Source organism: Streptopelia decaocto (genome assembly GCF_964273445.1).
Source record: "Streptopelia decaocto genome assembly, chromosome: 6".
NCBI lineage: Eukaryota > Metazoa > Chordata > Aves > Columbiformes > Columbidae > Streptopelia > Streptopelia decaocto.
This window is the reverse complement of record NC_138660.1, coordinates 49,834,218-49,906,306: the sequence shown is the minus strand read 5'-3', so window position 1 is coordinate 49,906,306 and position 72,089 is coordinate 49,834,218. Positions and strand designations below refer to the sequence as shown.

The 72,089-nt window shown below is 38.0% G+C and overlaps 1 long non-coding RNA gene across 1 annotated transcript; it reads left to right on the top strand.

Annotated features, from left to right (window-relative positions):
• Positions 1–45,178: 45,178 nt before the first annotated feature.
• LOC309441269 lies at positions 45,179–61,943 on the top strand. Its single transcript, XR_014184353.1, has 3 exons — positions 45,179–45,273; positions 46,506–46,607; positions 61,829–61,943. It is a non-coding gene; the product is annotated as an uncharacterized lncRNA (long non-coding RNA).
• The last annotated feature ends 10,146 nt before the right edge of the window (positions 61,944–72,089 follow it).

Below are 72,089 nucleotides of genomic sequence, written 5' to 3'. Positions count from 1 at the left end.
TGAGGAAATACAAGTTTATATGTGGGATTTTTTATCATCTCTAATGGCAAAATTAAAATTAGTTCCCAATTAAAAGAGAAAAGCACAAGTACAATCTGAGAACAGCAGATAAAGGGTGGCATGAAGGGAAGATTATTAAGCAGCATAGTATAACAGGACCCCAGGTGCAGAAGGGCCTCATTATACTCACATTCTTGTGCTGCAACATACGGACGTACAGTAAACCAAAAAAAATATTCAAAAGAACAGTTTTACACAGTGGCTACACTTGAGATGAGTACATGTTTTTTGAAGACAGACCATAACAACTTGGTTTTTACTTCCAAAATACAGTGGCACATTAATTGCTTGATCAGCCAAATGAAACTAAATGTAATTAAGACTAGTGTGGGGTTAATTTGATCCATAATTATGTTATATAAAGTAAATGAAAATTGTTTCTTTCCTAAATTGCAATTCATTAAAATTACAGATATTAAAATAAGATACTATAAAATTACATGAAGCATGTACACATTAATAGCCATTAGTAATAGCTTGATATTTCTATCTAAGCAACAGTTTATTAGAATGCCAAAAGGTTATATTTGACAACTCACATGACTGATTTTTTTCCTCATCCTTTCTGCTCCTATAAGAAAATCAGTCTTACTACACACATAACATATGCCATGTCATATTTTAGCACGTTAGGCATATTAGTTTTAGTTTTAGATTTGTTTTAACAATAATATTTACTGTTCATTAAAATACTCAAGGTTGATGGCTTTATCTCTAGAATGAAGCACACCAATCCCAAAGCTTCCAGAGGAAGTCGATGCCACCTCTTCCAGCACAATACAGTGCTTAGTTTTAGGCACAAAAAGTTCTTGGTAGCAGGCAAATGCAGACTTAGGTCCTCTTGCCTTCAATTTAACTTAAGCATAAATTTAAAGCTAAGCTCATGCTTAATGGTTTCGCTATGGTTTAGTAGCTTTTTACAAGGACTTGAGTATTTTGTAGAGTTGGAGCCATTGGCTCTATATACTGAAATCAATGGGTATGATCGTGGTGTGCAGGGTCTGACCTGTACCTCTTATGAGACAAAATATCCCTAGGTATTTCTACAAAAACTTACAAACTTCAGGGTATCACATTTTGACCACTCTTCTGAATTGATTTCCCACTGTTTCTTTTTCTATTTTTTTTTTTTTTCTTTAGGGAACAGAAAATATCCAGTGACAACATCTTAATATCATACACAAAGAGTGACAAATCAACACTTTAGAAATCATAGCATCCATGTGATTTTTGACCTGGTGATGAATGATGGAGACTAGAAATACATATGGTATTTTCAGTTCTTAAATACATCAGGTATTTACAAGCACAATACTCATTTTCCATGCACCCAGGATTCTCACTAAAGTCAAGGGAGGAATAGAAAATGCAGGATGAGACTTGTTATTAGGGTCCTATTTCTTCAGCTCCAATATGACCCAATATAGTGTCAAAGATGTGGAAACTCTAGCTGCATTGCACAGCTGGATGTCATATTTAAACACAAAGATTAGGATGTAATCCTGTGATTTCTGAGCATCCTCTGTTTCTGAAGTACTCAGTACTTGTAGACTCAGGATCTTGTTATGTTCTTTGAAAAGCTGTGAGCAAGTAAGTTTTATTCAAATATTCTGCAATCATTTTCTTATTTACATGAAATAGTAAGACACCCTTTGTTAAAGGAAGAAACCACCGCTACTGTGATGTCTTGATATATGCCTTTTTAAAATTACTTTTGTATGTACTGCTCCTAGATTTGCAAACTTAAAATTTATTTTAAAAATAAGCTTAGTATCTCTCTGATGTTTGTAGTAACTCAGATTCAGGATGCTTAGCTGCTAGAATCATGTTCTTGCCAGCAACAGTAAATATATTTGTGTCTTAATCATTAATTGTGGTAATTGAGCATTTCATAAAAGTGGTTTATAAACTGATGATAAAAGATCGTCACCCTACAGTGTTGGTTATATTTGTACAAAACATTAAACATTTTTATTTAATAGGCTGACCAATAATAACATTAGGTAGAATATCTTAATGATGATATCTTATTTTCAACAAACTAAGAGATAAGTTTTGCAATATTTAAATGAGAAAATCTCCCAGTGGCTTCACTGAAAGTTGTGCTTGATTAAGGACTACAGAATTTTGACTTAATGATATTTTATCATTTATGCACAGAAATGTAGGGTGATAACAGTTATTAGCATTCCAGGTAAAGTAGCTCATGCAAATTATTCTGCTATTAAATAGTGAGTCACATTGTATTTAATACCCCCAAATAGTTATGTATATTTAACAGGGAAATGACAATAGAAAAAACTAGATTTAGTTCAGATGTTGAGCTGCTATGTAAACCAATTATCTATCCTGAGGGAAACAGCTCTGTCTACAACTACTTAGGCTCTAGGGCCTATTACATATCCTGGAGTGGGCTGTTGTTTCAGTTCTCAAGGGAATTTGCCACGTCACACTGGAAATAGTTGACAATAATTAGAAAGCCTGCTTCTGCCAGTACTGCACACATTTTTAATACCTTTCAAAATGTTATGGGAGATAATATATAAGGATTTTAGAATTCCAGTCAGGCTAAGGTGAACCATGGAAAGGACAACTACACAATAGCCCCAAACTGGACTGTGACAGGCTAATTATTGTGGCTTCATTATTAAACCTCTCTTTGCATAGGTCACCTGGGAAGTGTAATTAAAAATGCATTATTGGTGTCTATTTGTATTGAAGCAATTAAATTAAAAAGCAAAAAAAATAATTATTTGACGAGCAAATAATAATGTTGGTCAACAGCGTTTATCTAAGAAAGAGAGAACATGTTAGTGGTTCATTAGCAGTAAATGTGTTAACTGGAATGCTGTTTGAAAAATGAGCTATAGAACAGCTTTTAAATACTCGGATTAAAGGATTTATAATGTCAAGTTTAACACAGAAATTATAGATAGTATTACATTGCCATGAGTAATAGCACCTTTAATCTGACTTAGTAAAATGATTTACTATGCACAGTGTGCTTTTCACAATTAGGCGGTTATATATCTATCTAATATTGAACATCTATATCAGCCATATAGAGGGATATCAACACACACATATGCACATGTATGTGGACAAGCACACATACATGTAAGATTATGAGTATTCTGTAAAACTGTCCAACACTTGCTGCAGAAAAGCCTTTTAGCAATACTGACCTCAGCCTTGCAGATCCCAGGGAGTCCTCTTCAGCAGCTGTTTAGGTCTTCCTGCCATGGAGCCATAGGGGTGCCCTAGAAGCATGAGAAGATGCGAGGGTACACCTCTGGGAAGGTGTTAGGACCACCATGCTCACAGTGTAGGTTTCCTGGACAGCAGTGTGTAGATGTACACTGCCTGGCAAAGCGTTGCTGTGCTTATACAAACCACCTGTACAACACAGACATAGTAAAGCCAACTCTTTCCAGAAATGCTTGGTTGACAGAGCACAGAGCTGACAGTGATTTCTCATGCGATGAGGTAAGTCCTGTGCGGATTGTTTTGTCTGAGCTGCTCAGACTCTCTACAGAATGTATACAGTAGGATGGATAGATGCTTTTACACTAGACTTGGTTTGTGGGCTATGAGGTTATCAGCAGATGCACAAAGGACATATCTGGGTCTCTCAAAGGCATGTTCAGTCTTTCTCATACAGAAACAATTTGATATTCGTCAACATTGTTCACCACAGCTGCATACACTGCTCAAGGTATGGATGTACCAGGGACTTAGAAGCAGAATGACATGTTCTCTCTTCTATTCTGATAATTCTTATCTTTCCCTTTGCATCGTGGCTGTCAGTAATCTTGCACGGCATTTCCAAAGGACTCATAAACCTCTAAGATCTCTCCCCTGAGACAAGGACCTCTTCGAAAGGCTGTTTTCCTCCCAGTTTTTACCATTCATTTCATCTGTTAGTTTATTGTTGAGTTATCCATAAGACCTTTCCATAGCACTTTATAGATAGATTTAAGCCTGAATAATTCTCGTTACCTGTATACTTTGCTAACTCACTATTTAACATTTTCCAGCTGAGATCTCCAGAGGATTCTGCCAGTAATCATACTTCTCTGTGAAAATTGACCACTTACTGTTCCCCTTTGTTTCCCTTCTTTTCACAAGTTGCTAATCCTGAGGAATACCTTCCCTTTAGCCCATGACTAATCTTCAAGTTTTTGTTTTCTCTAAGAGTCTTTGGTGAGGGATTTTGTTGAAAGTCTGTTGAAAATCCAGTCACACTGGATCAACTGACTGTGTTATCCATACGCACATTGATGTGATCTAACGACTATAAAAGATTTTGGGGCATGACTGCTGTACAAAAGTTAATCTTGATTCTCTTCCCATACAACTACTGATGTTTTGTTATGGTCTCTACTTATTTACCTGATGCAGAAATAAACTTCTAAGACCACAGTTACTAGGATCATTTGCAAAGACTTTAGTGAAGGTCAATGTCACATTAGTCGCATTTTGTTTCTCTGCCCCCTTGGCTGCTTTAAACCAAAGCACCATTACTGTTTGATGTCGTATGAGTTCTTGGACAGCTTGGGTGAATACCATCTCACCTTGGCAATTACTTTTTGTCCCTGTCTTCTAAAATGTCCTAACATTTTGTCATATTTATTCCACAATTTGCCACGATTCTCCAGTTCCTTGCCTCTCCAGACTGGTATTGGTGTAAGAGCCTTCTGATGTGTTTTTAGAGAGTAAAAATCAAAAGAACATGAGGTTATGTTTTTTGTTTGTTTTGGGTTTTTTGTTTGTTTGTTTTCTTTGTTTTTTTTGTTGTTTTTGTTTGTTTGTTTGTTTTTTAATGGATTTGTCTTCGAGTTCTCTTTTTACATAATTTTTGCTTTTTTCTCCACCTCCCTCAATTAAACTTTCACATTTGGTACTGTAATATCTTTCCCTTGGCCTGGTAAAACGTTGAGAACTTAAGGGTTACTGTAGTTTTGGGAATGAATTCAGTGTTTTGTGAGAAGCTTGGTTACTACTAATCACAGGCACAGACTTAAGCAAGCCCCGTTTTTTACTGAAAATATTCTTCCTTATGACCATGTTGATCTTCAGGTAGATTTTATCCCACCCTAAATACTGTCACTTTTTTACAATAGAAAATTTACAGGCAGTAAACATCTACAAAAAAGGCCATTCTGTGCTCAGCACTGTAAATACGAATGTATTATGCAGTGACCTTCAAAACAGCAAGGCCTGATCCTCCCCTCCGCGAAGCCGAGGGGGTTTGCTGAGGGCTCTCCTCACAATAGGACCCTGTTACAGCCAAGCGCTGAAGCGTTCTCATCAATAAACAAGAAGTGACTCTTTTGTTACTGCATTTGATTTGAAGACTTTTTCAACAATAACAAAGTATGTCTAATGGTTATATCCTTTCTAAAAATAATCTCTTCCAGACATTTCTCTCCCTCTTTCTCACTCCATGTTATATATGTATATATGCAGGAATCTATGACTGTACTGAAACCAAAGATAAGTTTCTGCCCTTTTTTATAATTTTCATTCCTAACACGAGAGCAGAACTTATGCCCCAATTTGAAAAAATGCCTAAACCTAAAAATGAATTAAACACATATAAAGTTCTGTTACTGGTCAGACCAAAACCCTAAGGGTTGCATTCTGTATTCAATTACACAAGTGTTACTCCCATTGGAGTCAGGACTGGAGGGCAGAATTCAGCCTGAAACTGTAAACAAGAAAAATCTGAACTGAGCCTGTACTTTCCTTAATATGCACTAGTATGTATCAAGATATTGTTGAATATAAGGTCGCTTATTTGGCAAAAAGGGGCAAGAAGAAAAAGATTAGTGAGCAACAGGGGAAAGACTTCTCCAGGATAGAATTTGCTGTCTAGATGCTTTGGCACAAAAGGGTTTGTTGAAGTGAGGAAACCTGTGTTTTGAAACTCCCAAATTGAGGTTGTTTTGACTTATGCCTCTCCACTGTGCCTTTCTCAGCTGTGTGTCTCTGCAGCTGCACATCTTGTGCTGCTCTGCAGTTTCCTCACCCTTTTCTGACACCAAATCCAGACCCACTTCTTCCTTGACACCCACAAGAAGCAAGACAGCAAATAACAGTGATTCTCTTGCACTCGTTTCAAGGTTTGAAGGTTGCTTGTGCTTTCCTCATGGAATTTGTAGCTTTTTCTTTTGAAAGTGCTATTCTTTCCAAGATGTCACCTTCTGTGCGTCCTGACCCAAGCTCGCAGTCTGAGGGACTATTTATCTTTTTCATGACAGTCTTATCACATTTTTGAGTACTGCAGAAATTTGAGCAGAAGATGCACACAAAATACAGGTGTGGTGGGAAGAGTTGCATTTTCACAGTGGACCAAGATATCAGTCTGATCTCTGCATGTCTCCACCGCTTGGGAAGCTTCTATGCTTAAATAGACAAATGAGCCAGGCAAGTCTATATGAGGCATCAACTTCTCTTCCCTCTTGAACAGCTTGATGTGTAAGTCATCAAGTCAGTCAAGTGTTAGAAAGAGGGTACAAAACTGGAGGCAGAAGAATGTTACGTTTCAAACAGTTATATGTATAGCTAAGGTAAAATTTAAAATAAAGCAGAAATTATATGAAAAACAGAGCCTAAGACAAGGCTGACATTCATTTAGTTGCCACAGAGGATGCTGAACAGACAGTTGCCATTTTGGTGTATGAGTGGTCTTTCTGTCTCGTAGAATGGAGTCATTGTTGGCAGCGGCAGCCCCTTGCGGCTGGGCAAAGGGCAGCGTCGGGGTGCAAGCCACCAAAGACAGCGCTGTGCAGAACGGGCGCTTGCCGGGGAAGGCTGCGCAAACTATCTAATCCATGCTGCATGAAGAGTCAGTGCTGCAGAAGAAGTTCTTGTGAGTTGCAACATAATGTATTTTTCCATCTTTTGTCATCTCACATGTGAACAGACATAGCTGATATTGGTTTTCCAAAACAGAATTTTATCTGAAACTTCGTAGGGTTATTAACAATGTTCAAGTGTGGTAATGAAAATTACTTTGGTTTGTCTGCAAACACATTTGGAGCTGCAGTACAATTTAATATTGCTGATTTTAAAAGCCAGCTCTGGTAGAACTGATGTGTCTTGTGATCACTGCTGCCTCCCATGAGAGAAGCTTGAGAGACCTTGCAGCATGATATACTGCCTGGTTTTCTTGGGCTTAGGATTCCTCACAGAAAACACCATCCTCTCTCCCAGTGAAACTGTGACCTACTGGCCCAAATACCTCATCTGATCTCACTGCTATGATATCTTAGAAATAAATAGGACTTGTGCTAGCCATGCAGTGATCCTAATCTTTGAAATCTTTACACACCCAGCTTCATTCTGACATTAGAGAGGGTCTGGTAATCATGCAGAAAATGTTGGCTATCACTAATATGTGATAAAACTATAATAAATGTAGAAATTTATGAAATGAGGAGCAAATGATTATGGGCATTGTTAGGCGATGCAGAGGTTCAGGGAAGATGAACTTTACTTTTTCAAAAGTTCTAAAACTACTCCTAAAAGTTTATCTGGCAGCAAGTCTGAGCAGGCTCTGGTTCTGAGCTTTTCTTCCTGAACATAACTGGAAGAAAAAGTGCTTCAAATAAGAGGTAACTATTAAACTGCAAGTCAAGGGTTAATTTTTCTTTTCTTAAGGAAGCAGTAAGGCTGACTTTTTCCATTCTGCATTATATGTGGCATTATATGTGGCAGCTGCAACGTATTTCTAAACCTAAATTCTGATAGTTTATTGCCATTGTGGGAGATGAAGGATTTGGTCCCTGGTCTATAATTCCAGGTGTCTGAGAGATTTGCAAGAGCTGTGAAAAAGGGGAAAATGATGCAAAGAATACATTTCTGGAAATATCATTTAGATTTTGGTCATCAGGGAGGAGATATGGGTGATTTAGGTCATCTGCTGAACTGGCATTTCAGTGCTTGGGCAAGCAGAGAATGGAGCAGACAGACTTGCCAGAGCCACGGGTTAACTTATTGTTTTGAAGTCTGGCACTACCATATAACTTACAGGTCTAAGTAGGCACTTAGTTCTCTCCAGGCTACCTAAGCCTGCACTTTTCATTCTCGGTTATTTTGGGTCATATTGACAACCTTGGAGACAACAGACAAGTTTGTCTTGTTTTAGGCTTAAGGAAGTACAATGGATCACACAGAATCACACAGAATCACACAGAATCACAGAATGTTAGGGACTGGAAGGGAAGCTGAACTGGAGGTACCATCTTCCAGCTCCTGAACAAATCAGCTGGTCTGTACTGGTGCAAGTCTGCTCAAGAGTCTGAGCTGCACAAAAGAGAGAGAAGCACATACACACAATAGAATTTCTGTGTCTACTTAATTGAGCTATCATTTCCACAAATCTTCTGCATTTTCTCTTTTCAAATTCACAAGTATGCAGATTTTAAGGCAAAATGGAATACTATGATTATCTATTCTACTCTCCTCCTTTTCCACATAACATAAGCCAAAGAATTAATTTCTGCTTCTAGCCCTACAGCTATGGTTGAACTGAATATATCTTTTAGAGAAATACCCGATCTTAATATTTTCTGGTGATGAAAAGTCCATTGCAGTCCTGACTTACTAGTTCACAATGCCTAATTATCCACATTGTTAAAAATACAAGCCTTATGTCTAGTCTGAATTGTTCTCACTTCTGTGTTCACGTGTTGGATCTTATAATATCTTTCTGCTAGACTGAAGAACTGTGTGTTTTTCAGAGTACTATTCTCCATGTAGATAACTACGGAATTGAGAAAATCTGCTCTTTTGACCTCTCTGATAAGTTCAAAGTCTTACCTCTACTGCCTTGGTAGAAATGCCCAAATTCAGATTTGAGCAAGTAGCTCAGGCCAAGTTCGTATTTCGGTACTATGGGTCTTTCCTTGCCTCAGACCCTCATGAAATAACTCTGTACTTCATTGTGGCAGAGGCAAACACAAGCGTCTTGGATATTCAGCTGGCCTTTCTCACACCAAGGATGTTTGTACAGAGACAGACCTTAGGTATAAATGTGCTTCTGAGGTCAAGGGGGAAATTTCTCATGTTTTTCACTCTTTAACATGTGTATAAAACCCAGCAACTTCCAAGCTCTAATTACAGAGATTAATTTACTAGTCCAGGTGACATTTTGCAACTTTTATCTGCACCTATGTCTTGGGGTTACTCTTTTGGTAGTTTTGTCACAGGAATATTAAGAGGGGACAAATTACAATTATACAGTCATTAGCGGTGAAGCTCAAGAACATCAGATCTAAAACATCCTAAGAAGAAATTTTTGCATTAGAATGAGTAGCAGATTCATCCCAAGCTAGACACAGAGACTGAGTCAATAGAAATATGGCACGGATGATAAAGGTGTGAACTCATCAAATTAATAATGTAACTTTAGCACCAGCATTTCTAGCCTTTACATTCATGTTTTGCAGCCTTTCAGTCTTGCTCCTAGCTCTTTTTTAAACACTTCCTGATTTTTTTCAACAGCTTCCTTAAAGTGTGGACAGCAGCGTTGGATTCCAACAGCAGATGCTCCAATATCAGGGCAATAAAACCTTCAACTATTTTCCTTTTTGTTATTTCACTGACTCATATTCTTATACATAGCAGCCACAATGGCTACTCAAAACCAACATATATTCAGCTGACTGCCATTAACATTATTTCTTCTTTTTCTCTTGAAATACTGCCTTAAAATCTTGCAGTTCCAAATTCTCTTATTCTAAATATGGCATGTATTTTCTTCTAAACAAACAGCCTTTCCTTGTTGGGCATTGAAGCATATATTTGACTGTGCTAGCTCTCTATACAATGCAGATCCTTTTATATCAGTGATCTGCTTTTATCCTTATTTATCACTTCTCAGTCTTTCCTTTATAAGAAAATTTTATTAGAAATGATGTGACTAGGTGCTTTCTACAGATTATTAATAAAAATATGACAATATTGGAAAAAATTTCATTGAGAGCCTACTGGAAAGATACCTGGTCAATGATAATTTCCCACTTAGAAGTAGACTTCAAGAGCCATCAGCTGATGGTTAAATTACATAATATGTAAAACAGTTATTTTATATAGTTCTATACCCCCAATTAAAATCTTCAAAAAAGCACATCAAATGTTTCATAGATCTCGCTATATCAACAATGTTGTCTGTATCAAGAAAATTTCTGGTTTCATCAGATAGTCTGATAAGATCTTTCTGTCATTAACTGCAGTTGATCAACATTCATTAAATTATCTTGTTTAATTATTCAAAACAAGAGGAGTTTCACCCCACTACTGCTTGATATAAGCAAGACTGTAGCTTGTAGTATTTTTGTGTATGACTTTTCATTGTAGTATTGTCAAGTTTTATTAGCACTTACTGAAGTCTAAGCTAGGACTTATTGAGATCTTCTGCAATCAGGCTGAGAAGTTCCTATATGGTCTTATTTCTTGTTAAATACTTGTTAATAACCTGACACAGAGAGGACATTGAGGTTTGTATGGCTCCCTCCAATATAGCAAAAGTAGTGTATCTTTTAAATAAAATGGGTTCATTCCTTATCCTTTACTGAGATTTTCTTAGTGACTTGAAGGCTGAACTCTTAAGGTTGAAGTCCTGCAGTATCTGTTTAGAGACCATGGGTAATATTCACAGTTTCTATACATTTAATTGTGCATCTTTGTGCTAAGCAAATCAAACTATGGCCTTTGTTTCCTTTGAGTAACAGCATGATAATAAGATAATGAAAAGTAAGATGGAGAAGGATGTGAGGGAATATTAATGATAGGTACATATTTGCATGTACAGAATATTCATGTAGTGCAAAACCATATATACATATGGAGAGACTTTGTGCATATGTATGAGCAAGACCAAGCAGGAGAGCAGGGGGTGTAAGCCAACGTAGAAGGTAAAGCAAATTGAGGTGCCCAGCCACGATGGGGGAGCTGGGTCACTCTTTACCAGTAAGACCATGTCTCTGGGAAGTGCCAGTCTCTGGCACAGAGGAGTAGGGTATGTGGCATCCTGGATTCAAACAGCTGGAACTTAAATCTTTGTGGCCTTCCAGGAAAGAGGTACTACAAACAGCATGTGCACTGTGTCCATTTTGCTGGGGAGCAGGAAAGGTGGTAGCTCCCACATGAGGGTCTCAGGCCAGGCAGGGGAAAGGCAAGTGATGAGAAGGTACCTCTGACCATCCATCCTCATCTTCTGAATCCTTCATTGTCTGTGAATGCTTGTTCTCAGAAGTTGAGAAACATTGAGATAATGCCTCGGGGGTGCCAATGCTGGACTATTTCCTACTCCCATTGCTAGCTCTTGTGGTGAGTTTTTATTCTACTTTTTAGCAGTGACCTCAGTCTTCTGCTGACTGGTTTGCCCAGTCCTAGATTTCTCATCCACGTGTGGTGGTTTGCCCAGTGATGCTGTAGTACAGAAGTTGTACCACACTTGGCAAATCAAACTCCACCACCACAGTCTGGCCTAGTTGAACTACCAGATTTCAAGAAGGGGCAAATAATAGCTATTCTTGCTGTTACTTATTATTCTCATTACATGGACCTTTCATATCTAGTCCTGAGTCAAATCTGACGCAGGTTGTGAGAAGCTGATGCCATTCTGATGCATCTCCATCAGATGCATCTCCATGTCCCACTGATAGCTTCATGGAGCTGTGGCTAGAGGGGTCTACTGTGTATCGTTAGCTCTGACCTTTTGCCTCAGGTCAGTATAATCCGACATACTACAGGTACATCAGAAGCCATTAAATTTATTCCACACAGTTACCTCTGTAGTAAAACCAATAACTTCTGCTTGACCCAAGTGTAACTTCCTGAAAGTATGTAGTTTTGATGTGAATATACTAAAATCTAGTATTGGAGGATAGTTACGTTTTTTTGTTTTATAGTTTCTTACACAGTTGAATTTATTCAACTTCCACTTGCAGTCACAGCTTCTTGTTTGGTCTGTCTACAGTATACTGAAGAGCTCTTTAGTGTCTGGTTTTCTCCCTATAATCGAATTTGTCACCTCAAACTATTGCATCCAGAACAAAATCCATCAATAGAGGTAGGAAATTATCAACACCTTTGTTGTCACTCTCATCAGAGAACAAAAGATAAAATGAACATGGAGATTCAAATAATAAAATCTGTTGAGCATGTGGATTTCTGCAATGAGATGAGGGCTGATGTCCTGCTCTTGGAAAGCCTGAAGCAACATTATCATGCTGAAAATTACTGGTACTGAAACAAAGCACTTCACTTTCAAGAGCAGGCTGCCTCATAACTCTTGCATGCACAGAAGTGCCATATATATATTGTGTAAAATAATTCAGCTCTATCTCATATGGCTGGTATAATTTTAATTGCATGGTAAAACATGACAGTATTTCTAGAAGAAAAAGATAGCTGAGAACACCTGCTTCCTTATGTTCAGTGTATAAATTTGTACATTTTCAATATGAACGGCTTGTTGAGGAATCTTAGCTATACAGGTCTAAGAACTGCCTTTACAATCTGATGAACCTATAGAGTTAATTCACTTATTTATGTATTTATTTGTTTATTTTCAGAGTTCTAGTAAGCCCTAACAAAAGTCATTAAAAAGTACCATCCCATAGTTTTGCAAAGGAAACTGGTTTCAAAACCTTTCCAAAAGACAGTGAAGTCATCATTGCAGTTTGCCCTGTTTAAACCAGTTGGACATAACACTTGAGAATATGCTGTAGAAAATAATCCTGTATGTTCATGAGAAAGAGCAGAGAATATAGCCAAGCTCTTGCTTTTATAGTTTTTCAATATCATCCTGAGGTCACACAGGTCTATGGAATGTCTTTCATACTGTAAATCAGGAAAAGTGGAAAAAAAGAAAAAAAAAAGAAAAAAGAAAAAAAAAGTAGTGTCTCAGATACTTATTTATAATGAAACGCTGGCCATCATCTGTAAATATACAGTGCTGGAAACTCCTGATGGCTTCTGCAGTCCCTGAGATGGGGTTGGACCCTCAGCACTGGTCGCCTCTGTGCCAACAAAAAACAGCCACAAGTCCCATTTTTCCAGGATTCCTACGTCATTCAAATGCCACCACCATACTGACCTCAGCAGGGGCAGGGAACCTGCAGGGGAATATGACTGCAGCATCAGGTGTGCTGGAGGATGAAGGGTTAACCTGATCAGGGACTTCAGGTGTTACAATATATTCTTGTTCACAGCTTAGCCAGGATGACTGGAATATTCACCACTGTAAATACAAATAAATACATACATATATATACATTTATATGCACAAATAAGTGTGCAACTTGTTCTTGCAATATGTACAGTACAAATTGTTAAATGCACTAAGACTATCTAGAATACATAAAAATGCATTATTTAGCCTACAAGGAGGAAAATTAATAGTAGTTGGTTTTTTTCCCCACTGGTTTCAGAACTTTTCACAATCAAATCTGCAGCTGCACATACTGCAGACCTGCATTTTCTCAATCTGACCACTTTGTATAGAAAATAAAACCCAGAAACTCCTAAGTCACTTCTGGTCTTAGTTGAACAATACAAGCTCATTAAAAATGAAAACAGTCCTGCTGAGAAATGCCGAGCAAAAGGCACACAAGGAATGCTCAGCAGCTCACTGAGGGCTGGGCTGTGTGCAGCAAGCAGCTCTAACACGAAGGAGGAGTGCTGCTTCCCACGGGAGCAAGTCCTGACTTGGACACCTTCCTGCATCCCAGAGGAATTTACTCTGCTGTAGAAGAGTGGCCGCAGCATTAATTACATCTCCCCATCTTCCCCAGCCTGTGCAGCCCACCAGCTCCATGGGCAGGATGGCTTCTCTCTGTGTTCTACCTGTTGGAGCTTTATACTTGGGTGCAAGTGTAAAACTTGCCTGCACATTAGGCAAAATCACAGGCAGTCTTGAGAAATATGTCTCTCAAAATGCCAAAATAGACATCACAGGCAGAGAAACAAATGGGCAACAGCAAGCTGCACAAAGGAAGACCCCACATTGCCAGCAGAAAAAAGTGATTTCCATTCACCACTGGATTTACTTTTCTCTCATCTCTTTTCTTATGAAAGTCGATCATATTTCTAGTAGCTTTCAAGTCGAACTACTTACAGCCTGAAAAGCAATACAACGAAGTATCATATTCTTCCTTTCTGTCAGTTTCTGGGTGGGTTTTTACTCGCTGCATGCAGATTCTCTCTGTAGTACAGCTCCTATGACAGTAGAGGGCACTTAAAATATGGACAAAACAAAGAAATGCCTTCTGAAACTTCCCTCAGAAAGCTTTTGTTTAGCTATGTGAAGGCTTCGATACTGTCAGATGTTCTCCAATTTAAAATAAGGAGATTTTTAACAGTGTTTGACTTTGTAGATTATTTAATATCTCTGCGTTAAACAAAATTTCTGTTTCAGGCAGGTTTTAGCATTGCAAGTAGTCTCTTTAGGTCTGTTTTTTGTCTGGTGTGCTATCAGCAAAGCAACAGTATTTTATTATTTTGCTGACACTAGGAGTAAAGGAAATCTTTTTTTCCTTAGAAAATGGTCGAAATAATTTTAGTAATATTTTAGGTTATTCTGGGGTCAAGTGAACCCATTCCAAAATAAGGAAATTCGATTATACAAGTGGTGCAGAAGAAAGATACTTGAGTGAAAATCTAAGAAGTGGAAGAATGTGTCCCCTTACTACATTTTGATTCTTCTAGGACAAATATGAAGCTTTCAGGACTGCTGATAGAAGGACTAGTTCTGCAGGCTGCTGTGCTCTCTTCTCTTCCTGAAGTACATAGAAAGATTTGGACCTTCAGGGGACATGGGATGTCATTGATATTTGAATGTGAATGTTACAGCTTTGCTCATAGTCAAATGATATGTTTCAGTTGCCTGCATTAATAAATTTACTGTTGAAGAAGACTGTACTTCACACCTGTACAAACTTCAACAATAATCCTATAAACTTAACCTCAATTGAATTGTCCTTAAAAGTCAGTGGCATTTACTCATTTGAAGATCAGGCTTGCATGGCATATTTTCTGCCACTTATGTAATCTAATAATTGTCACAGTAATTGATGAGAAAATTATGTCATATCTCACACTGTTATATGAGAAAACATAGCAGATACTGTAAGACAGGACAAAATAGGCAGAAATCATCTCCTCCTGTAGCTATTTGAAGGTGTTGGATCAGGTCCATAAGTAGAATAAACTGATGTAGCTCCAGTGACTGAAATGAAATTCTGTGGATTTACAGGAACTGAGGAACTGGTAAATTGTCTGTCAAAACACAGGAGTCAAACAGTGTGGGTGGGTTCTGGTTATATTAAATTACTGTCAGTGTTCACAGAGCTTTGAGAACAAGCTAAGGAGAGGACCTTCTTTTCTAAACTTTCTTTCATATATAGTAACACAACATTTGAGTGGCTCATTATTTTGTTTGGCCTAATTTGTGGTATCACTTGTAGTACTTCTACAAGTTGAACAAAACCAACAGATTAATATTTTTGCAAGCATAAACTGGTGTAGATGCACTGATTTACATAAAAAAATTACATCAACAGAGAACTTGATTTAACAAGGCCAGACATACATCCATCAGCTAAGTTTTCTCACTTAGCTTATTAAATTCTTCTAATGAGGCACCTTCAGCGACTTTTGGCAGGGATGGTGTCTCTGCTTACCAAAATCCCATCTTGTCCTCTGTCTGAACTACCAATAGGCTTCTGCAGAGAGAGTGGTTAGCAGATATTCATCAGTTCAGCAGCAGCACACCTACAATTCATGTAACCATCCTATAAGAGGATATTACCAATATCATATACCTGGATGCAGGATTTGTGTGCTCCTACTGATGTAGCTATCAAGAAAACAGACTAAGAGGAGAAGCATGGTTGATCACCAGTAGGAGAGGGAGAGGGAGATGTCAAGAAGATGGAAGTCTTGGTTGCTCCCTACCCTGTTTGGGTGAGAGGGATAAGAGGTGTTGGAAAGTCTGCCACATCTGCTGTTACCTGTCTGCACAGGCGTTTGCAGTTCATGCCCACAGGGCTCTTGTACCTTGTACACGGAAGCCCCCTCCTTCTCACACATTGTTTCTACCAAAAAGGTAACACAAGCTTTGTCTCTTCTGTACATCCTGCAAATCAAGGGCACTATATGAAGCAGAAGTAATTGTCATACATACAGCAGAAACCAAACACTTATTTTCATCTCCATTTCCAAAGGCTGAAGGAGCATGGTAATTACCTAAGAACTTTCCATTTGAATACTAGAACAACAGGAGAAAGCAATCAGATATCAAACCCATACAGTGGTTCTCAAAGGTTCCCCCAGATGCTTATTACTATTCCCTTTTACTCAGTCTGAATGCTGCTTATCACATGGTTAAGATTCAACTCATAAAAACATGTCTCAGCAATTGGAATTTACCCTTTGACCTCTGTCTCCCCCCCTTTATCCCCCTGCTGTGATGCACAAGCTTTGTCTTCACCAAACATCACTGTTACACTGGTGAAAACTTCTTTTTGCACAAGTTTGAAAACTAAGCAGACAGCAGGGGAGGAAGCATATATAGATATAAAAATATATGTGTAATTGTTGTCTCCTTACTGCACCCAGAGAAACATCAGTATTTTTTGAGTTTTGCCATTTTACATGCAAATATTTTTGTGCAGTAATGCACCCAGTGAAGACAGACCTAGGAGAGGTGAATTATTCAGTATGCTGAAATATTTCTTTCATTTAAACAGTTTCTTGCACTGTGCATAGGCACGTGCATGCCCGTGTGGGGCCAGGAACAGGTATCACCCTGCTCCTGGTCTCTAAACTTCAGTGTGGGGTCACCATGGAGAAACAGCACATCTGCTTATGCTGGTTATTTGATAACATATGGTAATAGCTGCAGTGTTACAGCTGAATGTGACACACCACCACAAGTTAAGAAAAATAAACCTTCTAGCCTTTTCCCCTACCCCTCCATAAAAAAAAAAAGAAAAAAAAAAAAAAAAAAGGTGTTTCTCTTTTTCTTGTACGGTGAAGAGCCGTTATAAGCTGTGGAAAAAAGATACAGCTGAGTGTTTCCAGGGCTTGGTTTCTGCGTATCTGTGTATGCGTTTATAAAAGCTAACCAGATAGGCAGATCTGCATTGATAAACAGGGCACTACATACACACAAAAACACATGCTCCTAAACACGTGTTCAACAATATTCAACCAACTTTTAAGTAAAACTAATACCCTCAAACTAGAAGCTGAGCCCGGTGTTAATCTATCAGGCGTGCAAGAATGGTCTGTGGTGCAATCTGAGGATAGCTCTACTGCACAATTATGAGATTATATCCTCTTTAGAGGGTATAATTATGCCTCCTCTATATATCTTATTTAGAAGGCATAATGCGTTCCCCCTTAAAGTGAAAAAAGTAGTACACAGAGATGCAGTGATTTTTTGCTTCTAGCACACAAAAGGCCGTAAACATCCAGAAAGCTTTTGTGTGCAGGAGCTTTGGTCTGCCAAGGACAAGGCTGGACTTCTGATAATTGCTTGAAAAAATAGAAAAAAAAAGCTACAACCTTTGTGACTGTTGGTGAGAGGAAGCCACGTCTTGTAAAGAGTTTCTCCAAATTCATTTTCACAGATGTCTTAGTAATGACTGTTTGACAGCTTAAATTAAACATGCCAGTCAGTAGCATCAGGATTTTTCCTAGCCATAATAAAATTGAAGAAATATTTTAAGCAAACCTTATTTTGCATTTAGCACCATTAGCTACCAATAGAAATGGGTACAGGTGTTACAGGCTCAGGAGGTGTAGCAGAGGTGGTATTAAGGCAGTAGAACATTTTACCCAGAAGGTGTTTGACAATTTAGATTTTTGTTTCCTGTTTTGGTGCACTGTTTAATCTTTCCAAGCTCAGATAAAATGATTGTTCATTTTGGATGATAAAGCTTATTACTACTGTCTGGTATGTTTGATGACCACTTAATAATATGCACCATCATAAGGCAATAGCTCTTTTTTAGTTTGTTTTCAAAAGTGGTGAGGAGTCTCATCGCTATACTCTTTTTCATAGAGCTGAAGTTGCTACAAACCTAAAGATAAATCTGCAAATCTATGTGGCTATTCTTTATCATTGTCACTAGCTTAGTGGTGGTCTGCCATTTTTCTTGAAAGCCGGGCACCAACTGCTGGCCAGAAGTATTTTTCACAGAATTCTTTGTACTTTAAATAAACTACTGCTTCAAGAACTGCCAAGTGTTCCTCATTCATCTTCAGGACACAGAGCTTCATGTATATCTTTGCAAGCCTTGACTCTGTGAAATGTTTGTCTCATCTCTCTGCCATCTATAGCAGTCTTTGAACTCACTTCAGGTTTATTGATGGCCTTGACTAAATTAATGCAGATGTATTTTTTTTTAAAAGGTTTACACTATGAGTAGTCATATGCAAAATAAATTCTAATTTAGAGAAACTCATCGTATATTCTCCTCCTCTTGTTCTAAAAGGTCTTTCTGGATTCATACAGTAAATGTTGCTGGGAGCATAGGGAGGGGGAGATTGTTGTTTCCTTTGGCATTTCTCATCTTAAAGTGGTAGAAGAATATGCATCTGCTTTTCCCTGTGGAGGGGGGGATAATATGATAACCTTCTGATTATATACATAAGCGGGAACTGATCATCTTCTCTTGTGGTTCGTTTTTAAGGGCAAGTTCCAGTTGGATTGTGCTAATGCACATATTCATGAATCTCTCCAAACAGGATTCACTGCTCTCCAGGGAACTGTTGAAGTATGCATCATTGTTTCAATGAAGTATCTTCATTATAAAACATAGGGACTATAAAAGGTGAATACCATTTGCCTTGGCCTAATATAATCTCTAGTTTGACTTTTTCCCACTATAGTGATTTTTTAACAGAATCAGAGAGAATAAAATGAGACAATTTCAAATGAAATATTATATGAAATTGGGTACATGTGCCTTGATGAACAGAGTATTTTATTTTCCATTGTTTTATTGAAATAGGGAAAAATTAATATCAGTGGAATAAAAAAGATCTCTAGCATCACATAGCTGATTCAAAGCAACTCAGTGGGGATTTTCGGTCTCCAGAGATGCAGTTTCCTATGTTAGTGCATTAAAAAAAGAGTATAGTAGGCTACAATGCTGAGTAAATAAACATGTTTAAGATTTGGGAAAGAAGGCAGGTGTTAGAATCTTTACTGGACTCAATCACAAAAAAGATTTTGCTCATTGCAAAGAACAGGGTGACATAAACGTCTTTATAGACTTCAAATTATTAGTCAAGTTTCAAGTTTTTTTTCACTCTACAATTATTTTAAAGGGTCCTACACTTTTATTTATTATAAGACACACATTACAAATAGCAGTTAGTATTGTGTTTAAATATGCTGAGGGAAAAAATAATATTGCAATATTATCTGAAGAGACTTCTTAAGGCAGGGAGCATTACAGTGAAGAAACACAATCCTATAAACAAATACTTATATATTTATATTTACATATTGTTTACACAGAAGAAATGTTTTCATGTAGCTTGCAGCACTTTAAGCAATGTATAAACAAAGAGATGGGCATGATCCTTATTCAAGGAGCTTGTGATCTGAGAAGGGTATAGACAACCATGTTCAGATAAATATAATATAGCATGTAGGTTGAAGGTCCAGTGTTAAACGTATTAAAATCATATTGGACTGTTTTATTGTTTTGCTTTGTGTTCTAGAAAAAATAACATGGTATTCAAGGTAAAATACTGGCAAAGATATCTAGCTCTGGATGGCCTTGTGACTTCAGGTATCTCTGTGTTCCATTAGAAAATGCCTTATATTTTAGTTTGTTTTCACAGTGTAAAATTCATGTCCAAGTGTAGGAGCAAAACATAGCCTATGGCCCACTTAAATTCCACTCAAGCTGTATTTGGAAAGCTTAAGTGGGACTTATACAGTGAATAGGACTTCTCCTGGCACTTTGATCCGTGATGGATTTCTCTTGTTGTACCAGTGGTGACACAAGTCATGTGTTCTATAATGACACCAGATTTATGAAAACCTGTCATGGTCAAAAGCAGTCACATGCACACAAGCGCACACACACACACACACAGAGAAATCTGGTGCTACATCATCAGCAATGTTAGAAGAATTAGACATATTTCACAGTTTGGTTCAACGTCACCAGGTCTCTGACAACAGATAGCTGACATTCGTAGTATGACTGGGACTTTCCAGCCATCTCCCTCCTCCTTCTCCTCCTCCAAATTCTGTTTAATTGAGTATGTTGGCAACCAGACCTTGAAATATGCTTTGCTGTCAGTTACTTCCTTTTAAAAGGCAAAACATCAATATGAGATTCTATACCACTTTGTTCCATGATTAGTGTGTTTGCTGGCAAACTGGTGCCTGCAGAATATACCCATGCTAGCACCATGTAATAATATCCTAGAAATCCTGCCTGGGGGATACAGTGTATCATTCATTAGGGAATATGTGAATATATTACATAAATGAATATAATATATTCACATATATAATTATATACAATAGTTTTATATAGTCTATATAACATATTCTGTAATATATGTATATAAATGAATAATTACATATCTATATTGTATCAACTATAGTATAATATATAGTAATCTATGTATGTGTTTGTATACTTGATATTAATATATAAAAATGAATACATTCAAAAATATTTGATTTTTTTTTTTTGTTTCCAATTCTAAGTTTTCCAGAAGTATTTCACTTAATCATTTAAATTTTAAGTTGCTCTCTTTTTACTAACAGACATCAGATCAAATTGTATTTCTTTCTCTTTCTGGCTGAATAAGTCATATGTGAAGAAACGTCTTTAGTTTTGCATGTCACAAAAAAGGAAATGGCTTTGCATAAAGCATCATGTCTGAGAATATACCCGTTTATGGCATACTTGGAGCATCATGTCAGTATAAAACCCAATGACAGGGTCATGTGTAGCATATTACATTGTTTTGGGAAAGGTGTGCTTGGAACTTTGTCTTCTATAGTTTTAACTGGGTTGGGTATTATTCTGTGATTTTTAGGAATTTATTTCCATACACTTGCTAGTACTCTGTCCTATCCCATCCTCGATATCTGGAGTAGGAACATAGGTGTAGGTATTTAGAATTTGTTTTTAAGTTGTCTCCTAAGTAAATAAAATTTCCTGCCTGACAGAAAAAGAGTCAAATCAGAATAAGCATAATTTGTTACATATAGTTGACGTATAGTGAGGCAGACACATATCAGTGCTTCACCGCCATTACTACAGGACAGAGGGGTCTAGTTCCCAGCTTTTTTGGAAAGAATCCAATCTATTTGGATCAAGTGATTGGTACAAAACTATGCCTAGAGCCAAAAAAAGGAGGAGTTATAAAGGCAGATGATTCATCTACCTCAGAAGATGGCTGGTTATGGAAATGCCGTTTGAAGGAACTGTAAGGGAGGAAACTAAATGACAAAAGTTTCTCAGAAGTACTTAGGGAAATCCAAGGATAATCTTCTGTGACTACCATAAGCATCCATGTTATTTGCCCCTGTGCCTGTAACGCAGCTGCCTGATGTTTTTACTCTTTTTTTTTTTTTTTTTTTTGATACGTTGCATTCATCTTGTTCAGTAAAAAATAACTTTCAAGTAAAGGCTTTCATTACCAAAGGAATGACAGAACAATATAATTATCATGTCAGGCAACAGAGCATTTTGTAGTAACCCAGTAAATAATTTATGTCATTGTTGTATGTTTCTTGATAAAAACTACTATTTTTAAATGCACATTAGTGTCATGAAGACATCATAGTAGTTTGCAAGATACATTTTACATAATAATATGATGGGCATCACAGAAGGATTCACATGCCTTCAGATGCAGGTAGGACCCAAACACCGTTGGCTGGGTTTGCTGGGTGAAATCCCAATTCCATTGAAAGCAATTCTCCCTCTGGCTTCAGTAAGGTGCGACTTTCACCCACGGTTTTCACGTTGGACCATGGGACTTTGCTAGCACAAGTCATCAAAAAATGACTTCTGGTTAATCAGGGTTTTAGTACAGATCTGATGGTCTGAGAGATAAAGTAAATCAGTGTGGATCAAACCTGTTCTGAAGGGATCTTAAAGGTCAGGTTGATGGTTAAGTCTTTGTGATTGCTTAACTCTTCAACTCTGTGTAGAGACTTGCTGATTATAGCGCTGGGTTTGGAGAGGTGAGTAGGACTGGGCTGAGTCCACCAGACTAATCCACAGAGGTGACTTCCCAGTGCTCAGGTATTAACTTCTCATATAGAATCTAAACTGTATGGAAGGGTCCTCATATCTCAGTCTTAAAGCCAGTCCTTCAACGGTTAGAAAGCTTTATTGGAAAAAATAGAGATAGAATCAATTGCGGTGACATATTGAATGTATTTACAACATCAAGTACAAAAGCCTCCTCTTACAATTCTTTCAGTTCATTAGCATAGATTCCAGTAACATCCTACATTATAAGACAAAAATCAGATCTTATTCAAAAGTTGCTTTCAGAGAAGCAAAATCTTTTTTCATAGAGTAGCTCTGATACATTTGTATGCTGAAAGAAACTGAGTGGAGTATTATTTTGGATTGCCTACCTTCACTTAGCAGAGAAGACAGGGACTACCACTATAAAAACAACAACAACAACCAAAACCTAAACAAAACAGAAAAAAATAATTTAAAAGAGAGAGAGAGAAGAGACATTTAGGAAAACAGAACAAAACAAAACAGCAGTTTAAATTAGAGTTGTTTTCCTTTATATATATATTCTCTACCTCTCCCCATCTCTCTAGAAGGCCAAAGCAAGTCATAGCTGTAAGGCTTTTTCATAAGTCATTATTCATACAAAAAAGTGACACATTTTGGCTATTTATCCATCTCCTTCTTTTTGCCTCTCTCTAACTACAGTCAGGATTCAACACAGTATATACAAACATGTATATAAAACCAATTTGAGATAGATGCAGGCAAAGCTACACAACATATTCTTGCAAAGAAATAGAGAAAAGAAACATGCTAATATAGCAATGCAATCAAGTATAATTAATAAGTAATATTTGCACAGATAAATAGAAATGCTCTGAATTTTTTCATGGTACAGGAAGATGAAGGAACCATTTATGCTACCTCCTGTACCAGTAGAAAGCATCAAGCAAATCCCTTCCAGCTGGAGTTGGGTGATGTAATTTGCTGCTTGCACATCATCTATTTGTGCTGTTAGGTCAGATAATAAGGTGTGAGCTCCTAATTGCTCCCTTTTTTGTCTGGGGAGCAGATCTGGGAGCAGATCTTTTTTCTTACATTGTCCTATTAAAAGTTGCATTGATGACAAATAGTCACAGATATAAAAAATAAATACAGTTTGTTGCTTGAAAGCTCCATCTGGTTTATTTGACATGAAGTCCATTTGATGATTATGACACAAGCTTAAGTAACATCAAAGTATACATCTTCTTTAAACTCCCTGAAAAAAGAAAGCAGTATCTATGTATCAAATATGCAACCATATAATGCTTGTTGGGTTTTTTGTTTGGTTGGTTTTTGTTGTTGTTGTTGTTGTTGTGTTGTTTCTTGTTTTGTTTTGTTTTTTTCCATACAAATAAATCTATTTCAATAACAAATTGGACTGAGGTAACTACGAAGACAAAAAAAATCATCAAGTAAGGAGTTCATTTGACATTGCAGGCATCAGCTCACATGGACAGAGCTCTAAAGATTTGCATAATCTTTTAGATTTTCAGAAATATCATTTAATCTACAGAAATTGCTGAGAATTGGTCAAAACCTTGTATAGAGTGTCCTTTTAATTGTGGTGACACACCTAGAATGAGGAAGTCCAGAGCATTAAGAAAATAATAAGGGAAAATAATAAACGACAGGATTTGAAATCACAGGCAATGTTAATTCCAAGATTTTTAATTACAGAAAATTTACATATGAAGAAGGAAACCTTTTTCTTCTCCTCTTCTTTTCGTGTTTATCCCAGTTTCTGCTTTCATCCTGTAGAAAATTTTCATCAGTGGTAGGTCAGGTTAATTTATCTACAGGTAAACAGGTGAGAGAAAAGAAGTCTTTGGCAGACTTTTTTCCACTGTTATACACTTTTCTAGAGGAAAGAAAAAACCAAAAACCAAAAACCAAAACAAACAAACAAACAAAAGAAAGGAAGTGAAAACAAGTTAACAGGCAACTCTTTATCCAGAGAAAGAGATATGGGTGAGAAGTTCTGCTCATCCTGATGCTTCCAGTCCACACATTGCAGAGCATTCCCTGCAGCCTCAGCTGGAAAAGTTGCTTTCTACTCTGCATTGTCACAGTTCAAAGTGATGGAAGCTTTCAGGTCTGTAAAGCACAATGAGGAAGAATACGGTCAAGTTTCCCATGCCAATATAGGTAATTATTTTAGTGACTCCTAAAGTCACTTCAACAGGTGCTAGGCTTCTGTATATTTCTGTCCCACTCTATCATAATGAAAACCTGTAAATAAGAACTGAGCAGTGACATAATTAATGCAAAACGAGGAGGGGAACCCTACACTTCTTAGTGCACTTTTCAGAAACAAGCTGAATATGTATTTTCTTATTCAACAAAACCACAACTATTACCTGAGTTTGACAAGTGTTTCAAAACAGGGAGTCCAAGGTAAACCGCATTGCTTGTCTCCACTTGCCCTTGCTCTCTGCCTTTGCTTTCTCCTGGAATCCTTGTGAGAAGGAGGAATTTTGTCTGCATTAGACAGAAGCTGCACAAAATAGGGAGAACTTAGCCCTCACCACAGGGAGCGTGACATCCTGCAGAATAAGCATGGTCAGTGCAGAAATTCAGCTTTCGTGGAATCCCTTGTAGTCTGAATCTGAATGTAAAACTACTTCCCACAGGATAAAGCCAAAGAGAAGAAAAACGGCTGACAGAGGGACCGTATGCTTACTTCAGTGCAGTTTCCACTGCAAGCCCGTGTATGCAGACAACTCTTAACACGCACCCTTTGACAGAAGCTTGGCATCTCAGCTGAAGACTTCATAATTAAAATAACCCTGTGCTGAAATTTGAAAGCTTTACAGACTTGGTTTCGTTCTGTTAACAGCATGGTTATTAACAAGGATATGAAGCTCTTTGTTACAGATGGGAGGCTGGGAATGGTATGAAATTGTCTGTATCAAGTTTTCCAGATTGAATGATTTTAGACTGGGTGTGTGTCCTGAACATTTGTCTAGATTCCCACTTTTTGTTCTGAGCTAAATTATTAGAAGCTGAAGATCATTACATAAAAGCTGAAAGACCAAAACAACCGGTGCTAGACATGTTTCAGCCTTACCTTGGGCTCCTCTTTGGTCTGGTTAGTGGAGTGGATGAAGGTTCCAACTGGCTCTCACTTCATTCACACTAGTTGGCCCATCTCTAATTGTAATGCAACAAACTACTGTGGCCACTCCCACAACCAAGCTATCAATGTGCTCTTGTCGTTTCAATTTTTCACACATATTCTTTGCTCCCCCCCCTGCCCTTGCCATGCCGGTGTACCATATCACACTAAAATCTCATCTTTGGAGCCTACTGCCATAGGCTACTAATCTGTAATACAGCTCACTCTGAGAAATGTCAAGCAGGATGAAAAAGGTAAAATTTAGAGAAGAGAAACTTCAGTTGGCCACCTCCCCTCCCATAAAACTCTCTCTCACCTGCTCCTCACTTTGCACCGCACTCCAGTCCAGCCCAGGGGCAGCAGGGTATGGCTTTGCCCCTTACCTGAGTGACCTGCAGAGAAAAACAGACTGTTACAGGGGATCTAAACATGAGAGAAGTAAATGAACTGAAATTTAAAAAAAAAAAAATCCCTCTTTTTCTGCCATGAAAAACAAGAGCAGTTCACAGGTTTATTTTTCTAAAATCCCCTAATCCTCATTTTCTCTTCCTTGCCCCTAATCTGTTCCCATTGCCTGAAAATACCAAAGCCTCACAGATTTCCCCATCTTCTTCACTATGACAGCAATGCTCATGCAAGCCGGGACAAATATTTAATGCAAATACTTCAACAAATTATTTCTGATCACTCCATTCTAAGGTAACTAAAGAATCATGAAGAATATTAGCTTGAACAATTAGTGAATGAACAGAACTAATTATTTGCTTACAGGTGTTTTATATTCAGGAAATAAATAAGAAACTAAATTTATTTGAAAAATCATTTTTAATTATTTGCTCAGTTTCAGCCATATGTACTCCAAGTCAGTGGTTAGAACAATCTATCAAGCTTCCAGGTCTCCTGATCCAGCTTCTCCAAACAAAATCTGCCAGAAAAGTGATGATATGTACTAAATAGTTTTTCTAAAACTCAGACTGTGATCCATTTGGAGAGCTGAGGATCTTGCTTACGCCCAGAGCCTCCAATTTTCTAACCAATCTCATTTCAGTGGAAGCCAGGTATTTAAGGATGGTAACTCTGCATACAGAGTATGTTTTATACACGGAATAAACTTTATCAGTGATTTCCTACATTGTAGAAAGAAACTTCTGGTTTATGTCTGTCCATTGTTCTGAAAGGCAAGAAATCTTCATCTCCTGTGGGTGTAAGAAAACACAGCTTGCTAAAGCGCCAGATCAGACGTGTGTTTTCATCTCTGTCCATTTTCTCTCACATGAAAGACTCCTGGAGCAAGCAAAGCATGCTTTTGTTGACCAGTAAAGATCAAAAAGGCAGCTTATTTTTGTCCTTCAGCCACTAGACTGATACTCTCAGTTCTGTTAACATTCTGCCCCCATTTGAACTGGACACTTTGGAAGTATCAATAATGCAAGTTGGAGGGCTGCACTATCACTCATCCTGTATTTGCCTCTTCTTGTACAAAATTAAATCAAGTTGAAATCAAAGGAGACACAATCTCAGTCATACAGGCAGAAAATCTCCTGTAGCTTTGCAGCAATTCTCAGTGAAATTTGAAAATATTTATGTTGGCAGCAGTGACTGATCCACATTGAGAGTGCAGAGTTAACAAAATACTTCCAGCCCGTGGAGACATAAACAAAGTGTTGGAAGCCACCCATCATGCCATCCACCTTCTGCCCGCTTCCTTGACAGGCACATCTCCTGAAACAGAAAGTTGTTTTACAGGAACACCAGAAAGTGCAAAAGTAACTAATAAAAGAGTGACAATCCCACTGTAACTACAAGGACTAGGACGAGTAAACAATGCACCCTATTATTTATGAGTGAAGAGAATATATGTAGCTATCAGAGCCCTTTCTTAACATCACAGATTAGGTCAAGAATAGATTCTGTAGGAGAGCTCAGACTATTTTTCTGTCTCAGACTATTTCCATGATGAATGTTCTTGCAGGATTCAGATGATTCAGTGGATCAAGAACAGAAATGTCAGCTGTGACCAGCTATGTCAAAAATTGTTCCCTACCTCAGCTCACTGCTGTATACTCGGAGTTCAACTACAGCACTCCTGGTAGCTTTGTAATTGGCAGAAGAATTATCCTCAATGCATCTGTTGTTGAGTGTTTCCCTACTTAAAATATGCGTGCAGGAATATTCACAGGTGAGATGCACATACACACAAGAGGATTGTGTTGAAAACACTGTAAGAAGCAGTAAGTATTTAGCCACAGCTGAGTTCTCTCTAATTTGCTCTAAAACAGAGAAGAGTAACAGCATCTCTCCATGCTGAGATAGATACATTTGATTACGGGATTTCTAAGCTGGTGAGCAGCCACATTGCACAACAGATGCCACACTGACTCAAAGCTGCTGCCCTGCCTTGACATCCCAAGCAGCTGTCTGTAACGAGGGAAGCCTTCCACAGCCAGCCTGGACTGGTCTGCAAGGTCCTGTCAATTGGCGGGTCAACATGGCTTGAGAGACCTGTGTCCCCTGTGTACCCCCTGACAGAGCTACCACCAGAATCCCTGTCCCTGCCCCCAAGACAGGCTGTAACTACATCTCACTGTTGAGGGAGTCTCTTGCACGACATCCCTCTCCCCTGCAAAGGCTGTCAATGGTTGTATTTTCACAAGTCTCCTTGGTCCACTTGTGCAGATGTAATTGCTGATCACTGTGGAGAAAAGCTAGAAGGGATTTTCAAGGTAGTTGATCAAAACTTCTGCCTGATTTCAATCAAAATTCTGAAATCATAACTTTTAAAGCCTGAAATTTAGCCCAATTTCCAGCTTTTATACATCCTTCCAAGAATGGATTTTCTTGCTGTTTCTTTCTTTTTTTTTTTTTTTTAATTTTCTCTGCCCCTCAGGTCTATTTCTTTCTTGCAATAAGAAGGGATCTAATAATTATGAGACATTTGGTGATATTTTTATCCCAATAATAAAACCCTGCATCACTCTTTCATAGCTCTCAAGTGATGCTCACATACATTTCAGCATCTTCTAGTGGTTAGTTTTTCAGTATCTTCATTTGTGGTTATTTTTTCTCTTTGGATAGATCATGCGCAGTAATTCTTTCCAGACATTTTTTTATAATATTCAATGGCACTGCATGCCTCCATTTGTTTGCTTTCTTTTCTAAAGCAGTGGATGGTTCTCCATAGTGAAGATTCTATAGACAAGCAAAGTAAAACAAGCTTCTTTTCTCCTTGCCTCTCTTCACTCTAACGAGTGAATAGCTCAGATGTACGATAAGTATTTGAAGGAATAATATAATTTAACCAATGTACACTGCTCAGTGACCTAAATCACCTGCTTTCATAGACAGTTGACATTATTTACATTCAGGCTTTTTTGTAGAGAGGCATTTTGAATGACCCTTCAGAATGAATATGCGCAATAGGAACACTCTACCCTCTGTATCTGCACCTACCACTTACGGTGTGTCTCTGGTTATTCTGCATTTTTCAACCAGGTGTTTATAGCTCAGAAGAAAAAAAGATGTCTTTTTTATTTTATTTTATTCTTTTGTCATTGAAATCACTGACTTTAAGACCATGCTCTGTACACAAACGGAACTTGATTCCTTTCACTGATGAAACACATCTAACATACCCTAAGCCTGACTGTCAGCTTCTGTACAGGGAGCCAGCACTTGACAAGGGTGAAGCCAACGCTGCGTAATTTCAAGACAGACAAGAATAAGCCTTCTTTTTTTTTTTTGTGGTATCTGATGTGGCTGCAGACATAAAACATTCAGACTTAGTTGGTATTTTTTCAGAGAAAAATATTTAAAAATGAAGCTATAGTTCAGACAGCTGAGTTGACAACAGCTTACAGAAAGTGAACACAGTAAACAATTGCAGAAGTCTCCAGACACTGCAAGACAAGATGAGCAAATATTTTCTTCCTCTGAAATGCAACTTGTTTTACTAATTTTTTTTTTTTTTTTACTGTATCCTGTTGGTATCAGATAACACATGGAAAAAAACCACTGTAAGACTATGAGGTTTTGTCAGTCTGGATTTAAATTAGATATATCATTATAACATGGTGACTTCTAAAATTATTATTATTTTAGTGGTCTTTTCTTTGGGTCTTACAAATTTCCAGTTTGATTGAGTATTGTTAGATTATTTCGTCTTGCCTATATACAGTTGTGAATAATATTCTATGTCACTGGAAATACAATGATAGAAAATATATATCACCTGAGCACCCTTATTTCCCAGTTCATCCTTGCTACAAATCCATTGTATGCAAGTGTTTACGCTGTGGTTCCTCGAACAGTTAAATGTGATGAACTTACCTAACAAAAATGCTTCAATAAACCAAACAAGAGCTAAGATGATAAGAAGCCCTGAAATGAAAGGAGCTTGCAGGCACTGAGTACCAGAGCTGTGACCCTGTTGGGAACCTCCGCCTCTGAATGTCAGTCTCAAATCTGACAACTAAAGCACTAGTCTTAACCAGCAGAAAGTGCTGTCTAACCATGGACAACTTAGGACTTTGGAGCTGATGATCTTGAACTATCCATCAGGATATGATAAAGGTTTACAAATTACTGTAGGCACCAAGATCATGTCGGATCACGTCTCTTCTACCTTCCTCTTTACAATAAATTACATGACCATAGCAGGTATTGCATGACTTCTTTTTGGTACTCAAAGTATTAACTGCAGGAGTTATTTAGTATTTTATGGCATATCACCTTGTTACATTCTGAGAGAACCATTTTCTTTGTAATGACCATTAAAAAAATCCCTAAAAAACAAATAAAACAAAACAAAACAAAAAACAAAAAAAAACCCCAACCAACCAAACAAAAAAAAAACGAGAAAACCTGACAAAATAAGTTATTCCAGGCCTATAGTTTTGCTTATAACTTTTCTAGTCCAAGTACAGGTAGCATGGAAAATTTCAAATCTAATTCACTTACCTGAAGAAACCTCATGCTGACTCCTGCCCAAGGGGTGCAAAGCTCCCATGAAGGCGGAGGTTAAAATTGAGGGGTGGGGATACTATATTTATGATCCTTAAATATGCCTTAAGCAAAGATTTGCAAAACTCAACCTGATGCTGTCTGTCTTCTGAAGATATACATCTCCCAAGAAACCTAGGCTTTTAGTTTACAGATCTCAGAAGAGTGTGAGAATATGATAGTCTGCATCTCTGTGGGGACCAATTACTGCTAGATGTGTTTTTTGCACAAGCAGAAATGGCTCAGCTTCAGCATGTGGAAAACCTAGGAAACTAATTTGTGTGCTGTACTGATTCTGCTCTCAAACACAAGAACACACAGTTTCTGTATGTATTCTGTAATGACCACCAGTATGACACAGAAATGTAGAGGTGGCTTTTACAAGACATCCAGCAATGCGAGGCTGCTACACAACGTATAAGATACAAGCTCTTGCTGTGTAACCTCCACAGCCTTAATGACGTTCTTAATGGATATGTGGGCTGAAATTTATAGCTTCAACATGAGAGTTGAGGTTTGTGGTGGGTTGTTGTTTTTTTTTGTTTTTTAATTAAATGAAGAAATAAATAATATTCTGGAGTTATTCACAGAATCACAGAATGTTAGGGATTTGAAGGAACCTCAAAAGATCATCTAGTCCAATCCCCCTGCCGGAGCAGGAACACCTAGATGAGGCTACACAGGAATGTGTCCAGGTGGGTTTTGAATGTCTCCAGAGTAGGAGACTTCACAACCCCCCTGGTCAGCCTGTTCCAGTGTTCTGTTACCCTCACTGAGAAGAAGTTTCTTCTCAAATTTAAGTGGAACCTCTTGTGTTCCAGTTTGAACCCATTAACCCTTGTCCTGCCATTGGTCATCACCGAGAAGAGCCTGGCTCCATCCTCGTGACTCTCATCCGTTATGTATTTGTAAGCATTAATAAGGTCATCCCTCAGTCTCCTCCAAACTAAAGAGACCCAGCTCCCTCAGCCTTTCCTCATAAGGGAGATGCTCCACTCCCTTAATCCTCTTTGTTGCCCTGCGCTGGACTCTCTCCAGCAGTTCCCTGTCCTTCTGGAACTGAGGGGCCCAGAACTGGACACAGTATTCCAGGTGTGGTCTCACCAGGGCAGAGTAGAGAGGCAGGAGAACCTCTCTCGACCTACTAACCACCCCCCTTCTAACATACCCCAGGATGCCATTGGCCTTCCTGGCCACAAGGGCACAGTGCTGGCTCATGGTCATCCTGCTGTCCTCCAGGACCCCCAGGTCCCTTTCCCCTACACTGCTCTCTAGTAGGTCATTCCCCAACTTATACTTACTCCAGAGGCAGCAGATATAGCTTTTTTCATTTTTACAACACTAAGGTAGTCTACCCTGTTTTCTCTTACAACATCCCATTAAAGCTGTAAGCCAGACTCTGAGTCCCAGATAAACTAGCTTTGTTTTAGGAGTATGGGGGGAGAGAGAGAGACTACAGAAATCAGACATAGCTTACCTTGAACTTCAGTGTCCTGTCTGGAAAATGAGGATAATGTTCCTTTAGTGTACAAGTCTTAATGCACTACATAAAAATAGCTTTCAGGACAGGCCTAAGTTGTATTGTCTTTTTTAACAGGTGCGTTTAAAAGTATGTATTAACCTCTCTCACTTTACTGTTGCTGGATACCTATAACAAACTGCTGGATGTAATCTGAGAACAAAGCTAAAGAGAAAGATTAAAAGAAACATTTTAAGATCAGACTAGTTTATAAATGATGCTTGGTATACACTATGAAGAAAAGTGTATGTAAAATGTATTTCCTTCTCACATTATCAAGTCTGTATTATTAAGGGTAACCAAATTAAGATATTGTTAAAATTCTCTACTCACAAATTAAAATTATCAACAAGTAAAAACAATTCCTTGGATCCCTTTGGAAAAACAGTGGTTCAAATTTTTTAACGCTCACCATGGCATCTATTTATAGGTGCTTTGGGAATTTCACATTTACTGCCAGGAAACAGACCAGAGCAGAGAATACGGCCACACAAAACGAAACATTTTCATTGACAGCATTTGAACTATCTTGCAACAGAGCTTCATCAGGTGTCAGGTTACAACTGAGTTCATTAGTTTCAGGTGGTTTAATTTTTTCAACTTCCACTTTTAAAAGTATTTTACATCATTTCACTCTAATGATAGGGTTTCATTTTAACTACTGGATATATCAATTTCACCACAGATTTTCTTCTTTTCCTTTTAACAACTTGAGGACTCAAATCACAACTCAAATGCCTCTTTGTTCTCTCAGCCTGATTTAAAGCAAATTGCCCTATGTACTACAGTAGTTTTGAATGTATTAAAAGTTTTTAAAATTGTGAATTATATGAAATATTCTAACAGTTTAAGTTTAAATGATGCAATTAGCCAGTTACAACTGGAACTACCAGGCCTTATTTAAAATAATGAGGTCTGACAGTTATGGAGCCTGAATTATTCATTGATAACTAGCTTTTCCTCTTTTGCAAACCATGGCTAACATTAATAACAGAGGTGTAAGTGTGATAACAAAAGAGTTTAACATTGGGAATACAAATACAAAAGCGCTAAATTCTTCCTTAATTAAAATTACTATATTAGTAATATTTTCCAAAGAAAAATCATTAGGACTAATATTTTAGCATACATTTTAGCATTTGTTTCTGTGGCAAGTCACTGATTATAGTAACAGCGCTTGATGATTCATCATCCAAGAGATGATTACTTTTAAAATGCAGTTAATTTCTGTAAATGCATTATTTTAAGGATGCTAGTTTAAAAATAAAATGCAGCATTTTCTAGTGTGATTGCTGCAGTTACCACACTTTTGAAAATACATACTGATGGCATGAAGCCCTCCCTGTGCTCAAAAGTGTTCTGTTTCCTAGTATTCCTTGTCTTCCACTGACCCAGGCTACTTCCTCCATGGTCACTCCATCAGCATCAAAGATAGTTGCTCTCTGTAGCAGACATGAACACAAATAAAATGTTATTCTTTTAACAGAAATACTAAGGATTTCATCTAGTGGCTAATATTTTTATGAAAGCCTTAATTCTCATGAGCTAATTGCTTCCTGTAAGCCTATATATATATATATTTTTTTTCATTAGAATTGCTAAAACCAAAACAGAATCTCTACATAAAACAATCTAACAATAATGCATGTCTGACTCCTGATTACTCAAATGTTCATGTGTATCTGGATTGTCTTTTACGAAAGAAAACAGAGTTTATACAATTGAAGTAACTACTGGTATGTCCTCATTCTCTCTCAAAGCAAAGCAAACCAAAGGAAAAAAAAATCTGGAAGTAGGACATGTTAAAATAGTGATTCATCTGCTAGTAGGAGTGACTGATCTTTGTGTAGAACTCTTGATTACCATAACAGATAGCATTAAATTATCTGTGATATCAAAAAATAAGGATCTTAAACAAGCAGAAGTGTAGACTCAGTTTCGGATGAACTGTTGAGTTACTGCAATTACACAACACATCAACAAGTGCTGTTCAGAAGACAATTATGCAACTGACTTTCAGTTTGACATGTGTAGTTTGTATTTTATGTGAAGCCTAAAGAGGCTCAACCTCCAGATGAATGCAATGCTTCCTGTGCACCTAACTTTGGAGCTTCTGAAGATTTAGGCTTCTGAAGCCTAAATGTGTATTTTAATAAAGTATGCTTCTATTATATTGTATTGCTGTACAGTTTCCCTGTTCAGAGGGATCAGAGAGACGAAGGTCAAAACAAATGCTATATAGATATCGAAGTCTGTTCAACGAGACTTTGAAAAGGAGGATTTGAAAGATGACCATTTTTATTAGTGTAGATGCATACAATATAACCTGATTTTTTTTTGTGCAAATGTCAATTACAGTATACATATTGTTCACTGAAGATTATGTCATTGGTCAAGAGGGAGGAGAGTCCCCAAATGAATGATTAATAATCAATGTGTCTGGGTTCTTATTTTATTCCTCAGAAAGGAAGAATGAATTAATGGTGTCTCTCCCCAAAACGAAAAAAAAATCTCCCAGAAATAGGTCACACCACCTACATCTGTACACAGAGGGGGCCCCTCTGTAAGTAGATTTCCCTGGTTTGAGCATGGAGCCTCAGCCCCCCCTGTTATATCATTGCTTCATCTTCCTACACTCTGATGCAATTAGGGAGAAAAGGCAATACAGCTCAGAGTCCTATTAATTTTTCATACAATCATGAAAAGCCCAGAGAAAAGGTGGAGTAATACCTAGGGAAAAGGGTTTTGAAGGAGGCCCAAGATAACGCTTAGGGAAGTGGTCTCTCTATAGGTGACCCAAAGTCTTCCACCTAGTCTGGGCCAACAGCAGAGCTGTGTCCCAGGACGAAGGAAGATCAGAATGTGATTCCAGGTGAGTAACAGAGACAGTGAGCAGCTTCTGGAGAAATCTGTATTCTCTGACATTTGGTGATAAGCTCTCTCCATGTAGGTACAACATGCATTAAATGTCTGCATATGTCTTTATGCATTTATGTATGTTGTCATAGGGCATTGTTCCTTTTGGAAAAATAACATTACTTTGCAATAATAAACATTAAGTGGAATCAGTAGGAATGTTTGTTAGGACTATGTGGTAGCTTGTTTGGTGGTTTTGCCCCAGAGGGAGAAGTCATGAGGTAGGAAAAATAGTTTTGTAATTATTCAGTCTCTGTTAGTAGCAGAGTAGAGAATTACTTTAGCTTACTCCCATGTTATGTTGTAGGTGCCAGCTAGATATGCCTTCAGGCAAGCTTAACTTGTGCACTCTTGTTTTTGTCAGATTCCCTGTGTCTTTTCTTAGGAAACCTGCTAATTTTAACAGCTGTGTCATTCTCCCTCTTTCTTTTTTTCTCCCTCAGTGTGTCTCTCCCTTCTTCTTTATCCCTCTGCTGCTGCTTCTTAGATACAATCACAAAAATAACCAGACCTGAGACATTGAAGTGCTGGTATTCAAAAGCACTGATTATTTTATGCTAATGAATGAACCATCCAGTATTACAATATTTCACTTGTTGTGCCCTCCTGGTGGTAGCACAAGATAAATCCAACAGTGTCTTTAATTAACTAAAGAAAGCAGAAACAAATCTCTGTAGGTTAATAATATTTATGGCCTAAAAATGAACAAACTAAAGAAAGGGAGAAAATAATGTGGTACAATTCAGAGAAAAATGCAATTAAAGTGAAATTCTCATGTATTCTGGAAAGTGTATCCATAAAGACATGTGCAAGCAAAGCACATACCAGTGTGAGATGAAACACTAAAATTAAAGTAATCACTGAGAAACTGGAAAAAATATTTTTCAGTTTATAAAAAAGAATGAAGTCAAACTTAGGAAGAAATGTTAGATCTTGTTGCCTACAAAAGAATTAAGTATTTTTTCAAACCATAAAATACACAGTATCATATGGTGCCTGAACCTTGATACAAGTAGCTCAACAACATGAGTAAGAAAATGCCAGGTCCATTTAACTGTGTCCTTTGTCAAATGCCAATAGATGTGGTGACTTTTTATAAATATCCAGTAGTTAAAAATATAAAACACTGTAAGTAGATAAGGAGATAAGGCTACATGGGTTGTATTAACATGAGGTCATTTCACCCATTTATGATTCCTATTCTTTGGCTAGAGACACACATTTTGTCCTATCCCTTAAAAGAGCCTGTTGGTCTGGAGATTTCTCAGAAAGAAATCAGCACAGATCTACATCAAAGGAGATCCCAGAAAAAGCATCGGAGCTCCATATTGCTGGGCTAGCTCCAAGGAGGCCTCGGAAAGTTAACTCTACGGGATGTAGAGATACACTCTCAATAGTATACCCAAGTTGTTGACTGTTTCACAGCTTTCCCATGGAAACATGTACAGTTTGGGGGGCATCTGAGCAAAAAATCCAGATACAGCTTTAAGCCTCGGCCATGCACTCTTCCAGTGGAAAACACTTCTCCAGCAATAAATAGATGAGGCTGTGGTTACTGAAACCTTTCCTTGTGCCTGTGAGACTTGTTCTTTCATCAAATTACTTTAGTTTAATTGAGAAATCTATATTCACACAGGCAACATTAACATACTGGGATTAAAATGACGAGCATTTCCACAGGCCTATCTATTTATATGATGGACTGAAGACTGAATTTTCTCACAGTTGTGCAACTAAATATAGAAGGATGACAATACAGAGTATTTGAAATTTGCCTTGACCACACATGCACACCCTGTGAAGTGCAAAGCAGTTCTGACTCTTTGTAGCCTGTCCCCTTCCTGCTCTTGAATGTTTTATGCCACCTTTAGATTGCTGGGTCTTAATATTACTGCAACGTTGTCTGATTTAGGATTTACAACATTTATTGACAGCAGGAAAACACACTCCCCTTCATATCTCTATAACTCTTCAGATCCTAATGCTGACCATGATCTCATTACCCATTGCTCAATGTCTAAACCTTGCTGTTTAAGTCGAATAGACATTTCAGGATGATATGTAAAAAGATTTGTTAACATTATAAGATCGATTCACTGTAATTAATTTAAAATAGAGAATACTTACTGACGTGTGTCACTACATCACACTCACACTGTTGTTTATATAACCTACGAGGTTTTACAAGGTCCATCATAAGACAGCCTCTAAATAGAAAAGCAATGAATAGTGCCTATGCAGAGGAAAAAAAAAAAAAAAAATATATATATATATATATATATATATGAAAACACACAAGGAATTATGAGAAATATTTTAACAGTTATCAGTCCAGCGGTTCAATTTTTCTGACACACCTCATTAGTGTACCCGTTGCCTTAAACTCTGATTACCGACCTCAGGCGTGAGAGGTATGACACTGTCTGAGGACACATCTCTGCTGAGGAGTGGGAGTGGGAGTTTCCCCTTTGAAGATCTCATGTCCGGCCAAGAGGCAGGTGAGTGGGACCTGCCTGGAGAGGTACAAATGCCCAGAGATGCCTCCAGAAGGCAAATGCCATGGACAGTAGCTTGGCAGCTCCCTCTGTCACAGCTGCAAAGGGCTCTGCAGGCCTGTCCCATAACAGCACTGCTCTGCAGGGCTGTCCCGTAACTGCACTGTCTCCACACTGCCAGCATCTCTTCCCGCATGGAGAACCCCTCTGCGATCTCCAGCTTGACAACCAAGTGCTTGAGGATGCTTTTATTGACAACCTTTATTTTTGAGAGCCACTACTGTGACTTGCAGGCAGGTCCCTAGCCAATTCCATGACCCATGCTTGTCTCTCCTTCCTGCACCATGTCTATCAAGGACAGAGCTGTGTAGAGAAGGAGGCAGATAAATGGGGGAAACAGACCAAACTCTATGCGCATTGATAGTCTACCAATCCTCATTCCTGCCCCACCCTGAAGATATAGTGGACCAGAAACATGAAATTCTTTCTGGTTTTACAACACAGATCATGTTTTTTTGGGGTTAAAAAAAAAAAAAAAAAAGAACAACACCGAAACTTCAGCTAAGTGTCATAATTTATCTACATGTATAACATGGATGAGACAGCACACTAGCTTTGCTCACATTACTTTTTATGTACCTGGAAACCAGAGACAAATGGACATAGATAGAAGTGATAAATGTAGAAGCTCCTCTGCTTTAAATGTCTCTCTGAATTTTCCACTGCTCATGCAAAATTATTTCTGTCAATATTTTAATTTCAGTTGGGAAAGGTGGAATCAAAGAAAGAGTGACACCCAGGAAAATTGTTGTCAGCAATCTGACGACTGCATACCATAATTAAGAAATAATGTAAATAATGTAGAAGCTTGATAAAAATGCTGTTGTATTTTTGTGGGTTTAGCACTAAAGAGTCAAGGAAGATAAGACATATTAAGAGATAAATATTACAATATTCATCATTGTATACTATTGTAAGATGCATTACATACATAAATGGTCATTTCTGTAATCATAGGAATATTAATGCAGCAGCTAATAAATAAAGTAAGCACCAAAGGACAAGAATATGACCTTAAAATCCTTACTCAGCTGCCCTATTAACTTTGTGAACACCACTGAAAGTGTGTGTCAGCTGCTTAAATTAAAGGGAGAGTAATTAAAATTACACAAATAATAGGTGACTGGGGTCAGTCTCCATCACCCTATCTCCTATATTTCAGAGTATTTTACATTTTTTCCGTCAATATGCGATCTTAATTTTCCTTACACATCTCTTAGGTACTCTTGGTTTAAAACCAACTCACCATAAGAAGCAGAGCTGATGGTCAGAGCACAGGTGTTGGGGCCACACTCTTAAATCCCTTCCCATAGTGTGTCAGGTGAGTCGATTTCTCAGTATCTTTGAGTATCACTGTGCTTTGTCATCTTTCTTTTTAAACAAACACTTTTAGTAGGAATAAAAGGACAAGAAGAAATTAAAAAACAGATCTACATTTTAGATCTGTATCTAAGATCCCATTTTCCATGCAGATGGCTTACATACAGCAAGTGAGCAAAAAAATTGTATTCTTATACTCTTCTCTGGGACGTTAAAAGTCATGGGCAGAATAGAGAGTGCCTTGATAATAATCTAGACTTCTATATTTTACTGTAAAAAGAGTAATAATAGTAATAATCATAATAATAAAAGATTTGAAAAAGTGAGACTGGGAATTGAACCACATGAGACAAGAGAAACCCAAATGGCAGCAATATCTCCCTATAGGGTCCTGACCAGAAATAGTTCTTTCCTCAGAAAAAGTTCAGTGGCTTCTCTTAATGCCAAAACATTTTAGAGTCTTTGCTGGAAATCATTACACAGGTACAAATTATTTAATAATAACCATGCTGGCAAGTTATAGGTGTTCTAGTATTGTCCATAAAAAAGGATTTTGAGAACATGGTCTAAGCACAATGTCTAATGCACGTCTTCAGCAACTCTTGGAGTGCAAGAAATAAGTGATATTATTTTGTGCTGTTAATTCTATGTATTGATAAGATAAAGGGAGAAAGGTCCAATGTAGATATCTGCCTCTTTGAAAGGTGCATTCTGCAGACTGCTGAGGTAGGAGGAGGAGAGGGAAGGGGCTTTCAGTGCACAGACAGGTTTCACATGTGCTCACACTAGTTCTGTGCCTTTTGTGTTGCAAGGGCAGCACTGCCCAAAGCATAACTGCAATAACTGTGTGGGTGCACAGAAAGCATAAGGAGGGAATAAATAAACACTGGGATATCAAGCTATTATTATTGTTCATGGTATAAATAAGTATTTTAAGCCTTTGCAGTCTCATATATTGTCTTGTTATAACTCACAATGGATATTTGCCTAATTTTACTGACCTCAGTCCTACTAAAACTGCTCCATAGCCCCTTCTGCATGATGAAGTCCCTTAACATCTTATAAAATCCACTTTTCATTAAAAAAATCATTATTATTTTTCCAAATTATTTAGCAGATTTGAAAGTATTCAGTTTTCTTCCTCTGTAGTCCCACCTGTAAAGGTCAACATTTTTTTTGTTGAGGGGGTGCTATGCTCTGGCTTAGATTTGTATGTGCTCATTAAGGCTCTGATTTCAGTGAGAACTCCAGAGACTAGTAGTGAAGTCCTGCTGTTACAGCTATTAGTGTTGTAGTCCTGGAGAGCCATACAGGACATTTCGTGCATTAAGCCTGAGGGTGAGCCCAACTCTCTCATCTGGAAGAGGTATTCTGATCAATGGATTAACATGAATGATTCATAAAATGAGCCCTGAATAAGTAGAAAAGGATTTCTTCCATAATACTGGCATAGGAGTCAGAGAAATATAATGAACACAAGTAGAGGTTGGCAGAACAGGTTTTAGAAGTCTCATTATCTGCTCTCACTGACTACAGCTCTTGTCTTGTCTTTCTTCCTTGAGTTGCATCAGGCACAAGCTCATCCAAACTGCAAGTTTTGTCTCAGAAGCTACACAGCAGTAAATCAGAGCATACAACAAACAAACAAACAAAACCCACAAAAACAAACAAAACCGAAAACCCACAAGTTGTTGTATAATTACTTTATACTTCATAGCTACTAAGCGGTCACAAATATCTCTAGCTCTCGCAAAATACAAGGGAGCATGGTGTGCATATATTTAACAGACTGGTGTTATTTACTGTGCTTCCAAGGTTTCGGAGTTATGGAAAATTCTACTCTGACTGAAGATCCCCAACAGAGAGCACTGATGCACTTGGCACAAAATAAGATCAGATTAAATCAAACCAAATAGTTTAAGCCATCCCGCATCTCTGTCCCCTCATTTCTGGCTCTGAAATTCTCCTTTACAAGCAGCTCTGCAGAAATCTTACTCTGCATGATATTGAATTCAGATAGGATTCAGCTATGCCAGTTAGCCAGCTATTAGAGATGATGGGGGGGGGGGAGGGGGTCGCTCTCTTTGGAGAAAACTCAGAAATGTACAATTCCACCTCACAACAGAAGAACACAGCAGTGGCTAGACACTCCTTTTGCCAGAGAAAAGTAAACCTCCCTCCAAATCATGCCTTCTCAGGAAAGAAGTGAGAGGCTAAAAAACACTCCCTCTCAATACCTCATACCTTGCACGATGAGAACAATTCAGTATAGACTTGCTGCTGTGTCAGGTGGCTTCTTGAGAGTTGGGCCTTGGATGTGCATGCTTGGAGGTCATGTAGGACCATCTGCATCCAGCTACCTTCTGCACAGCTGTTCTGGGTATGGAAAGCCAGCAGCTCAATGGTAGGGCACTGACTGTTTAGATTGTTGCTCTACAGGTGAACTTTGGAGGCTTTCTTGAGTGTTTAATTTCTTTCTTCATGTGGTTAAGGAGATGTAGCCAATTTATTCTTCAAATATATGTGAAAACTAAGAAATATGTCTGTCTGTCTATCTATCTGTCTCCTGACTTTTTCTTTATCCGTGTGTTTTCCCTGTATTCTTGTCATTTCTCAGTAAAACTGAAGACATAGGAAATGTAGTCTCTTACAAAGTCATTGCTAGTTAGAATGTCACTGAACTCAAAAAGACTTTATTGCAGTTCTCCTAGAAAATGTCTCTCTCCAATATTTTCCTAACCACCACCTTTTTGTGATGGCTGAATTTAGGAAGGAAATTCTCATTTTAAACAGTCTATTTTTACAGCAACTTATCAAACAGTGGCCTTTAGCTGTTGTTCTGTGACAGCCACTCTATTAAAATCCTGATGTAAACAAGTGGAGAAGGTGAACTAGAAGTGCAGATATTTGCACAGCATTACTGTCAGGTAAAATTTTAAAGATAGGTTTTATGAACCCATTATTTGCAGTCAAGGCTTTTGACTACAGCATCTGAAATCATTTAAGTAGACAAAGTGTTTTGTCAAAACATACTGCTGGGAGTCAGTATGTAGCTTCTTTTTATGTAATTCAATTTGGTTCTGTTGTTTGCATGAAAGTGGGATATCTAGCTGGGCAGCAATAGTGGTGCTGTGCATGATCACAATATGGTGACTTCCCAGTGTAATTAACATTAAATGCCTTTTGTTTCCATTTAGTGCTTAATGCATGCATAATTGCAGTGTACATACAGACCTACCAAGGAAGATGCTTGAGAGTTTTAAATACAAGCAACAAAACCCAAAGACTTTATAGTTCTTAGGAATGGGAGAGGAACAAGAAAGTGTGCCCACTTTAAAAGTGTGAATCTGTGTTCTGTAAAGCTCTGCTTGACATAGAATTTGAAAGAGATGAGCACTTTGAAGAGGCAGAGCTCTTGCCTTTCAGCCCTGAGCCCCCTGCCCAAGGTGATGCTGAACAGGACTGCCCTGTGACAGGCTGGTATGCCATGGCCCTCTGAGCACTTGTATAAAAGCAGCATTTTTTGAGCACGGTATGTGCTACCAAACTTTCCTCCATCCCAAATCATGACCCTGAGTGTGCTGAGATTATCTAAATGTTCGCCAAATATTTGCTCACTCACTTAAGAGACTTTCTGGTCTGTACATTTCCAGCTCCTCTACTTCACCTGGAGCAACAGCAAGCACAGAATGTGACCCAGGGAATTAAGAGGAAATTCAGTAAACTTCATCCCATTGACTGGGGTTTTCCTAAGGTGCCAAGCAGTACTAAGGAGTTAATGTGGTTTGGCATTGTTTCATATGAGATCAGCATTTTGGCCAAGCCATACCCTACAGTATTTTTCATCTTCATTTTTGAATGGAATCAACAGTTCCCAAATGTACTTTGAGAAATCTGGGAAAAGATTGAATTGTAACAGTTCCAAGTGTAATTTCCAAACATATTTTGCTTAGCTACTACTGTCAATAGGAACAGTGATGACAGGAGGAGGATAAGGCATTTAGCTCCTCACACACTGTTAACATACCACTATGATACAGCTTGTGTACTATTGTGTGTATGCTATAATTTGGGAACGTCTAACCAGATAAAACACATAGTGGACAGTAAACCATAGTAAGAAATCTGCAAGATGTGGGGCCAGATCTCCTCCATTAGCATGTTGACAGAACAGTAGTAGATAGATGGAGAAATTCAAGGAGATATGAGAAAAAAAGAAAAAGGCATTTACCAGACAGTAGCAATGGTGAGTGTAACGGGAGAAAGATAAGCAAGAAAAGTTGTCAGATAAAAGGACAATAACTTGGTGCAGTAAGATTATAAGTATTTTAGTAGATACTTTCCATCCATTTCTTCTAAGAACTCCATTTTGATCTGCTACACATCAAAGCCAGATGAATTGTGTAAAATGATCAGGCATCCTTTGCCTAGACATAATCCTACATCTCTGCACATAAATCAGATCATTAAATTAGTTATTAAATACTATAGGGATTGAGAAAGCTAACAGAAGAAAGAAATCCACAATCACTAATATATGTTATTAAGAGCTTGCCTACACAACCATGTAATACCACTACAGCTGCATCAGTTAAGAAAGTGATTAGAACAGTCTTCTCCTGTGTACACTGTGTTATTTGAAGATAATTCCTACCTTAGTGTAACATCTTACTGCAACACTGGTTCTTTTATAGCAGTACACCCCAGACTAATATTGTGATAGGACTCCCAAAACCTCTTCCATGCAACACTTGAGCCACACAGCTCTAATTTTCACTTATTAGTAGTTCCACATTTCAGTCCAGCACTCCCTTCCTTTCAAAATTAGTCCTGGTTGTCCCATTTAATCTACACTGTTTTCTAAGTGAATTACTTGGAGCAGTATGACTGCTAGTGGTATACCAGCCTCAAGTCCTGTTCTGACACAGCTAAAAAAGGGGCATTGAAATGGCATGATACCAGCTCTGCTTGGCCCTGATCCAGCAAAGCACTTAAACACCTGTTCAACTTAAAGTATATGAGTAATCCCATAGAAGACAAGACTATAAATTCTTTGAACCAGTACCTGCTTGGATTCATAGACTCTGAAAACAGAAAGGAACACCTAAACATCTTGTCTGACCTTCTGCATAGCACAGGATTTCTTTGAATTCAGTCTTGCTCAGTTTTTCTTTCATGAAAAAAACATCCAGCTCTAATGTTTAAATTTTCAGTGGTGGAGAAGCTGCCACAGTTTTACTTAAATTGTTTCAGTGATGAACAATCCCCACCAGGACAAATTTATACCTTTTTTCCAATTAAGACTCTACGAGGTCCTTTGGATTCACTGAATATTGTTTTGGTTTTATTCATTAGACTGAAGATGCATGTACTATCACGTTTCTTTTTCATATATGTGCTTATAGACTGCAATTAAATCAGCCCTTAATTTTTACTTTGACAAAATGATAGGCAGTGCTCTTGGAGTTTCTCGATGTACAGCATATTATTTGGCCGTTAATCGTACTCCTGTCTCAGACTCCTCTTGTATTGTTCTACATCTCTACAAGTCTGGTTTCTGGAATAAGACACAGTGTTTCAGGAGAGGTCATTGCTCACCAGAGAAGCAGTAAAGATTCCTACATATAATGCCTTTTTTCCTCACTAGGGTAAGAGAAGACCTTTTGGCTTCATGGCAACACTGAAATTTGACACGGAACCATTCTTCACCTGCCAATCTGTTCAGTGTAATTGTTTTCTAGGTCAAGTGTAACCTCCTTTAAGTGCCCACACACATCCTTTGTTGTTCGTCAGTATATGATTTTACCATAGTTCGTTTGTGCCCAACTTAATTTTGCCCAAAGTGGTCTATAAAACTTTTCATTATTCATTTGTCTCTTATTTATATGCTCTATTCACAATCTTAGTTTTTTCTACAACTTATTGTGGCTCTTTTCTTCCACATCATGAATTGTTACCAAATATAACAACACACTAGAAATGTCCATAGTCAGTGGATGATCAAGCATTTTCAACTACATTTTGAAACCAAATTCATGTTTAACCCATTTAATATGTGCCACATTGATTTCATAGTATTCAGGTTTTATAATAAAATGCTGGTAGATATCAAATCAAAGCACTTCACATAAAAACTATAATTTTTCTCTACATATGTTTAACATCCTAAAGTTTTCATCAAAAGATATCTAGTTATTCTGATGAGATATAGGTTTCATTAACCCTTATTGATTGGCTTGAATTATGTCACCACCTTTGCATAATGTTGCAATTTAAATATCACTCCATTTTTTTTTGCTTGTAATTTCTGTAAAAAAAAAAAATCCACATAGACTTCCAAAGCTTGATAAAATATTTTTTTCAAGTTCTTATTATTATTTAAACAGTTCATGGTAGAACTTTGGAGAACAAAGAAGGTGGATTCACTGTTGTGAAGAGAGAACCCATGGGGTGAAGATCCACCTCAAGAAGGTCAACTTCTCAGAGGTAAGCAAAGGTTGAAAAATAAACCAAATAATAAGAAACTGTTTCTAAGGCAGAAAAGAAATTATTTAAAAAGTAGTTTTAATGAAGAAAGAAAAGGGGAGAAGAGATGGAAAAAAAGCCAGCTACAAGAGATGCTTGGGAAGACTATAGTACAAAACAGAGGGAGCTTGCTAGAGATGTGAGAAGTGTATTCAAGGTACTCAAAATGCTAAATAAAAGATTGCAGGTTGAAGGATGAGTGACAGAAAGTAGCACATAAGAGCAAGGCACTGCTCCTGTGTAACTAGATAGTAATGATAGTTAATCATGGATTTACACAGGAAGAGCAGAAGCCTTAGCACATACAGAGACTGATGTCATTAAATCTATTAAATCTACACGAGTCATTTCAACAACCATTTCTGTTTCCTTTCATGCACTTCACCTAAAGACAGATAGGTGGCAATGCCACAACTGACTGGTGCCATTGGTAAACACAGGAAAATGCTGGAAGTTGTCATGGAAGAGGGCATATTCAGCTAAACCTGGTTTCTCCTTTTCCTAGAGAGGAGTATTTAAAAAAGAAGAAGGAAAGAAAAAAAGTAGTCTTTGCAGAAGGACATTTTTAACAAGGTCTTTTCTGTTTGCTCCATCCCTCTGTGAGGGTTCAGAGCACTGGAATTTCTGTAGGCCTCTGCTTGAAAATAAGGGGCTAATGAAAAGGTATGTGCATGCCTTGCTACCCTAAACTAGTCCTCCTAGAATATCTTGGGATTTGCCAAAGCACTAAATGATTTTGGCATAGAACACTTTAAGGGAAAAGTCACCTTTTATTCTTTGATTTTCAGTATTTAGAAATGTAGCTTCGGTTTCCTTTGTGTTTTTTGTATAAAGGAAATTCATTTTGAATAGAGATGGGTCCATTTCTTTAGGTTTGATCTCAATGGATATTGAAGCTGGACTGCTGCGCCTTCCAACTCTTGCAATTTCTGGGGGAAGAGAGGGCAGCCAGGTTTAGATGAAGAGGACAGAGGAATAGCAAAAAAAGAAATATTTAACATGGAGATTCTCAATTGCGGAGAAAAGCAGAGTTAATGTAAGGCCTAACTATTTCTGTGAGGAGTAGGTACAATTAGAAGTTTTGCTAACATGCTACACTGTCTAATTTATTTTCAAGACAACGAACTTCTATGCTGTAGTAAAATTTCCCCATGGCCATTTTAACCCACAGATCTATTGTGTGCTCCATGAAGGTGAAATCATTCAGATGTCCAGATGCAGCCAGGACATTGCAGACACACAGTTCCAGGGAATGCATACTCCTCAGTGGAGAACCGGGTCCTCAGAGATCACAGGTAAGCCTCATTTTGCATATATAAGCGCTACTTTTGGATTTTTTTTTTTTAGTCATAATAGTTTTTCAAATATGTGGTAGAAGCACAAAAAGCCACTGCTCTTCAGGGAAGTTCTGCATGCGCTCAGACACCTTTTTCTCTGCTTTGGATCTATTCCTTCCCCAGTGGTAAAGCATAGTGGGGAATCCTGTGATGATAGAAGCAGTCGATACCTTTGTAAGAACAGAGAGCTGTCTTTAGCACATGTATGCCTTTAGTTCAATAAACAACCTAGCTCTGCACCTAATTTTCCACTGAAGGATCTAATACCAGCAGAGAACATTTGCAGCATTGTACAATGCTAGTCTTTTTAGCTAGACATTTCCTTGACTACAGTGAGGCTTTTTCTTCCTTCCAGCATGGAAGGGGGGGATTCTATCATCTGTGACTTAAACTGAGTGATACTTTTTTATAATGTAAATAATTTTCCACTAGGCTTGAATATTTGATACCTAAATAAAGAAAATAATTTAACCCACATTAAAAAAAAAAAAAAAAAAGAAAAAGAAAAGAAAAGGAAAGGAAACAATAAAAGGAAAAAAATAAACAAATGAAGACTTTGGGGATCAGATTCTTGACATTAGTAACTTAGCATAATCAGCAATTTTTTCTGGATACTCTCAGTCTAGTAGACAATTTGCTGAGAAATTGCAACACATTCTGACGTTGTTCCCAGTGTCCCTGAGAAATTAAGATATGCCCGACATTTTTTAAAATGGACAGTCTGTTTCTGACTTTTTCTGTGTAATTGTATAAGTTTGGAAAAGAGCTATTCTTTTGTACCTAATGTTGAAATTCATCCTTAATGTCTTTCACTGTTATTACCTATTGACTGTGGTGAAGGAAAAGACATTTTAAGAAAATATGTTTCAATGACAGAGCAAAATAAACAGTGGAACATGTAACTGGTAACTCATTAAATAAGAAGTCCGTGCTTTTATCTGGCTCTTCAAACACATTTTAGGCACTTCAACAAGATTAGAAAAACACTTTTATGCCAAAAAAGAAACTCCTTTAATCACTTCTCTTCTAAGAAGGTACCTGCATGAAAAGAAGAGAATTAACCTCTCTGCTGCCATTACTCTTTTTACTGCAAAAAAAGCATTTGTAACATTTCTAATACATTTGGTTCTGTTAGATGGAAACAGCTATGTTTTCAGAAGCATTAATCATATGGGAAGGTATTTTCAAGAATGTATCTTGCTGGGAAAGTATTAGTATACACTAGACCATCATTAGTTTACTCTAATGGAACAGCAAGAGCCCCAGTTTTCTCAAGTGCTAGAGACAAGGCCAGTCTATTATGTTCTTTATGGTCCAAGACTACTTTTGCTTTTGTAGTTTTATTTACACTATTACATTACAAAGAAGGGAAAAAACCACTCAAAAACTTCTAGTCATAACAATTTAGAGAGTAAATGAAAGCCAATATGGAGAGAAGGGGTGAACAAATAAGAGTTATCATCAGATGTGTGCATCCCACTGAACTCAGTACAAAATTGCTGCTGCAGTGTAAGACGACAAAATAATAATTAAATGATGATGTGAAAACCAGAAACACAGAAACAGTCTACATATATATATACACATATATACATATATATATACACATGCACATACATATATATATATATATAATATATATATATAAACATGTTGCAGCATTGGATGCAACTCCTAAGGCTGCATTGTCCCCATGAGTACTTCAGCAAACATATCCTACAATGTAACAAAGGAATGAGATCATACAGCTCTTGGGTGGTTTTGCTGGGACTCTCTTTGGGATCAGTTGAAAGCTTGAACGTCAAGCAGGGGGACAACCCTTTCACAGACTGGATCTCTCAGAACCTTCCCCAGCCTTGAGCCTGGCCAAGGCCCATCACTTGGAGATGGAAAACTCAGCTGTTGTGCTGCCTCTTTTCATTGCTCAGTGGAAAAAGGAGGGGTGGTGTTGGGGGAAGGTGACTTCCTATTTCAGCACAGAGCATTCTGTTACCACCTTGGCTCTCCCACCAGGTGGTCTTAATGTGATCTTGGAAGATAAAGTGCCTGCATCTCTCATTTTTTATTTTTTTTTAAGTCTTGTTTGTGGAAATTGGTATAGATGAGATAAATAATGACCTCAGGACTATACCAGAGCTTTTCTGAAAGGTAAAAGCTCTTTTGGATTTTTCTCATCCTTTTGAAACTACTCTTGCTTTTCTCGCTCGCAAAATGCAGTGAAGTAAGTCTACATTTTAGTTTGCTCAGCCCCATCAGCACTGCCTTCACATCCCAGCAGGTATCCTGCTGATTTTTGGATTTCTCCAGACAGTAGCTAAACTTCTGGATAGTTCTCTGACTTATAACAGGTGTGCTTTTAATGTTTGCCTATAGGAACCTTAATCTTGGAGTCCTCCTATTATTATGTCCAACAAGGCGAGGCATTGCAGTCAAGGGAGATGTTATTGTGGAAATGACAGAATATGTTCAAGGGCAGTGAATAAGTTCCCTTTCAATAAAAGCACACATTATGTCCAAGAATAGTCAAAAGGGTTAAAATACAATCTTTCCAGATAAGTTTCTAGCCATAGCAGGCTCAAAAAGTCAAAAGATTTGAAAGCTATTAGTACTTCTGTAGATCATCCTCTTCCAGACACTCTTTTTTCTTTTTTTTTTTTTTTTTCCCTTTAACTGACAGGTTGCTGTTCAAAATTAAAGCAAAAAGAGGCCCTCTTTTTGCTACATACTTTTAATGGAACTGAAGCCAAAATAAGTCAGACTAAATTATGGGAGTAAATGACCTCCCGGGAAGTATAATACCAAATTCCAAAGAACTGTAAAGAGTTTCCTTTGATCTTTTTAGCTTCACAGCCTGAAATTCAAAATCTGTATTTAATTTTAGATTGCATATGCTAGCTTTTAAGTTTCCTTTCTAACATGATATATCATTTTAAATGATAGGACACCTTTAACTTGTATTTCTTGAAAATGCTGACTATTCTTTCTTTATTCTTTCACACTATAAAAACAGATATAAATATTACTAATTGCAAAAATAATTTGGGGTTGGGTGCTGTAATGGATAAACCATTGACCTTCACTTAAGAGACTGTGCCTTCAAGCTCAACCTGAGTTTCTAAGTAAAATGACTTTGATCTGAGACACAAGTAACTTCAGTTCAATGCCCTAGAGAATATAGATCTAGAAAAAAGGACAAGCTGAGCACTTCACTATATATTCCTGCTACTATTTAGGAGGTAGACAAAGGATGCTATTTTTCAAATGTGGTATAAAGGGCCTATTTCTTTCTATGGCCACAGAGTCACATTGCAAGAACAGTGTTCCTAAACCAGAAATCTTAGAAGGCACAACAAGCTGTATTAGCTCTTGGCCAAAGAATTCTCTGACCTCTGCACTTGAGCACAGATTTTAGATACAGGCAGCTGGAATAATCTCCCTCTTGAGTCCAGAAGTGATCCACAAAAGTCTTTATGCCTTATGCATTATGAAAGAAGCCACCTTTCTTGAGGAATAGTAGGTTGTAAGAGGTTGGCTGGAAGCACAACATGCCAGAGCAGCTGCTAACCATTGAAGTTATGCTGGAAAAGCCCTGGAAAAAGTGCTTACACACAATGTGTTGTTATGTGTCTGAGTGATGATTGGCCAAATAAAGGTATAAATACAGCCAGAATTTTGCGATATAATAGCATTCTGAATTATTCCTGGGGGAATAATTTGTAATGCATAATTTATCCACTGAATTTAGTTTCTTCTTCTACTAACAAAATATCCATAAACTAGTCATGATTGCCTCACACATTGTATTTTCAACAGAGGGACTGATTGGTAAAATTTCTCTCAGCTTATTTTGAACTATTTGAGCTATATATAGTTCCAACTGACTGGTTAAATTACATGTTTTTTTTCACTTTCCTGATTATGAAAACCAACCAGTCAACTAAGGCACCCCTGTCCCACAGCACTTCCTATGTGGGAACACCTGGTGTGAATGCATTAATAGTATTTTCTTTTCCACAAATACACAAATGCAATAAGGTGCTTTGCATTTTCTGCAGTTCTGAAAGGGTGAAGCCTTTTCTGACTGTTTAAAATAAATGGTCTTGAAGCAAGAAGCTGAAATTTCTGGGGTCAGTCACTACAGATTTGAATCCAACCCTTCTTATCACAGCCCACCCCAGACAGCAGTTACTGTTACCTTCCTTCTTCCTAGTAAATTGCTGACAAAGTCATCTGGTGGGTCTCTGAAAAAGAGAAGAGATATACAAAATCATTTTGAAATCATATTACCTCTGAGAAAAAAAGCAATGGCAACATTCGAACAGAACAATGAACTTAGTCAATGTAAAATTGGGTTGTGTGTAAACTCTTACACTCACTGACAAGATAAAACAGATTGACATGCTTTGAGGTGTGATTGCTGATAAAAAAATGCCATTTGTAAGCCTTTTTACTCCCAGCCAAAGTGGAAACAATTAAAATATTTAGAAGTAGCCTTCTTCTCCTCATCTGAGCGAGAAGCTCATCTGGGCTTCCTTAGCAGTAAACCTATCTACCACACTTCTGGAGAGAGAGGCAGACCAGAACAAGCACAACCTTGGAAAACCTCAGTGGCAGGAGTTTGTACAAGTCAGAGAAAGTAAAATTAATAGATATCCTATCATGCATTTTATGGCTGGCTGCCTAGCAGGTTGAGAAATTACATCGTTGCCTTTGCTGTATCTGTTTGCATGGATTTTAGTTTTCCTGCTAATTTCTGCTTGCCACAGAACTGTTTCTTTCCCCAAATGTTCTAACAATAGAACCAAGTTATATGGAACAATTAATTTAGGAAGATATCTGAAAACAAAATGATCAATTCAAAACTGACGGTTCTCAAAAGATCAGGGTTGTCTTGTGCCAGTACTGTCTTGGGTCCCTCTAGGCCATCAGCAAAGTTCTAAACTTTCTCAAGTTTGGGACATTTGGGTCTCAGTTTTACGTTACCTCTCAATGGATATTAAAATTTGTTGATTCAAGCTTTCTTATTTCTAATACTACAATACTATTCAGCATTTACATAAAGTTTAATATTTACTTCGACAGAAGCCAATTTATGTTTGTTAGTAATCTATGAATTTAGATGATCTTCCTGGAAAAAAAAAGAAAATAAATAAATAATTATTAAAAAGAAATTATCCAACCCAAACCTCTGATTTTTATGAGAGAACTATGAAAAAGAAATTCCGGACTCTAGCTCAGATAATTATGAAATTATGAAAGATAGACATTTTTGTCTATTAATCCTGCACATTAAAGTTTCATTCCCATATAAAATGGGTGCAAATTAATTTCAAATGCAAAAGCACATCTGTCTAACATTCCTGTACACAAGCATTTTCATGAGCTTGATGGGTAGTTTTATGAGGAGCTGAAAGGAGGAAACTGAGCTGGGGATCAGAAAAGACTCCCAGTGAAAGTGCTGGTAGTCATTCAAAACTGGAGCAGACAAAGCATTCCAGAATACACCGTGGGTTTTTTTTTTAAGTGAAAGTAGGTGAGATAGAGAACAATTGTCTGAACAAGACCCCTGCTGCAAGAAAGGCGGATGGATATTGCATAGATACAAATATATATATATATATATATTAGCAGATCAACATATTTGACGCTATCATGCCTCAGTTCCCCACTGCACACACAATTCTCTTACATCTGGTGCTCAGGTGGTGCCTCACACTGAGACTGCACTGTTTTCTCACAGAGCCATCAGGCTCTAAGACTGATGGAGAGATCAAGGTTTTTTTTGTACTTTGTATTTACATTCTTAAATAAATAGCTACTGTGTTTTTAACATCAATAGGAAAACAATAGCAACAGTGTTCTGCCCTATAGGTGAATCTATGTGTTATCTAAAATATTTTCTTGATGATTTTTACAACTTTTTTTTTAACTGTTACATAAGATTTTTGACAAATTTGTAGATTGTGACTTCACAGTGCTAAGCAATCTTAGGATCTTACTGGCAGCCAAGGAGTCTTTTGCTTTGTACTGCGGAGGCATCAAACACTTTGGAGCTGTAAAGAAACATGAAAGCATATCAACCACTATTTTCACCCTTGACTATTTCTCTCACATCCCTCAATTATTTTAAATTAAAGATTGGTAAATTCCTTCACTGTGAAGCATGTAGAATTTTACAGTTACATAATCTGATGCAGTGTCAGTCCATGACACTTTCATTATTCTGTTTTTTCTCTGACCTTGTTCTCGGTTTCATGTATGTAAATTAGCAGAAAGAAATGTTCTCATCTCTGGTATTTTCTGAGTTCTTTTGATCCTCCTCAGGGTGTGAGTGCTCGTGTTTGTACACACACTGGCATGATGGGGTTCCTGACTTGGTCATTAGAGCTTTTAGGTGCTGAGATAATGCATATTAAAAAAAAACCAAACAGAATTGATTTATGTCCTTGTATGTGCGAGTGTCTAATTAGTATTCAAAAGGCATTATTTTCAATTGGATGCAGGAATATATATTGTATGCCAAATATGTGATTCATACTGACTAATACAATATAAGTAATAGACTTGTTTACTTGTTTGCATTTAATTTGAAAGAAAAAGATTTCTTACAATCCCACTTCAATATTACATCAAGGCATTGTCTCAGAAAAATCCCACACGTGTTTATTGAAATGCGTTTAAAGATAGGGTTTAATAAGTTGGAGGGCCATTCTCTCCTTGTGGAGCTAATGTATCTCCCATTACCATTAAATAGTGTTATATGTGTATATTAAAGGAAGAATATTAGTGATTAATAACAACTCACATTTTCCAGTGTGCTGAACCCTTTGAGAAACCAGGGAAGATCCTGAGATCTGCCTAGTTTAGCTAAACTACACCTTAAATGAACATATGTTTTATAGCAGATCTTTAAATAAACCCAGTGGATTCGGTGATCATTTCGAGGTCAGTCCAGTCTTAACTTTTGACATACAGCAATGTAGCTAAGTGTGCTTAAGAGTAAGAAAGTGTATTTATTTCAGTGCTGGCAAATAGTGGTGGTTGGTCTGTCAGCAGCTCCCAAATTAGGCCATTTTAGCACTCAAAAGCACTGTGGATTTTTTTTCCCCTTACTGGTTAATGATATTAACTAGTCATTTGTTCCTGAGAAAAGAAGCAAAAAGGATGTGTGTTAGGCTCATAGTAACTTCAATTAGTTGTTAGCAAAAGATTTTATCCTGGTAGCAAAACCAGAAAAAAAAATCTTTTAAATTAATTTGAAGATGCCTACATTTAGAGAATGGCATTGCTTTAACAGGGCTATGCAAATGAGTCCAATTTAGCATCTTGTATTCAGCTGGAAACCATTGCTAAATGATCGGGATAGCCAGTCACAGATATTAAAATGAATTATATCTAATCTGAATTTTAGTCACGCTACATTAACTAATAGAAAGTTATTAACATTTCAAGAGAAAAAAAGCTTTTGCCTGCAAAATTAACAGTGGCTGAGATGTGACCTGTGAGCCATGCAGCCTGATCACTGTAATGACAGTGTAATGGCATATTTACATTAAAATCTCTGCAGCTAATATGTGATTCAGAATTGGACGTTAAGTCGAGGATTATTTAGTCTGGCCTGTTGGCCTTTCTCTAAGTAGTTTTTTTTTACTTCAATACAAATCTGAAACTTTTCATTTCATGACTATTTATGTGACTAGTTTCTATGGCTATGTCTCTCCATCTTTACATCAGCTGCTTTATATGGCCAGCTTACTCTTTCATTTTTCCCTTCCCTTTTCCAATGTATTTATCATTTTTTGTGGGCATGTACAACTTCAAGAAACCCACATTAGTTGCAAGGCAGTCAGGAAAAGGGAAATGTTTTTCTACTTCATTTTTACTGATAATTTGCTTCAAAAGGCAGTATGTTTTCATGTTTTCCTTCCTATACTTTTTAAATGTACAGCACCCTGGAAAAAATGGATAATTCAAAGCCATCTTTGTCTGGATAGAAGAAAATGTGTAATTATAAAGCTATTCTTATCCTTAGCAGGCAATGACAACATGCTACAGCTTCTCCTGCTACCAGTTCATTTCTACCAAAGCAAAGGCTTTCTAGTTATGGACCTGATAATGTGGCAATTGTATAATCTATGGCATTTGTTAAATTCGTGGAATACTGGCATATATTAATTTGTTTGCTTCATTACTTAAAAGATACAGCAACATTAAAAAAACCTGAGAAAACTCAATGGAATTTAGAAGCTAACTGTATAAAATTACAACTTTCATTTGATAGAGGATTATTCAGAGAAGTCAAGTTCAAAGATGAGCTTGATTGGGCTTGTGTTGGTTCTCTGTACTAAACAGGACATTTTCATAAAGGCTCAGACTACAGCTGGATCTTCAGCTGAGAAAAAGCCAAATACATTTTATTAGTACAACTTTTGCGATTTTAATATTTGATTTAATTTTTGCATTAAATACGTGTTTCCTTGCCATTTTGTATAAATCTATAGACAGATATTATTTTACTGCAAGAGATACTTTTTTTTATTTTTAATGAAAACTTAAATAAAATGCTAAAGCTAAAAGCAGTAATTCATGACCAAAAGCATATACCTTATATGTTATAGATCAGTGTATGTAAATATATATCAGTGTATGCAAATATATAAGTGCACGAATTTTATCCAAAACAAGTAATAGAATTGTCCCATAATTAGGTCTTCAAGATGGCTGGTAGTCCTACAAATTTTGCACTTGATTTTCTTTAAATGAACAAGCAGAGGCTCATGTGACTCAACTTTTTCACTGGTTTGTTTTCTGTTTACAAAGGGTGTGCGTGGAGCTTCTGCTTCAGCCTAGACATATGTCAATCACATAATAGTCACGATATAAATGTCATCTCACCTCCATTTCCCGATTAGAAAAAGAGAATTAATACAGGGACATCTGTTTGACTGACAAATATCTATGCAGATAGAGCTCTGCACACAGATTTGTAATAAACACAGGTGCAAATGTACAGCTTCATCATATATCTGAAATCTTTATTACGATGCTGTCATAGAATAAATGCTGATAGAAGAAATAACTAGAAATTTGATCTGATATAACATGGTAATAAGCTTAACTTCATTTGATATTTCTGCAATCATCTACTAACATCTAAATTTTCTGTTCAAGATGCACAGCTAATACTGAGCTCAGAGCCAAAGACACTCTCCTTTGTGGTCCCAGGTGGACCACGGCTGCTTCAGGTCTCATGGCCAATAGAAGCTGATGGCAGTGGGAGCAAAGCAGCTTCCCTGATGTTGTGGGGCTGCCACTGAGACTCTTCAAAGACACTATTTTTTTTTCCTCTTTTCATACTTTGGACATAGTCAAGTACATGGTAAAGTTGTACCTATCCTGCAGCAATTTCTGTTGCCCTTTAGAAACAGATTCCACTGCTGAAAATTAGACCAGCCCCCTAAAAATAATACCAAAGAATTAATCTTAGCTGTAGTTATAGAACTGAGTTGTCCCTTTTGCACACCACCACCCCCATTCCCCCTGCCCCACTGAGGACCTCAAATGCTCTCACAGTGTTGCATTTGGCTTTTAAAATGGTATCTCCCCATTTTAGTTAGGTTTCTTTTTTGTTTGTAGATTGCCTGCAACATTTGCTGTCATTAATATTACCAATCTGAACATTTGCTGGGCAAGGGCCAGGACTTCTTTTTTATACTACAAGTGCAGCACACTTTTCCTTTCTGTAACTGCCTCAGTGGTATTGTTGCATTTAAATTTAAAAGCCAGATTAATTATCTGGAAACACAGAGCATGTAAAAATGAAACTGAAAAATCTTAGATCTCCAGATTGATTAGCAATAACTTTGGAGACAAGGAGAGCTTAGGAAGACAAGACAGAGAGGCACCTAAACAAGAGTGTGCTGGAGACTCAAAGACAGGTTGGGTTGTTTGCCTGTGTTAACTATCTTCAAAACTTTGAACAGGAAAATGGTGTGGCTCTAACAGCAGGTTTCATTATAAAATACAATAAAAGTCATGGACGCTGAACTAACTTTTGAGAGAGAAGACTGGAAAGATAAAACCCTACTTAGGTCTGAAATGTTTTCAATGTTAAGTGGTTCTCATAGGACCTCACTGGTCTTCTGAACCTGCCAAGGCAGGTTATTGGGAATTCAGCAGGCAAGAGCAAGTGTTTCTTAGTAAGGTCCATCTCCATCCTCAGAACCACTCTTTGAAAGCAGAGTTTTTCAGAAGGTGCTGGCAATGGTGAGAAAATTTGTTTTATCCCAGAGACAGGTTCATTGGTGAGCCCCCTTCATTAGGAAAAGGAGTAGATTCCTATACTTCATTAACAAAAAATTCTGAGATGTCAAATGCTGATCTACCACTTACTGCTGATCCCCTGCCTACAAGTTCAACTTCCAATAAACAAACTGCCATAAAAGGAATTCTTCTGAACATTTTACTTGCTATTAGACAAAACCATACAAAAAAGAATGGTCATGAATTTACTATTTTCTGTTAGGTGCTTCATTAGTCATATACCAAAAACATGCCAGGAAACAATGTTGCTCTTTGCCTTTACTGTAGGCACAGAATGATTTGAAATTAGATTGGCTTTGGATGTGACTGTAGCTATTTAGATAAGGGTATTTGCCTGCTTTCGTGAAAAAATACTCAAGGAGGCTCACAAACAAAAGAGAGACATTGTGGTCCTTTCTGAAAACTTCATGGGCCTCATCTATCTCCTTATTGCCAGCACTATCTGGGAAAGCTTGTTACTGAGCTTACTACATGAGACCTGATTTCTCCCCTATGCACCTCCTTCCAGCCATATCCTATGAAATTTGCAGAAGACATTATTCCTCTAGTATCTTCTGAAGTATTTTCAATGTTATGCAATTTTTCAGATCCTACTGGGCTGTTCAAGATGGAATTTAAACTCTGGTTTCCTACATTTTGGGATGGTTCTCTCAAATTACACTATTGGCTTGAGAAACTTTCCCAGATTTTTTTTTTTTTTCTGAGAAATTTCCCTTCCAAAATCTGTGTTTCTTCACACAAACAAAAGGAGTTAAATATACAAACAGAGTGCTGAAGAAGGATATAAAGAATTCCAAACTAACAAAGAGAAAAACTACTACTGTCTTGAAATTTCTGTGACAGTTTGGAGAATCGGCCTAAGTCCACCATTTTCAGGACATTATGTTTATCACCTTTAATTTTGTGACAAGTTTTTTTTTTCAATAGCTTGATTTTCAACACCAAATACCTATCAATAAACGAATAAAATACTTATATAATGTTAATGTTCTAATTGTGACGCAGGCAAAGGCAGTTTCTCCAAGCTCATCTGTAAAAAGATACCATCTGAAGCTATCAAAGTCTTATTTTCAACAAGTGGATTGAGTCTTTAATGGAGCCCCTTTTAAACCACTATTGCCTTCTGTAGCATTCATTAAAGAGCACACTCTTTCTTTACCTTCCTCACCTCCCCCCACCCCGCCATTTTCGCTCTCCAAAGCTTCCTATGACATTTTTCTATTGATTGTGGGGTTCCCCAACTATTAGTGACAAGCTCCATTCTCTGCCTGTGCATATTTCCCTAAAGCATCTCCATGACTTTTCTGACACAATGCTGTAAAAATAAAAGAATCACAGCCTAAGCCTGCGAAGCAAATGATCAGATCACCTTCCAGACCTTTACTAAGTCTAGTTCCCATTCTAAAGGCTAAAAAATCTGCAATACCCCAAAACAAGGGATAAACAGCTTGAAACTTTGGATTGCCACTAGCGGCCAAAACTAAGCAATACACATACAATCGTATGTGTCCATGAACTGGCCTATGCTGTTATGTATGTTGAGCTGTCTTGTGCTTTTTTTTTTTTTTTGGCTAGCTCCTCAGCTGTTTTGTCCACTAATTGAGACTGTAATATCCTTCAAACATACTCTTTTACAGATTCTAGTATCATCAGCCCTTGGCCTGATTGCTGGCTCTTATCACACCAATCACATATAAATAAATTGTAAACAATATGACTAGCTGCTTTTCTTATATTAATCCTGCAAGCTAGTATTCTCTTGCTTGCTCTTTAATTCTGTTTTTCAGTGCTGGCACTGAAGAGATAGGCAAGGATATCACAGATTATTTTAGCTACATAGCAGTGAGACTTCTAAATCGTTCAGTTGAGCAGATGGAAGTATCATAAGCATGTGGAAAAATAATTAATAATTTACATAGTACAAAATGCCTTATGACCATTGTGGACTAGCCTTACAGAAAAGAGAGGGATACAGTCATCAAAGACCTTGAAACTAAATGTCAGCAAGCTATTCACTTAACAAATAGCGTCCTGATTCCTTCTTGGATTTCTATGCTATCACTGTAGCCACAGAAAATACAGCTTCTGCCCCCAAGAGATTATAATTTCTGTAGAAAACTGAAAGAATTCAAGTAAGAAAAGAGAAAGGTGAAAATATGTGAGAGGGAAAAAAGCAGAGTCTTGTGCATGTTATGGTCATCCCAGAATCACTGGCTGTTATCTTTCCTTTAATCAGATGGGGAAAAAGAAGAGAGTCAGGAAATCTGCAAGACCAACACCTTTTGTTACTGGGCCTCAGCTAGAAAGTATCTGTTAAAGCCAAGAGCTCGCGCCCATAGAGCCATAGGAGAGAAAGGAGACAAATGAGCCATTGAGTCCTGTAATTGCCACCTCTAACAGACTCCTCAGCTGTGAAGAGTCCATAGAAACTGTCTCAACCAGCAAGATCCACATCCAACAAACTGAAGACTTAAAAGGAAAAGCCCAGTAGACAGATTAAAGTCTCTGACAAAAGATGGCAGAGACGTTGTGAAAACTCATTCATATTCCTAAATAGTTCTCTGCCACATTACCAAGGAGGAAAGACCCACCTCTGAACAGTTGTGTCCATGAGTCTGAGTTCAGGAAAAAAAATAAATATATATATATATATATATGTATATATATAAAAATTGCTTATAAAAATAAAGAACTTCCATGCTTTGGTCCCTGCAATCCTCACGTTACCTTTAAGGTCCTTTTTTCCAAAACAAATTTCTGAGGGCTAATCTTCACAACAGTCTCTGGTTCACTATCTGGGTCACGCATTGTTTCCCCTCTACCTATACGAAACGTCTGTAAGTAATAGTTACATCAAGATCTTGGCTGTTCAATAAACAGAGCCCAGTTCTTTAATTGTTTCATCCTTTTGAGCGGGCACACGGAAGTGACCAAAATTAACTTAGGATGTGTTGTATGCTTGAATGTTAAAATCAGCAACCTTACCTACTGTCGTTAATGTAATATAAAGATTCTAATGGTCTTTCAGCATAACCATAATACGCCTGGTTTAAACCGCCTTTGACTTGGAAGCACAAGATAAAAAATTACATTACATAAAATAAAACTAAATAAAGTAACTCCTCCTCTAATTCTTGAATGGATTTCTATTGACTCCACACAGTGTGATTTAGATATTCATTTGCAAATTGTATTAATCAGCCATGCATCTCACACCATATTTATTTTTTCTGGTATTAAATCGAGGCCATTCGTAGTGTTGCTGGACAGACAACATCAACAAATACAAAATTTTGAGCTTAAAATTTTTTTAAAAATACAGTTTGACCTTTACACGGACACTTCATGTAAAACTAACTCACAAACATTTCAGTCCTAAAATGTTAATGCACTACAAGGTTAATTTGCTATTATTAATCCATTAAATTATAACCGTATGCCCTTTCTTAAATTAACCATTATTTACTTATTTAATTCTTACGACCAAAGTCCAAAAGCACTTATCTTTGTTACAGAAACTAAAAAAAATGTTAGTTAGCTAGACCTCACAACACTTCAGCTGGTTTCTAGTTGTGTGCCTTCACTAGTACTAAATGCCTTGGCATTAAAAAAAAACCAACACGGCAAACCAGGTGGTCGGCAGTTTTTTCGAGATCACTTGCTGGAGTAGTTCAAGTCAAAGAGGCTAACCTATCTCTTCTTTAGTAAAAAAAATATTTCTTCTTTTTCCCTTGTCTGTGATTTGAGAACAAGAGAGGAGATTTTTATGTGCATATGTAGCAATGGTAAGCAGCTGTAAAAACCTCCCACCCTAAAGATTGATGAATATATGTTTCATTAACACCAGCACATCTGAAAGACATTTGACACTTTGGAAGACCAACTATGATTCCTTAAAATGCCTCAGACAAAATGCCTCATAATATGGTCTTTAATGGCCATCTGAGGAGCCTGTAGTGCTTTTTCTATTTAAAAATTTATAAAACCTTATCTTCTGAATATACCTGACCACTGTGAAAATGTTTATTTTGCTAGAATATTTTGAACTATACTTGGATGAGCAGATGTGAGATCCACACCGGAGATGTCTGAAAAGCCTTTCTGAAATAGTTTTTAATTTCTTCGTCCTGTTTATACTGGTTTTCTATTTATGACTTTAAAGACTCACCACACCCTACGAATATCAAACAACAGATAACAACAGAGCAAATACTTTGTGGTCATCCCATGCCATTTTCATTGAATGGCTGTTAACAATGAGCACATCTGTAAGGTTCCACATCTGTTTGCGGGTGTTGTGCAAAGAAAACCAGAAGCTGAACTGAGTGGATAACTATTTTCTACAAATAACATTTTCTGAGTGCTTTTAGCTGTGATGCAGCCCTGGATGGAGGCCATCCACCCAATGCTTGTAAAGAAAGAGCTCTCCTCCAACAGGGCGAATATCAGTGGTACGGGTGGAGGGCCCTACAGGATGCTTGTCTCACACCCCTGGAGAAAAGATTGGCCTCCACTAATACATGTGGTAGCATTGAGGGCAGGCAGGCAGGTTTCCATGCAGACTCAGGTAAGCTCAAAGGCTTTTGTCCATTCAGAGTGAAAAGTACATTGTACTTGACAATAAACCTGCCATTTGAAACCTCAGGGGTTTTAATCTTATAAATAATAGAGTTCAGAGAAGAAGGGTTTGCAAGTCTGCATAGCACTGCCTGGAATTCAGATTTATGTAATGCACTCATAGGAACGTGATGCTGAAATACATGCAAGTACTCGGGCACTTTAGATTCAAAGCCTATAATGCACAAAAATATGCAATGCAACACTAGTATTTCTCTCTGTTATGCTCTTTTCCCCAGCTGCTATGAGAACATCCATCACTCAATGGCAGATCAGAGCTATCCAGTCCAGTGCATGCACTGACACAGCTTTTTACATTCTGTTGAAGATCCTGCTAACAAGCATGATGTCCACAGCAGAGGAAATTACTTGAAATTTGTAAAATGAGTCAAGGAAGGTGCACATTACTAATCACATACAATAAAATAATTTTCACTCGTTAGGGTTTATATAGTACATAGAAAAAACTGTGGTTTGGACATATAATAACAATGGGTATGGGGGTTGAATTACTTTTCTCTGGGCATCAAGAGAAAAGTTACAGTAGTTCTACTGCAAAATGAATTCATCCCTCAAATGCATTCAGGCATCAAAAACAATTCCTACTGTTTTAGGATATGAAAAATTGATTTGAAATATTCAGCAGCATAAAAAAAAAAAATCTGTGACCACATTGGTAGATGTCTTTGTCTAGTATGTGCATTCAGAAAATTGGGAGCATTTCTTTAGCACTTTCCACTTTAAAAAACCAGAATATTTAAACGGCAAACATGAAGCTGTCAGCCCACGCAGTTTCACTGTGGGGAGGTTATCACATGCAGCTTTTCTGTGTTATTCATTGCTTGCAGCTCTTCCAATCAGATAACCTTAACAAACATGGTGCTATCACTTGCCAGATGTGGTACATGCTATGCAATGTCTAGTTTTTGATGGACTAAAATGGAGCTGAGAATTCTTCTCTTGATGTTATCAATCATCAGTCACACTATGAGATTCACAAAGAGTATCTCAAAGTGTGCTGTCAAGTGCCAATTAGTGATGTTGCTGACCCAAAAGATAAAGAAGATTGTAGAAGAAGCAGCCCAGTATAATTCTCCACTCCAGTGTCCTTAAAGTGGACTATCGTTTATGAATGTACTCCTGCAGATGAAAAGGAAATAGGAGGTCAGTGGTTCCTGTCTTCAACAATCTTCTGCAATCTTCTCATAATGAATTGTAAATAGTATCACTATCAACTTGCTCTTTCTGCACTGGAGAGCAGTGCAAATGGCTCAGCAAAGCCAAACACTGATAATATTGTTTCTCAGGACATAGAGCTGAAGGCCAGACTCTGTCCTCCGCATGTTGTGCCATGTGTGGGTCTGCATGGCTGGAGCTCAACCTGGGCTCTTGGGTGTCCTTCCTGCCTCACCACGACCCCCCACTTCCCCGTAGCCTTGGGGTACGTTCATGTCACGTAGACTCTGGGCTGGAAAACTGAGCTCTTCATCATTTGAGGACAATCTGAAGATTGATGAACAATCAATGGAAACATCTTCCTTCTTCTCAAAGCAATTCTCAGCACAATCTGGAAAAATGTCCTTATCACGTAATATGGTTTTATCATGAGGTCTCCCTGCTTTCAGAACTGCAAATGATTTTTACAAGGTCAAAAGCAGAATATCATGCCCAGGTGTTCGCCATTTGGAACTACAGAATTAAAACCCCTTCTTAAAAAAACAAATGTAGAGTGCTTTCCATCTAAGGGTTACAGTATCCAGTAGTCAGTGTAGATATAATGCATTATTAATTAGCATATACAAATTCTATTTATATTAAAAAAAGCTTGTTTAGTGAAGGAAACATAAATCCTGTTATTACCATCCTAAATAGCAGAAAACAAATATTGCATACAGAACTAATAAAAATACAGGATAACAGCAACAAGTTTGGAGTATAATTGTACTCTACAGATTTATTTTTTTTTTATGTGGGACCACTATTTTTCATGATAAATTATGTATGCTAACAGAATCTTCCTGAGCATACCTGTGTATCTGAATGGCAATGTTCTGAAAGAGCAGTTCTGGAGAGACATATCATATGGATCTATGCAATAGGTTTGTGAATTCTTAAAATATACGTGCATGGAGGGATCCAAAATTGCTTCAGAGCTGCCTGGGCAAGCATAAGAGGGTGCAAGGCTGTCCTTCACACCATGAAGCCCCCAGACAGTTTCCTATCAAACCAGCAATGTATAGTTACGCTCCAGAGTCCACTGAAGTTGAGGCATCTCTCCAGTTCAAATACCATTGAAAGTAGATATTGCACAAACATTAAACAAAGTTGGACAGACTTTCAGCTTATTCATATGTTGGATTCTATCAGAACACAGTGGAAACTTGTTGTCAATGCACGGAAGACCAGATCAAGCTGGCCAACTATGTCCCTGTGTCATAACTTAGCATACGAGCAGAATGAGTCCCTGGAAGGTGCCAGACAATTAGAGGACAAGTCACAACAACAAAGGCAGTCCTAACCAGTGTGAACATTTTTCAAGGTATGGAAACAATTTACAATGTTTTCAGAACTGTGGTTCAGGTCAGTTCGTTTTTATGCTCTCCGATATGGTTCTGCTCCTTCTATTTCCAGAGTGAACCCTATTTACCTGGACTGTTACTGTAGAAAAATATATTGTTTGCAGAGAAAGGGAGAGTCATCAATAAAGAAAACTTCTCAGGATAGGTATATTGAGTATGTGTATTGGTTTGATCTGACAAGGGAAGAAAATGGCAAACAACTTGTTTTGTACTTGGGAGGTATCTGAGACCAGAGCACTGGTCAGACGCTGTACTGTGTCTTCTGGAGGCTCAGCAATAAATGTACTGTTTGGGTGGAGAGAACAAACAAAAGTGATTGTAGCCACATTTTTGCCTTTATGAAACTGAGCCTGCCAACAGACTAAATAGCATTTGTACCAGGCTTTCACTTCCCACCAAGCCTGGAAAGAGGAAAGATCAGTTCAGCCATTCCATGCATAACTGGCAGCATGGATCATGTCAGGTGGTCATGGCTCCACTGTCCCCTAACATGAAAGCAGAAAGGTCATATGCAGTTAATATCAAAATCTCTAGGTGACACCACTCCTTATGGGTCTGGGCTTGTCTCAGCACAAATGAACTGCCAGCTATCCCTTCATGGTGGCTTTCACCCCATTGAATCCCAGCAAAGCAACATTCCTCTTGTTCCTAAGCATAGATCCCACAAAAAAACACTATACTTTTTACAGTCACCCTTTGGGAAGCTAACTTCCTTCCACAGTAAGGTTCAGGAACCCTGAACACAGGGTAATGATTGCTCCAGCTAGATTAATACAGAGCATTCAAACAGCATAGGAAATGGGATTTTTTTTTTCATTAATGAATCATGCAGAATGTTGTCCATACTGAAGTGACAAATTAGGTTGAAGTTTCAAGCTCTTGGAAGGCAATCAGGGAAGACAGAAACAAAGTTTATGATACCAGAGTAGATTTATACTGACTAAGTTGCATGAAACTGGCACAAACCCCCTAATATTAGCCTATGATTTTTGAAAAAAAACAGGACTTTGGGGTTTTAGTAGAGCTTTCATTGATAGCAACTGCAATGGATTAAATCTTAGGGAACTACAGCACTAAGTTAAAGATGGAAAGGAATAATAGTTTAGCACCTCTTTCAGAAAAGGTGAAGTACAATGCAAACAGAGAGTATCTTCTCCATGAAGCTGCACTGAAAAATACTTTCGCATTCATGTGACATTGAGAAACAAATGACAAAGAATTTTCCATTAATAATTTAATTTGGGGGCCAGAGGGCCATCAATAACATCATAAGCAGATAACATGGAGCCGAGTTTATCCCTGAGTCAAGCAATCACAGTAGAGCTCCTTACAACACATTTGAATTTGAGTCTGTGGAATATAAAATTTTAAAAAAACATAAATTACTGTTAGGAACAGCTGCCAACCCAACTCAGACCATCATGTCTTTATGCTAAAAAAGTACAGGAAAATGAAGCTGTAGAACTGAGGTGCTGAGCATCTCCATCTCCCATCTATATTAAAAGAAGACACAGAAACAGCAGTCAGTCATCACCCGGCAGGATCACTATAGCATTAAAATTCAGCCCTGGTGGCTAGAACCAAAAGTATTTTCAAGTGCCATGATTTGTGAGGAAAATTTAGCCATCCAAGTTGAAGATCCAGGTTCCTCTTGGGGCACACGTTTACCACTGAAAACAAGAATTTTTAGCAGAAAGTATGCTGAAGAGAGGCTAATAATCCAAAAGTGTATTTCCTGTAGGACTAAGCTATGCACACAGAGCCTTCAGTTAAACGTTAAGATGTAACTCACATTCACATTTAGCAAAACCCTCTGACTCATAGGTGCTTTGTTCCTTGAGGGCTGGACAACTGGCTTACTCTTTATTTTTTAAAGATGGATGGTGGTGATGCTGCTGTTCATCTCTTATATCGGTGGTTAAAGCAGTCACCCAGAAACTGGTGAGTTGACTATGGTTCAGCAACCTCCTCAGTGAGGGGGTTCAAATCTACAGCTCAGCCCAGTCTCTGACTACCAAGTTAAGCCGCAATTGCTGGAGATATGGGGAGGAAAGGCAGAGAAGGGAAAATAGGGAGGCAGTCTGCTTCCTGCTGAATCTGTACGGCTGTTCAGCAAAAGATGCAAGATTTATAGGGCCAGAAAGAAAGAGAGAATTAGGAAAAAAGGAGCTTGACTCTAAAATACACATGAGAACTTCCTCTGGGAGAAAAAAGAGCCATCCTCTTCGATGTTTTTAATGTTGCTAATTAATTTAGTTTTAAACAAGATTTTACAGTAACATACTCATATGTGTGAGATGGAAACACTCTTTGAGATATTTATAAAACATAATGAAGAGCCCTGTTTGCAGTAAATGCCTGATGAAAGGCAGCAGTGGGATGCGGAGCCACACACCACTCTGCACAGCACGGTCACCCCAAGAGCTGCCCACGTTGCCAGCTGCACAGAGTAGCCGCCTCATCCCTGTGCCCCAGGAAGGAGCACGTGAGCCCAGTGGGGATGTGCTTTTGGGCTGCAATCCCCCACAGGCTCTTTCCTGTCTTCCTGCCAGGTAAACGACACCCGAGATGCAGGATGGCCTGAGACTGGGGGCTGTGCAGCTGCACTGGTGCCCAGTGCAGCCTCTGAATACTGAGATTCATCACTAAAGGGCATGCAGAAGTAGCTGGTATGAAGGAAAACTAGCAGTGGAGCAGGGACAAATGGAACGAACTTGTAAGAGGGTACTCACAGGAGCAACTAAAATCAGCTGCTTGCTGAAGGTGTCTTCACTGGGAAGAGGAACTGGAATTCTCGGTGAGAGTCTCCTCTCATGCTGCCACCTGCACGTACTCGACTGTGGACAGCAATAGAATTGAACAAGTGTAAATGAAAGAAAAATCCAGAACCAGGCAAATTACAAGAGTTAATTTGGGTGGTCTCTTAAAGCAGGATAAAGCCTAATGAGATTGGTGTCTTCTATGCTTTTCAGTGCGTTAAACACTGTTTTGTTTTGATTGCTTCCAAATTCATTCACCAGTCATGTTACAATTATCACTGCCCTTAAAAGAACCTCCTAATTCTTCACTATTGTTAGTGAGGCAGTCTGGTTAGTCACTATTTGGGGCAAGCATTAGCGATGTCACAGGTTTACTGATTTCTTTTTTAATTTAATCTCTATTTTATTTAATCCTAAAGAGTTTGGAGATCAGGAGCTATGCAAAGAATTGCCTCTTTGTGAAAAGTTTGCTTTGGTTGCCTGTCACTGAATTTGTAGCCACAACAAAGGCTTTGATACTCCAGGGAGAAAATCATGCTTTTACCTAATCTAACCAAACCAACCTTGTTCAGATTGATTCAGTTTCCAGCCTTGGCTCTGACCTCACCCTTACCCTCAATCCTGCCTCACTTTCACACTGAGTATTTTATACAGCCTCTATTTTCTCCCTGCATAGTTTCCCCCCTCCCAGCCCACCCCCACCCAACCCAACGTCTATGCTCTACTCATCAACCATTGCTTTAGAAATCTTCAGGCTGGATGGGCAGGCATGCAGTGCTGGCAGGTGGTGTAGCTGTTAGGCAGCCTTGTGTATCACAAGAGATCTGATGCTATCAAATTTCTTTTCCCCCAAAGACTAAAGAGAGCAAGGCTTTGTAAGCATGCAGGAGGGGGATGAAAACAGTTTGTCTCCTGAGCAGCCAGCCTTTGTCATTTTACAAATGAAATCACTTTGGAAATTTAGAGAATTAATATCATAATGAAGACGGGAGTACCCATTAGGGTGGTCTAATGTTGCTCTGGAGATATATGATGGATGTCCAGTTGCTATAAGCCCTTATTTGCAGAGAGTCACCTCTGTAGTTGCCATTATTAGGAAGATGTCTGAAGCAGAGGATCAGACACAACCATTGCAAGATGAGATAGTGTTTGACTGGTTTCCAGGGAACCGAAGGATACAGTCTTAGTTGTACCTGTCACTATGGCTCCCAGCTTTTTTCCCCCTTAATGTCTTTTTTAGCTGTAGGAAGTTTCTCTTTAAAGATTCACTGCTTCTCTAATAGCACAAAAAGCAGTAATAGGAACATAAAAAATGTTACCTGGATTGCAAAAAAAGCTTCCGTTTATTGCAAAACAATTGGTATAATTCATCATCAAGAGATTGCAATGTGCTGCATTAGTTAGCATTTGCAAATAAAGATAACTGTGAGATCTAACCTGCAGTGTATTACTTTTAGTAACTGGAAATATTCACCTGCTGTATCTACTTCTGGAGATACCTATTGCACTGTCAGAGCAGTGATGCTGTGATTGCCATTCCTGGAAACACAGCCTCAAGAAAGTAGTACTTCCAGGAATTATCTTAATGGGCAATTGAATCATCATTTCTAGCACTCCAGCATCTTTCCCAGAAGGACAGTTTTCCACAGACAATGATTCCAGTTAGAAGAAAATGTGGATATCCAAGCCCCAATTCTTTTACCTTCCTGACTGCTTTGCAGAGAACAGAAGCTTTATGCAGATCTTAAAATTAGGGAGAAAGGCACCTAGGACACCTGAGTCTGGAAGGTATCCAGTATAGTGATTTTGCCTGCACTTCATTTTATAGTAGTTATTCTACCCAGGTCATTTATTTTCTTCCAATTATCTGTGTTCCTTTAATAATTATCTCCTGGTCACTAAAATTGCTGCTTTGTTATTATTTCCTGGGAAGCTCAGTTGCTGTTGTCAGTTGTCGTAGCTGCAATGTCTTCCATGAGGATTTACACCAGAGCAGTGTCTGCGTTTTAAGAAAAACAGGTTAAATTTCACTAATGTCTAGACTTTTTCCCGGCTATGGGATTATGCAAGGCAGCTTGTTGTTGCTAGCCGTTTCAAATAAATTTGACATGATGGGTCCACACTTTGCTCTATGTATAATCAGTACTGATTTGGGAGAATAATCAGTGGTAAATAAAAATGAATGTTGTTGAAATACCTTTTGTGTGTGTTCTCATGAATTACTCATGAAATGGGGGTTACAAATTTCTGCCCCTGATACCCAGTAATGGATCTGCACTGCCTTTATTTTTTTTTTTAATATATAGTGTGTGGGGTGTGTTTGGTTTTGGGTTTTGTGGTTGATTTTATTTTGTTTTGTTTTGTTTTTCAAAATTCTAATTCTTTCCCCTAAATCTTCAGTTCAGTGGCCAGATTCACCTTGCTGGGAGCAAATGCAACTCTATCGATAGCAATGGAATTGTGTCTGCATATGTCAGCACTGAATTTGGCCCCATATTTATTGGAAATACCTGGGCTGCTCTGATACGATGTGGTAAATCATGCTGAGAGCAAATCAAACAGACAGGCTGTGGCTGCATCACTATTTCATACAACTCAGGTCATAATGGACAGGACAATGCTGTACTGTGAAATTCAGTGCTAAGGAAAATACATTCTTTCTAACCTTTTATGAAAATACTTCTCATCCTTCAAAGGACAATTTACGCAATGTGACCACTGCAGGAACCAATGCAGGAGCATTTAAAAGGCAAATAGAAAACCACCATTGCCCAGGAGGAGAACGGATATCTGCAGATATTCCCATGCTTTTGCTATTCCAAAATTCCCATCAACTGTTGCATACACCCTCCAGAAATAAGGCTATTCACGTTCACCACAGCAAATGAAAATGATGCAACATGCCAGTCTTCAAACCCAGCAAACTATAAATGTAATATCAGACAGATAAGAGCTAATGAAAACAATCACATTAAACATAGCTCTACAGTACTTGGTGCTCAATAAGTGAGCAGCAGGCTTTCTCTGTCTAGCTTACAGAAAACAGGAGGTAACAGTTTGCAAGGAGCAGTGTTTTAATGTGATTGGACTATAACAGACAATCTATTTACAGCATGCTCTGGGGAGCTTATAAACAAATGTTGAGTAATTTCAGCCAGCAGTAATTACCCTTGCAGCTGACAAGGATAGCATGATACTTTCTCCTTCACCTTCAGCCCAGTCCAGAAGGCACTGTACACAACGGCACTTCTAATTATTTCTGCATTTCTATGGCTAAAGACCAAAGTGTGTTATTAGAGAACATTTTAGAAGCTTTTTAAAAGCTTGTTTATTGGGACAATTAAAAGTCATCACTATGACAGCAAATAAAAGGTTCCATTCCTAGGCATGTGCTTGCAGCCGGGCGTTTGCCTGCTTACCTTATAAGCCTTGTCTACATGAGGCAAAATTTACAGCCACCCCTCACTGCTGCTAACATCGGTTGAGCAGCATCAGTGCTAGCAAGGTGGCAGCCCTCGAGTACACAAAGAATGGGGCTTTATAAATATCGTATTATCTAAGCCTGCTTAGAGCACATTGAATAAACATAGTACTTAAAATGCTGTTCACTCATCTATGCTCGAGCTCCCAGTGCAGCCAAAGGTAGTGGGGGTGAAGCCATCATAGCGGCAAGGAGATACTATATTTTTGCAGAGCGCCTGTGCTGCAGATGAGGCTTCAGACAATGTGGCTTTTTGTCTTCTGTTGAAACAAAATAAAAAAGCAAGTTCTAAAACTTCTGTTAACACAATTAATTACTGGTGAAATACATAGGCTTGCATTTTTTATTCCTGGGCACTGGACACACAAATGGGTTAATTCCAGGCTGGATGCAGCTGCCGCAAGTGAGTCAGCAGGAAGGTGGGGGCAGAGGGGAAGGGAGATCGGGCTGTGGTGGGAGAGGGGCTGGGGGACCCAGGGACTACGCTCTGCATCCCTCCCTTTGCTGATCATAAGCTCCTTCTCCCAGCCTTGGCTACATGAAGGCAAACCGAGGTGTTTTAATTCACCCAATTCATCAGTACCTGGTGCAACACCTCGAAAGCCCTCTCCCCGCCATTCCAGATTACTCCCGGAGCACTCAGGCTAGACTTGCCAGCATCTCAAATGCCCACCTTCTGTGGCACAGGCTGGGAGAAAGTCCTGGAGAACTTCCATGGTGAGGCGAGGTTTCTGAGTTGGTGCAGTTCTGAAAAGCAGGTGCTTTAGGTCAATAACTTACAGACAGATACAATAGAAACGAACACCCACCCCGTCTTCCCGGTTCTCTCCAGCAAGGAAAGCTGGCGGCAGCTCCTGCCTCAGGGAGACCTCAGGAGGCTGCACTGTCTTGAGTAGTCACTTATTTGGCCCGAAGCACCGTTTTATTTTTTCACTTATGTCATACACACTACTGCATTTTGTGTTCCCACTGCATGAGTTACATTTTACTGTGAAAACACTATATCTATTTCCGAAGAGTAGTTTTAAAAATGTTCAAACTGCTACTCACGACAAGGCGAGCATCATCAAAGCGGTTGCTGTAGGCAGTGATAATTAACAAAATGATCTAGTCACAAGACTGTGCACCACAAGAACTTTTATTTAACATTGTAATACAGTCATATATGAGCCAAACTATCCGAAAGTAATTGGGAGAGGCAGTGAACTGTGATGTGTGCTGGTTTGCAAACACCATGGACAGTTTGGCGTTCGCTGAGCTCCCATCCGCCTCAATAAATTCAGTTCAGACTCCTGCTATAGGAATTGACAGCAGATATCTAATCCCCAAAAGTGGATTATTTACATTTTTTGATACGTTGCATTGCATTACATCCTGTCATGTTGCATCTCATCACAAGCAGATATAATATCACATAACATGATGTGACATTGTGACAGACATCAGAAATGTTTTTGTTGTTGTTGTTTTGGGTTTTTTTTTTTCAGATTTCATATCTAGTATCCAAAATGTTTCTGAGTCATTTCTAGGAAGATCGAGTAGACCAGGCGAGTGCCTGGATTACTCATTCCTCTGGCAGCCACTGCGCTGCCTCTCCCATGCATTGTTTTAAATCGAGACACATTGTTTTGCAGTTTCATGAAATCTCAGCAATGCAATTTTGCACACATTTTGCAAATAT